The 71813-nt window shown below is 43.3% G+C and overlaps 4 protein-coding genes across 4 annotated transcripts; all 4 read right to left on the bottom strand.

Annotated features, from left to right (window-relative positions):
* Positions 1–19936: 19936 nt before the first annotated feature.
* On the bottom strand, positions 19937–23416 carry LOC123397776 (protoporphyrinogen oxidase, chloroplastic). The gene is made up of 9 exons (XM_045092307.1): positions 22958–23416; positions 22678–22863; positions 22501–22585; positions 22231–22378; positions 22070–22150; positions 21637–21808; positions 20878–21037; positions 20662–20765; positions 19937–20407 (listed from the first exon to the last, which is right to left on the bottom strand). The coding sequence occupies exons 1-9, from the start codon at positions 23312–23314 to the stop codon at positions 20108–20110; spliced, it is 1593 nt and encodes a 530-aa protein (XP_044948242.1). The 5' UTR covers positions 23315–23416; the 3' UTR covers positions 19937–20107.
* A 4187-nt stretch (positions 23417–27603) lies between these two features.
* LOC123398703 lies at positions 27604–28919 on the bottom strand. Its single transcript, XM_045093151.1, has 3 exons — positions 28594–28919; positions 27898–28135; positions 27604–27743 (listed from the first exon to the last, which is right to left on the bottom strand). The coding sequence occupies exons 1-3, from the start codon at positions 28717–28719 to the stop codon at positions 27733–27735; spliced, it is 375 nt and encodes a 124-aa protein (XP_044949086.1). The 5' UTR covers positions 28720–28919; the 3' UTR covers positions 27604–27732.
* A 1203-nt stretch (positions 28920–30122) lies between these two features.
* On the bottom strand, positions 30123–34021 carry LOC123397929 (WPP domain-associated protein-like). The gene is made up of 5 exons (XM_045092442.1): positions 33612–34021; positions 31647–33025; positions 31282–31408; positions 30828–30929; positions 30123–30717 (listed from the first exon to the last, which is right to left on the bottom strand). Exons 1-5 carry the CDS (start codon positions 33642–33644, stop codon positions 30637–30639), a joined length of 1722 nt encoding a protein of 573 aa, XP_044948377.1. The 5' UTR covers positions 33645–34021; the 3' UTR covers positions 30123–30636.
* Positions 34022–59140: 25119 nt separating this feature from the next.
* Positions 59141–65173, bottom strand: LOC123399641. The gene is made up of 9 exons (XM_045094034.1): positions 64146–65173; positions 63396–63525; positions 62817–63304; positions 62656–62736; positions 62416–62514; positions 61880–61993; positions 61724–61795; positions 60626–60697; positions 59141–59993 (listed from the first exon to the last, which is right to left on the bottom strand). The coding sequence occupies exons 1-9, from the start codon at positions 64464–64466 to the stop codon at positions 59733–59735; spliced, it is 1638 nt and encodes a 545-aa protein (XP_044949969.1). The 5' UTR covers positions 64467–65173; the 3' UTR covers positions 59141–59732.
* Positions 65174–71813: the final 6640 nt, after the last annotated feature.

The following is a 71813-nucleotide window of genomic DNA, read 5'->3' as shown; positions in this document are numbered from 1 at the left end:
TTTGATGATTGCCTCAGCAACCTTGATCGAGTCTTACAGAGATGCGAAGAAACCAACCTCATCTCGAATTGGGAGAAGTGCCATTTTATGGTTAATGAAGGTATCGTCTTAGGACACAAGAACTCTGAAAGAGGCATTGAAATTGATAAGGCTAAGGTTGATGCAATTGAGAAAATGCCTTGCCCCACAGATATCAGAGGTATACGAAGTTTCCTAGGTCATGCTGGTTTCTATAGAAGGTTCTTTAAAGACTTCTCTAAGATTTCTAGGCCTCTTACCAACCTCTTGCAGAAGGATGTTCCTTTTGTTTTTGATGAGGATTGTGAGGAAGCCTTCGAAATACTTAAGAAGGCTTTGATAACCGCACATATTGTTCAACCACCTGACTGGAACTTTCCCTTTGAAATCATGTGCGACGCTAGTGATTATGTTGTTGGTGTTGTTCTAGGACAAAGAGTTGACAAGAAGTTGAATGACATTCACTACGCTAGTAAAACTCTAGACAGTGCCCAAAGAAACTATGCCACCACGGAGAAGAAATTTTTAGCAGTCGTGTTTGCATGTGAAAAGTTCAGATCTTACATAGTTTACTCCAAAGTCACTATTCACTCTAATCATCCTGGTATTAAGTACCTCATGGAGAAGAAGGACGCTAAGCCTAGGCTGATCAGATGGGTTCTCCTGCTACAGGAATTTGATTTGCACGTCGTTGACCGAAAGGGTGCTCATAACCCTGTAGCAGATAACTTGTCTAGGCTAGAGAATGTCCTTGATGACCCACTACCAATTGATGACAGCTTTCCTGATGAGCAATTAAATGTCATCCGCACTTCAGATGGTGCACCGTGGTATGCTGATTAAGCAAACTATATTGTAGCCAAATACATACCACCCAGTTTCACCTATCAGCAAAAGAAGAAATTCTTCTTTGATTTGAGACATTACTTTTGGGATGATCCTCACCTTTATAAGGAAGGAGTAGATGGTGTTATTAGGCGTTGTGTGCCTGAACATGAACAGGGATAGATCTTGCAAAAGTGTCATTCTGAAGCCTACGGCGGACACCACGCTGGAGATAGAACTGCCCATAAGGTATTGCAATCAGGTTTCTATTGGCCCACTCTCTTCAAGGATGCTCGTAAGTTTGTCTTGTCTTGTGACGAATGCCAAAGAATAGGGAACATCAGTAAGCGTCAGGAGATGCCTATGAACTATTCACTTGTCATTGAACCATTTGATGTCTGGGGCTTTTATTATATGGGACCCTTCCCGAGTTCCAATGGGTACACTCACATCTTAGTTGCTGTGGATTACGTTACTAAGTGGGTAGAGGCTATCCCCACTAAAAATGTTGATCACCACACCTCTATTAAGATGCATAAAGAAGTCATATTCCCAAGATTTGGAGTCCCTAGATACTTGATGACTGATGGTGGTTCACACTTCATTCATGGTGTTTTCCGCAAGATGCTAGCTAAGTATGATGTCAACCATAGAGTTGCATCTCCTTATCATCCTCAGTCTAGTGGTCAAGTGGATTTGAGTAATAGGGAGATCAAGTTGATCCTACAAAAGACCGTCAATAGATCTCGAAAGAACTGGTCTAGCAAACTTGACGATGCACTATGGGCTTATAGGACTGCCTATAAGAATCCCATGGGCATGTCGCCGTATAAAATGGTTTACGGTAAGGCATGTCATTTACCTCTAGAGCTGGAACACAAAGCTTATTGGGCAATCAAAGAGCTCAACTTTGATTTCAAACTTGCCGGTGAGAAGCGGTTGTTTGATATCAGCTCGTTAGATGAATGGAGAACCCAGGCATATGAGAATGCCAGGTTGTTCAAGGAAAAGGTTAAGATATGGCACGACAAACGAATACAGAAACGAGAGTTTAATGTAGGTGATTATGTCTTGCTATACAATTCTCGTTTGAGATTCTTTGCGGGCAAGCTTCTCTCTAAATGGGAAGGTCTCTATGTTATCGAGGAAGTATATCGTTCCGGTGCCATCAAAATCAATAATACGGAAGGAAATTTTCCTAGAGTGGTAAATGGGCAAAGAATCAAGCATTACATCTCTGGTACTCCCATAAATGTTGAGACCAATATCATCAATGTCATAACTCCAGAGGAGTACATAAGGGATGTTTATCAGCCTGTTTCACACCTTGAAAACGAAGATGTATCTGTTTCGGTAAGAAATTGGACTCCAATGCTTTTCCAATAGGAAATTTCTTCCGTTTTGGAATTTTTGGAAAATTAGAAAAATAAAAAGCAGTCCGGAGAGCGAACGAGGCGGCCTCAAGCCCTGCCACCGCCCCCTACCCCCTGGTGGCGGAGGGCAAGCTTGTGGGCACCTCGTGTGCCTCGCGGACTCTGTTTTCTTGCGGAGGACTCCTTCTGGGCCAGAAAAAATCAATATATAGTCGCCCGAAGGTTTTGATCTCTGTATCGCGTAGTTTTCCTCTGTTTTCGTTTCGAGCTTGTTTTCTGCCGCGGATTTAGAGCAAAGATGTCTCAGGAATCTGTTGGGGAGAATGATCTTCACCAAGTTCATGAGGAAGTAGATGCTGATCCGAAAAGAGTATAAGTCACGGAAGCCAGGGACCAAGCTAAGGAGAAAACCCAAGCTAGGGAGGAAGTTCAACCTATGTTCAACATTGAAGATGTTGAAGGAGTAGATTTTCTCCAACCCTTCCTCCACGTGCTGTCTCCATCCTTGATTGAACTCTTGAGGTTTTGCGAAACAACTCGTGCTCGCAATATTTCCCTTTCTCGTGAAGTTGTTTTGTTGGAAAACCATGTCACAGATCTCAAAGGTATAAATCAAAGATTGATAGCTCTCTTGGAATCAAAGGCGACAACAACAACAACACCATCACCACCGAAGGAAGGCAACTAAGCATTGGTATAGGCAATCCCCTTGGCTTCTGCCAAGCTTGGGGGAGTGGCCCTGGTATCGTATCACCTTTTTATCTTTTGCTTTTACTTTTGTTTTGGTTCTTTCATTTTTAGTTTTTATTTCTTCTCTCAGAGGAATAAGTCTCTAGTGTTTAGTTTGAGTCTTTTGCTTTTGTCTCTCTCCCGATGTATTCGAGCTTACGAGCTATATAATAAAGAGTGTCTTAGTCAAGGGCTTTGCTTTGTGCCATGATCAGAAGTATGAAAAGAACGATGGCATGAAAGATCATGAGACGATCTTATGGAAAGTGATAACTTCACTTATGACACGTATGATGATTGAAACTTATTGAGAACAAATCAACATAGACCTCAGTCATTGTTGCAATTAATAAGAAGTAATAAGGAAAGAGAGGTTCACATATAAATATATCATCTTAGACACTATTTACAATTGTGAGCACTCACCAAACTATTACATGCCTAGGAGTAGATGTTGGACAAGGAAGACAACATAATGAATTGTGTTTGCTTGGTTCCAAACAATGTTATATGATTAGATATCCCTTAGCATGTGACGATTGCTTCCACCTCATATTAGCCAAAACTCCCGCAGCAAGTAGAGATACTACTTGTGCATCCATAAACCTCCAACCAGTTTTGCCATGAGAGTCCACCATGCCTACCTATGGATTGAATAAGATCCTTCAAGTAAGTTGTCATCGGTGCAAGCAATAAAAATTGCTCTCTAATATGTATGATCTATTGGTGTGTGGAAAATAAACTTTGTACGAACCTGTGATGAGGAAGACATAAAAGCGACAGACTGCATAATAAAGTTCTTTATCACAGGAGGCAATATAAAGTGACGTTCCTCCACACTAAGAGGACACGCATTCAAACCTCAAAAGCGCATGACAACCTCTGCTTCCCTCTGTGAAGGGCCCATCTTGTACCTTTATTTTTTGCCCTTGTAAGAGTCATGGTGATCATCACCAATTTCCCTTTTTTTGCCTTTGTCTTGGCTACCGTCACATGCTTGGGAAAGATCTATATTCATATATCAACTTGGAGTTGAGTACTTATGCTTTATTGTTGTTGACTTTACCTTTGAGGTAAATGGTTGGGAGGCAAAACTATAAGCCCCTATCTTCTGTGTCCAGCTGAAACTTTGACACCATGAGTACCACGTGAGTTGTAACAATTGTGGAAAACAAAAGAGATGATTGAGTATGTGGGTTTGCCTTACAAGCTCTTATTTGACTCTTTCTGATGTTGTGATAAATTGCAATTGCTTCAATGACTATGGTTTATTGTTGGTTACTTCTCGGTAAGGTTTTTGCTTCATGCTTTGCTTTGTGAAGGAATTGTTACTTTCCCATCAGAAACTTTATGATGTATTGCTGTCCTATGTGTGATCATGATGCCCTCATGTCCGTATTATGTTTTATCGAAACCTTCGTCCCGCAACATGTGGACATGTTTATGGAACTTGGTTTTGGCTTGAGGACAAGCGAGGTCTAAGCTTGGGGGAGTTGATACGTCCATTTTGCATCATGCTTTCATGTTGATATTTATTGCTTTTTGGGCTGTTATATTACTTGTGGTACCATATTTATGCCTTTTCTCTCTTATTTTGCAAGGTTTATTTGAAGAGGGAGAATTCAGGCAGCTGGAATTCTGGACTGGAAAAGGAGCAAACCCTAGTCCACTATTCTGCACATATCCAAATGCCCTAAAAAGTTACGTGGATTTTTTTGGGATTATATAAAAAATATCGGGCGAAAGAACTACCACAGGGGGGCTGCCAGGGCGCCACAAGCCCTGACACCGCCACCCCCTGGTGGCGGAGTGGGGGCTTGTGGGCTCCCTGACGGCCCACTAGCCCCCCTCTTTTGCTATATGAAGCGTCTTGGTCTAGAAAAATCAGACGGGAGATTTTCGTGGTTTCGCCGCCGCCACGAGGCGGAACTTGAGCAGATCCGATCTAGAGCTCCGGCAGGACGATCCTGCCGGGGAAACTTCCCTCCTGGAGGGGAAATCGTCGCCATCGTCATCACCAACACTCCTCTTGTCGGAGGGGAGGCATCTTCATCAACATGTTCATCAGCACCATATCAAAATCCCTAGTTCATCTCTTGTGACTCCGATTGGTACTTGTAAGGTTGCTAGTAGTGTTGATTACTCTTTGTAGTTGATGCTAGTTGGATTACTTGGTGGAAGAGTTTATGTTCAGATCCTTGATGCTATTCATTACACCTATGATAATGATTATGATTATGTTTTGTGAGTAGTTACTTTTGTTCCTGAGGACATGGCATAAGTCATGTTAATAATTGTCATGTGAATTTGATATTCGTTCGGTATTTTGATATGTTGTATGTTGTCTTTTCCTCTAGTGGTGTTATGTGAACGTCGACTACATAACACTTCACCATATTTGGGCCTAGAGGAAGGCATTGGGAAGTAGTAAGTAGATGATGGGTTGCTGGAGTGACAGAAGCTTAAACCCTAGTCTATGTGTTGCTTCGTGAGGGGCTGATTTGGATCCACTAGTTTAATGCTATGGTTAGACTTTGTCTTAATTCTTATTTTGTAGTTGTGGATGCTTGCGAGAGAGGTTAATCATAAGTGGGATGCTTGTCCAAGTAAGGGCAGTACCCAAGCGCCGGTCCACCCACATATCAAACTATCAAAGTAACGAACGCGAATCATATGAACATGATGAAACTAGCATGACAAAAATTCCCGTGTGTCCTTGGGAGCGTTTTTCCTCCTATAAGACTTTGTTAAGGCTTGTAACTTGCTACAAAATGGATTGGGCCACTTGTTGCACCGTCGCTACTACTTGTTACTTGTTACTTTTTGCTCGCTACGTTTCACCTCGCTACACAATCACTTGTTACCGCTACTTTCAGTGCTTGCACTTATTACCTTGCTGAATTCCGTTTATCAGAGCCTTCTGCTCCTCGTTGGGTGACACTCTTGCTTATCGAAAGGACTATGATTGATCCCCTATACTTGTGGGTCACCAGGGGCCCACAGGGATCCCACAAGCCCTGTTGTCGCGGCCACGGGGGCCCGCGGCAACCAAGCTTGTAGCCTCCCTAGCGCACCCCTGCCCTAGCTCTTTTGCCTATAAATTCCCTAAAAATCCAGAAAAAATGAGGGCATCCACGAAAACACTTTTCCGCCGCCGCAAGCTTCCGTTTCATCGAGATCTCATCTGGAGACCCTTCCCGGTGCCCTGCCGGAGGGGACTTTGGAGTTGGAGGGCTTCTACATCAACATCATCACCTCTCCAATGACTCGTGAGTAGTCCACTTCAGACCTACGGGTCCGTAGTTAGAAGCTAGATGGCTTCTTCTCTCTCTTGGATCTTCAATACAAAGTTCTCCATGATCTTCATGGAGATCTATCCGATGTAATCCTCTTTGGCGGTGTGTTTGTCGAGATCCGATGAATTGTGGATTTGTGATCAGATTATCTATGAATTATATTTGAGTCTTTGTTGATTTCTTATATGCATGATTTGATATCCTTGTAAGTCTCTCCGAGTCTTGGGTTTTGTTTGGCCAACTAGATCTACGATCCTTGCAATGGGAGAAGTGCTTGGTTTTGGGTTCATACCGTGTGGTGACCTTTCCCAATGACAGAAGGGGCAGAAAGGCACACATCGTGTTGTTGCCATCAAGGGTAACAAGATGGGCTTTATCGTAGATATGAGATTGTCCATCTACATCATGTCATCTTGCTTAAGGCGTTACTCTGTTCTTTTGGACTTAATACACTACATGCATGTTGGATAGCGGTCGACGTGTGGAGTAATAGTAATAGATGCAAAAAGTATCGGTCTACTTGTTTTGGGCGTGATGCCTATAGATATAATCATTCCCTTAGATAACGTAACGACTTTGCGCGGTTCTATCAATTGCTCGACAGTAATTCGTTCACCCGCCGTCTACTTGCTTTCATGAGAGAAGCCACTAGTGAACAGTACGGCCCCCGGGTCTATTCACAACTATCGTTTCCACTTTCGCTTTTACTTTGCTTCGTTTACTCTTTGCTTTCAGTTCTCACATTGCAAACAATCTATAAGGGATTGACAACCCCTTCATAGCGTTGGGTGCAAGCTCTTTGTGTTTTTTCAGGTACTTGTGACTTGAACGCTCCTCCCACTGGATTGATACCTTGGTTCTCAAACTGAGGGAAATACTTACCGCCGCTGTGCTACATCACCATCTCCTCTTCAAGGGAACACCAACGCAAGGCTCCAAGGCTGCGGGGAAATCCTTTGCATATTTGCCAATGAAGTCCCTATAGGCGTAGCCGTAGCAGCAGGATTCCTGGCGCCGTTGCCAGGGAAGGTCTGTTGTCGCAGTAGCAGAAGGATTTCTGGCGCCGTTGCCGGGGAGGAGAGATCAAGTCAAGATATATCCAAGTAGGTGTCACAAACTCATCTCTTGCATTTACCTTTTTGCCAGTTGCCTCTCGTTTTCCTCTCCCCCACTTCACATTTGCCGTTTTCATTTGCCTTTCTCCTTTGCCTTTTTCGTTTGCCTTTTTTGTTCGCCCTTTTCTCTCGCTTGTTTTCTGTTCACTTGTGTGCCATGTGGCTTCAATATGCTTGCATCTTCGCTTGCTGAAAATCTAGTGATATGGATCCTCATCCACTTGCTAATCTCTTTAAGAGATCCAATTATGTTGATCGAATTGCTAGTGAGTTGAGTGCACTTGACTATCTTTATGGAGTTTTGCTTGAGATGCGTGAATCTGAAAATCGTGATGAAGTGATTCATGAGGGCTCCTTGGATGAAAAGCATGATTGCAATGGTTTCGCTATAAATTCTATTAGGGACAATCATGCAAAAAATATGCAAAACCCTAAGCTTGGGGATGCTAGTTTTGCTACGTCCACTACTTGTTGCAATGATCATGAGTGGGGCGATGATTTTTCTTATGATCTTGAAAAAAAAATTAAGCCTCATGATGAATATGATGTTTGCAATAAGATTGAAAGTGGGTTTGGAGAAGTCATGACTTTCGTTGATGATAATCCCACAATTTGTGAAGAGCATCAATTTTGCATGCATGTGGATCATGAAAAGAATATCCTTTGTGATAGCTATATTGTTGAATTTGATTATGATCCCACATGTAATTGTTACGAGAGAGGAAAATATTGTGGTAGAAACTTTCATGTTACCAGGTCACCTCTCGTTATGTTGAGATTGATATTGTCTCTTCCTTCTTCCTTGCATATGGTAACTATTGGTTGTCTTGACAATCTGTTTTCCTATAAAATGCCTATGCATAGGAAGTATGTTAGACTTAGATGTGATTTTCACATGCTTTATGATGCTCTTGTTGTGCTTCAATTCTTGTCTTTTGTGTGAGCATCATCAATGCCTAGCTAAGGGCGTTAAACAATAGCGCTTGTTGGGAGGCAACCCAACGAATCTATCATTTTTCTTTCTGTTTTTTGTTTTCCACGCTTTCATAATTCTGTTATGATTGTGTTTTTTGTGTTTCTTTTGCGTTTGTGCCAAGCAAAACCGTTATGATTAGTCTTAGGGATGATCGTTTGGTCATGCTGGAAAAGACAGAAACTTTCTGCTCATGAAAAGAATTTTCATTTTTTTCTGTAAGAGATTTTGAGTTGATTCTTTTTGCTTCTGATTTCTACACAAATTCTTCAGAATGTCGTAATTTTTCAGAATTTTTGATATACCAGAAGTATACGAAGTATATAGATTGCTACAGACTGGTCTGCTGTTAACAGATTCTGTTTTTGTTGAGTTGGTTGCTTATTTTGATGAAACTATGGATAGTATCGGGGGTATTAGCCATGGAAGATTGAAAATATAGTAACCCAACATCAACATAAGTAGAATTTAAGTTTTCTACAGTACCTAAGGAAGTGGTGGTTTGCTTTCTTATACTAACGTTATCACGAGTTTCTGTTTAAGTTTCGTGTTGTGAAGTTTTCAAGTTTTGGGTGAAGTTCTTATGGACAAAAAGATAAAGAGTGGCAAGAGCTCAAGCTTGGGGATTCCCAAGGCACCCCAAGTTGATTCAAGGATGCCGTAAAAGCCTAAGCTTGGGGATGCCCCGGGAAGGCATCCCCTCTTTCGTCTTCAATCCATCGGTAACGTTATTTGGGGCTATATTTTTATTCACCACATGTTATGTGTTTTTGCTTGGAGCGTCTTGTATCGTAGGAGTCTTTTATTTTTGTTGTGTCACAATCATCCTTGCTGCACACCTAGAGAGAGAGACATGCACACACCGTGATTTTGTCGAGCTTCACTTATATCTTTTGGTAGACAATTCAGCTCACATGTGCTTCACTTATATCTTTTGAGCTAGATACTTTTGCTCTATGTGCTTCACTTATATATTTCAGAGCACAGCGGTGCATGGCTTGGTAGTTGATCTGTGCTATGAAAGTAGTCTCAAAAAGGGTAGTTATCCAAAGGATATCAAAGATGGTCAAGGTTTCCTGACCATAGGCAAGTGTTGTCACTTGATAACGGGATCACATCATTAGGAGAATCATGTGATGGACAAGACCCAAATTATATACGTAGCATATTGATCGTGTCATTTTATTACTATTGTTTTCTGCGTGTCAAGTATTTGTTCCTATGACCATGAGATCGTATAACTCACTGGCACCGGAGGAATACCTTGTGTGCATCAAACGTCACAACGTAACTGGGTGACTATAAAGGTGTTCTACACGTATCTCCAAAGGTGTCCGTTGAGTTAGTATGGATCAAGACTGGGATTTGTCACTCCGTGTGACAAAGAGGTATCTCGGGGCCCACTCGGTAATACAACATCACACACAAGTCTTGCAAGCAATGTGACTAAGTGTAAGTCACGGGATCTTGTATTACGGAACGAGTAAAGAGACTTGTCGGTAACGAGATTGAAATAGGTATGCGGATACCAACGATCGAATCTCGGGGAAGTAACATACCGAAGGACAAAGGGAATGACATACGAGATTATATGAATCCTTGACACTGAGGTTCAACCGATAAGATCTTCGGAGAATATGTAGGATCCAATATGGGCATCCAGGTCCCTCTATTGGATATTGACCGAGGAGTACCTCGGGGCATGTCTACATAGTTCTCGAACCCGCAGGGTCTGCACACTTAAGGTTCGGCGATATTTTTGTGTAGTTGAGTTATAGACGTGGTTACCGAATGTTGTTCAGAGTTCCGGATGAGATCAAGGACGTCACGAGGGTTTCCCGAATGGTCCGGAGACGAAGATTGATATATAGGATGACTTCATTTGGTTACCGGAAAGTTTTCGGGCATTACCGGGAATGTACCGGGAGTGACGAATGGGTTCCGGAAGTTCACCGGGAGGGGGGCAACCCTCTCGGGGGAAGCCCAAAGGACTTATGGGTGGCACACAAGCCCTTAGTGGGATGGTGGGACAGCCCAATAAGTCTTATGCGCCATAAGAGAAAAACCAAAGAAAAATAAAGGAAAAGGTGGGAAGGAAGAGAAGGACTCCACTTTCCAATCCTATTTTGAGTAGGATTGGAGTAGGAGTCCTACTCCCCTCTTGGCCGGCGCCCCTGCCTCCTCCCCCTCCCTCCTATATATACTGGTGATTTAGGGCTGATTTGAGACAACTTTTGCTACGTGCAACTCAGATCTAGACACCATAGTTTTACCTCTAGATCGTATTTCTGCGAAGCTCGGGCGGAGCCCTGCAGGAGTAGATCCTTCACCACCACCGGAACGCCGTCACGCTGCCGAAGAACTCATCTACTTCTCCGTCTTGCTTGTTGGATCAAGAAGTCCGATATCATCGTCGAGCTATACGTGTGCTGAACGCGGAGGTGCAGTCCGTTCGGCACTAGATCGGAACGGATCGTGAGACGGATCGCAAGATGGTTCGTGCAACGGATCGCGAGACGGTTCGTGGGACGGATCGCGGGACGGTTCGTGGGACGGATCGCTGGACGGTTCGTGGGACGGTTCGCGGGGCGGATCGAGGGACATGAGGACGTTCCACTACATCAACCGTGTTTCTTCACGCTTCCTGTTGTGCGATCTACAAGGGTACGTAGATCCAAATCTCCTATGTAGATGGACATCACCATGATAGGTCTTCGTGTGCGTAGGAAAATTTTTGTTTCCCATGCAACGTTCGCAAACAATACATCCATCTCTAGACAAACCTAAGACAAGAATTTTGAAATGGATGGAGTATTTAGGAACGGAGGAAGTAATAATAAGGCCAAGAAAATTTTAGGACCATCTTCCATCTGATATGGTATTATCACTACTAATTATCCAGGTCAATTATTACAACACCTAACTTGGCATCATATACGAACTATGGTGTGGAAGTCTTAGGCCTCCTTTGGTTTATAGGCTAGCCATATCAAAGGAATAGGAAAATCATAGGAAGTCAAATGATATGTATCTTAATTCCTATAGAGGAAGACATATCGTTTGATGCATTGGATATGAATTTTTCCATTAAGTCTAGGATAATGTTTTTTCCTTTAAAATGTGAAGTGTGGATTCCTATCCTATACAGAAACAGGAATCCACTCATACAAACCAAAGGGCTCCATATGTTTTTTTTCCTTTGAAAATCCTATCCTATGAAATCCCTACAACATTCCTACAAAACAAAAGAGGCCTTAATATGTTATTTGCATCTTCAAGCACAGTTAGATTGTAGGCCACCGCTCAGTTATGTAGTGCCCCAAGTGTGTAACCTTCCCCTTTTGGAACCTTCCCATGTGGGTCCACCTTGTCAATGCTATGAGAGAGTTCATGCTTATGATTTCATGTGTTGTCACCTTATTATTTCTTCCCTTGCATGCATGCATTCCATATCATTCTATGTCTTGGTTTGAGTCTTGTGAAATCATGTGTGGTTGATGTGATGCTTGTGATCTTGTGTGATATGTGGTTTCTGATGAGTTGTGGTGTGATGCAACTCTAGTAACTTGCATGTGATAATAGGAATAGTGCATTGTGGCTTGCATGGGTTTCAAAACTCCCTCTCCAATTTATCTCTAGCTCAATTTTCCACTCGTTCCTTTCCTGAGTTAAAAATGCCCAAGTGCTAGCTGTGTTTTGTGGTGATTGGAGAGGTGACTTGCTGTTTTGAATAGGTGTTGTAGATGGTGCAAGGAATTACAAAACAGCCCCTATTATTCTGTTTTGTAAAATATTTACTTGCTCCGAAACTCTTGTTTCTATTTTTATTAAATAGGTCATGATTTATCATGTCCACGGAAGTGCTAGTTTTATTTTTTGCACTTGTAGTTTCCCTTGTGCATTTCTTTCCTTCTCTGTTTTTTCTGTAAATTGGAAGAGGCCAGAGAGCTGTTTTCCATCTATCTGACGCCACCCTATGGGCTCCCTCCCACAAGGCCGGCCCACTCCCTTACCTCTTCGCGCACAGGAGCCCACACGTCGTCCCTCTTCTTCCTCCTGGCGACGTCACGCCTGTACGAACACCCCTCAGCCTCCTGATCTTCCATACCTCGATCTTGCGGCTCCAGCTCTCCCCCCAAGGGTGATATAAGCTGCACCTCGACTCCCCGTGCAGCTAGGGTTCCTCCTCCCCCTCCTCTTCTCCCTCCAGCGCCGCCAGAAGCCTCCTCAACGTCCCCATCGCCATGGGTAGCTTCGGGTCGAGCTCGACGCCGGCGTAGCGTTGACCTCGTCTCCTCCCCGTAGCTGCGCGAGCAAGAGGACCCAGGAGGGGTTCCGTTTTCGCGCAGAGCCGTAGCAGGGGCTTCCTCCTCGATGTCCATGACGTGCGCCACCTTCCTCGGCTCCGGCAGCTTCTTCCTGCAGCGGATCGTCGACGCCTCTTCTTCCTACAACGCCATCGTCCTCTCCTCTCCTTCCCCCTCGGTGATCAGTCGTCGTCCCCTCTCTACCGCGGCGTAGGCTCGAGCCCCTCGTCGAGGATTGCTCTGTTCGGTTGCAGAGAACAGAGTGCAGCGCAGCAATAGGTTGTGCTCATGGTGATGCGCGTTCGGGTGTTTCCAAGGCGGGAATGGATCCCCCTGTGGATCCTACTTCGCCCCAGTAGCGTGTAGCCATCGTTGGTAGCCGTGGTAGTCGTCGCCGTCCTCCTCCGGTTCGGTCGCCGGCGTAGTGTTTCGTAGCAGAGGGGTTGCTCTTCATAGGTAGCTTCCCTACTTTGTCAGTAGTCGTGTTGTAGCGCAGTGGTTGGTGTGTGTGTGTGTGTGTATCGACAGGTGCAGGGATCGAATCCCAGGGGATGCACTCCCCCCTTTTTGCATTATATTTTCGGGCAACATTAGGTTGCCACCGCAAGGAAGCTTACCTTGCTGTGTTAGCCTGTTCTGTCGAGCGCTGGCTGCCTAGCAGAGTGGTACAGATGCAGAGTTGAGCACTAGGAGGTTCAGGGTTCGAATCCTGACCCCTCATGCTATATGTTTTCCTTTTTGCTCTTGTGCTTTTCCTTTTTGCTCTTGTGCTTTTCCCTTTGTATGTGTGCTTGGTGCTGTGGTGCACTTGCACCATGGAGGAATATTTTCCTTCCTAAAAATCAGCATGAGGTGCTTGTGTATTGCTAGGTGGTGTTTGTATATCTTGTGGGTGTAGGTTTACTTGGTAGTAGCTCTTGTGTGGATTGATTGCATACTTGCAAGCATAGTGTTGATGTGGTGATGCACTAGGATAGATCATGTAGATTCTACTTATGAGCTTTGGTGTAGGGTGTGGTTGTGTTTGTGCATTTAGCTCATGCCCTAGTGTGCAAGTAGAGTGTGTGTATGTGTGTGGATGGTTTCCCCCTCATCACATATCTTGGTGTGTGTGTGTGTTGCACTAGTGGTGCATGTTATGCTTAGCATGTGTAGGTGGTGTTGTATGTATGCATGTGTAGCTTCATGTGTGGGGGTGCACCTTGTGGGTGTCATGGCACTAAGGTGGTGTCCCCTTGTAGTGCTTATGTGAGTGTAGATAGTGTGTGTGTCCTCTATATCATGTATAGGTGTTTTATCTATGTAGTGCTTGTCTCATGTGGTGGTGTGGAGATGTGCCAAGGCACATAGGCATGAGGTCTACCCCTCATGTACCCCCATTGATGTTGTGGTCATGTGCAAGAACTTGTGTAGGTTTTGCTCTAGTGACTTTGCACATGTGATGTAGCACTATTTACTATATAGGATTCTATGTAGATTTTCTTCCCTAGTTTGTGCCCACTTGTTCCAAGCAAGTGCATATGTTTTATAAATGGTTTTGGGGTAGAAAGATCCCAGGAATCCATTGGTGAAGTCATTTTTACCTATGGAACATTTTCTGGAGATGACTTATTTCAGATTTGTTCCATGTTTAGAGCTTGGTTCCATGTGATGTGGTGAGCCCAAGGGTTTGCTTCTTGGTTGTGGTAGTAGAGGGTGACCCCCTCTACCACATGTTGGTTTCATTTCATGTTTAGGAATCCATATGTGCAAGTTGTGCCCAATCAAAGTAGGCATGCGGCTGAAATTCCAGATTAGTGAAAATCTGAGATTTTCACTAAGTCTGAGAATCTGTTTATATTTTATTGTCCTGTTTATGAGCTTGCGCAGGTCAATGTGTTGTGATTTAGCCTTAGCTTTCAACTGGAAAGTTGAATCTTATATGTTTGTCTAGCTCCCTATAAAATTTCATTCCATTTGGAGTCCTGTAGGTATTGTTTTGGCTGCTGTCAAAATGCTTCAGAGCATAAGCAGATAGTGAGAATCTGGAATTTTCACTAAGTCCCTGAAATCTGATATTTTTGGGCAAGTTTGCAGCTGTGTAACTTTCTGTGTTTAATTTCTTTGTGTGATATTTTTTCTTGTGCTTGTAGTAATCTTGGATAGATACAACCACATATATTATTTGGCATATTTGGGTGGCTGTAGGTGCTTTGCATGTAGCTCACAAAGTGCTATGATGCAGTTTATGGCAGATTGAGTAGTTTTAGTATTTTGATGTTTGTAAGTGCATAGATGATGGTGTGGTGTTCTTAGTTGCTCCACCCCATCCATGTTGGTTTTTTTTATGTCTTGGCAAGCTGAAAATACTAGAGTTGCGCCATTTGAGTGTGTTGTGATGAATTTGACACGTAGCTCTTCATATCTTGTTTTATTGATTCTCGTTGATCCATAGCTCCGATTGTAATGTTCTTTATATGCTTTTGCATCGTTTTCACGAGACGCATCTGCTCATGTCATTCTCATGCATGTTAAGATAGCTTAGGATGCAGTTCTGTCCAGGAACATGTGTTTACTTCTCATGCTTGTGCTAGTGATAGAAATAGTGATGCATGCTCATATTCATCTCATGCATCATGTGCTTGTTGCATCTTGAGGTGTTGTTGTTCATTGGATGTTATTCTTATGTTGGGTAGCACCGGGATCGGAGAACGAGTACGTCGATTCGGGAGAGTACGTGCAGGACGATCAAGAACCGTTCCAAGCTAAGGATATCACAGGCAAGATGATATGACCTTGATTCCATCTCTAGACTTGTTATGCTAGTTTACGTTTCTTCCATCATATGCTCGCTGCCTACCACTGAAATATTTGCCTCCTGAATTGCCATGAAACCCAAACACTTATCCCTTCCTAGCAAATCTTGAATGGCTAGGTAGGCTTTGCTCAGCTACTAATGTTAGCGTTGCTAGATGCAGGTGCTTTGCCTCGTGTGATAACATGAGCTTGATATCATTATCTTAATTATTTTATTTAATTAATGCACCTATATACTTGGTAAATAACAGAAGGCCTGGCCTTTGCCGGGTGCTTTGTTCCGTTATTGCCGCCATAGTTACCGGATACCGGTGTTTGATTCCATATTGATCGCTCCTAACACGTTCGGGGTTGTTATGGGGACCCCCTCGATAAATCGCGTAGTGTTAAGACTTGTCCGGTGGGACCCAACATTGGTGTTAATTTGCTAATCACTTAATAATAATCTGCATAGGGAATGATCACCCCGAGGATCTTTAATCAACAACCCGGGCTAGTGCTTCTCATGAGTGTTGGTCCAAACTGGAGTCGTGTGCGGGGCCAACCCGGGGCAACTCGGGAGATGTCTATCAGGCCACTGTACACTGTCTCATCCGGCGTGTCCTGAGACTGAGATATGCGACTCTTATCAGGGTCGTCGACACGTCGGGAGGTCCTGCTAGTCTTGTCTTACCTTAGCGATATATCTTGCGTATAGGAATCCCAGTGAAGCTTTGGTTCTCCCGAGAGTTGAGGTTTTCCTCTAAGGAATCCGACGAGATCACGAGATTCGTGATAGAGGATTACTTTGCGGCCTGTGTACGTTTGTGATGGACTAGTTGGAGCACCCCTGCAGGGTTTAATCTTTCGAAAAGTCGTGCCCGCGGTTATGTGGCAACTTGGAATACTTTGTTAACATATGGTAATAGATAAGTTAAACATAAGCTAATAAAATTGCCAACTGTGTGCGTAACTGTGACTGTCCTCTTTGAAGACCTCTCTTCGATCAGGAACACGGTGGGGTTATGATTGACGTAGGTAGGTGTTCACGATCACTTAGTGATCAACTGTCTTCGTTCGCTAGATTAGACCACCTTCATTCATGTTCTACGTAAGTTAGCCACCATATAAAACCTTAGGATGTTGCAACCTAAATACTCCACCTTTCCAACCTAATAACATGACTAGTTCTGGCACCGAGGTCATAGATTGCTGAGTCCCCGTGGCTCACAGATTCCTTCACAGCACCAACAGGTTCAGGTACCCCCGAGACAGGTGATCCCGACGGCACGCAGCTATCGTGGTAGTGATGAGGAGAACGACCGCCTATACGTGAACTACCCTGAAGATTGAGGCGTGGTCGTGATCGTGGGCCAGCAGGCAGGGTAGCATAGTCATTTCCCATGTTTTGTAGTCCGTAGCGGAACTACCTTGATTGTATGCGTGATGTACTCTGATATATTTATGAGATGGCAATTGAATCCCTTATTGTCATTATGTTGATATTATGTATGTGATATGTTACCATGTTTGTGAAACGCTTAGATGCGCTTCTTTCCAATTCGGGGCCTCGTTCCCCAGATCGGAAAGGACCGCATCTTAGTCGTTACAAGTTACTACCAGATCTAATTAGAACTCATGAAACAAAATTGTATGCTCTATGAAGGATAGTACTTACCATACCATATGGAGGCAGCAGCTCTAGTTTGATCCTCTTAGGATCAAGGAAGATGGAGAAGCCATGGTTGGCCACCACCTCAACATCCTTACTCTTCATATTCATCGGCGCCACAAGGTCAGTCATCCCCCTCAGGACAAACCCAAGAGTCAAGACACTACTTGTCTATACTTGGGTAATAATTATAGCCTAATTAAGTATCCTTATTAATAGGATTTTACACTCTAATGCCGTCCGGGAATGGAGAGTTGACCTGTGGACCTAGATGACTTGCATAATGATGTCGCTTCACAAATCCAGAAATAATTTAAACCATGTGATGTACTCCCTGCTTTCACAAATATAAGATGTTTTAATAATTTTCTAAATCAAATGTATATACACATGTTTTAATGTGTTTGTTCACTCATTTCACTCTGTAAGTAGTTCATATTAAAATATTCAAAACAACTTATATTTGAGAACGGAGGGAGTACAATCGTCTATTGACAAATCCTAGTTAATGTTCTGCATGTTGATGATGAAGTTTCATGTAATCTTGTCGCGATAAAATAAAGACCTCTTTGTAGACTCCAGTAGACAGGTCTAATGATAGTCAGTACTATTTTTGTGTGTATTTTGTAAACACATTGCCCTTCTGACTTTCAAATCAAATGGGGTCATGGCCTCATGGTGAGAAAGGTTTTTTCCACGAGCCATAATCAGTCACCCATTATTTCTCTACTTCCACAGTTGTTCCCCTCATACCCGGCTATTCAAATCTTTCAACATATATAGCAACAACAAACATATATAGAGGGTCGAATTTGACCTGGCTGTAGACGCTCTTACAACTTACAAATACATAATCGTTGTCCGTATAAACTAGGACTTGTGCACAATCACTAACAATACAATCTAGAACTACAACAAGCTGCCTTGCTGCATGCAAAGAAACAACACCCGATTTTCTCAAAAAACAGAGAAATAGTGCACCCACAATCCAACCTAAAAGTTATCAGGAATACAAGTAAACCCTACTGGCTGAGGCAAATGCACTAGGAGTCTTAGAACTTGCGCATGACGTTCAGTTTGATGCATAAACTTATAAAATGCATGATTACATTTATCAAACTTGCATGCGCGTGCAAATCCGATCATAATTTTTCGTACGCAGACGTATTCGCTGCCTGTGTGGCACGCCTGTGTGGCCAGGGCCCATTGTCAGTGGCTGGTAGTGGTTGGCACACCAGTGTTGGATGGATCTCACTAGTTACATTCCTGGCTCTATAACTCGGCGTAGGTCGAAAATTGCTTTTGGAGGTTGAGCTCCATGGATGCCTCCTGTTACAAAATTTAAAATTTGTTGAAATATGATTTTTTTTACATTTCAAAAAATTCTGTGAATATATACAAATATACAAGGAGGCATGATGTACATGTGTGTAAATTTTCAGGACAAAATACGTTGAAATGAGGGCTATGCAATAAAAAAATCTGGCGTTTTACAACACATGATACTATTCATTCTCAAAGTCCAGAAATTTGCCTTTTTGTACAGATCGCATTTCAAAATATTTCATCCTAAAATTTACACACGTATACATTTCATCCATGTATAGTTGCATAATATTTTTCAGAATTTTTTTGAAATAAAAAAGTTTGAATTTTCAAAAAAAAATGCTCCATGAAGCCCGGTCACAAAACACCCTACTCAGCGTATAGGTGACATAGGACATGTTTGGGATTGCTTCAGTTCATCAAAATCAGCTTCACTTCATCAAATTCACTTTGGAGCAGTTTCATACAGAAGCTATAGCACTATCAAGAGAATGTTTGGCTTTCATCTAGCTCCAACTTCAAGAATAGAAAAATTGGTGGAAAGAATCTATTTGATTGGTTGAGGAGAAAGAAATGAAGGGGTATCCACTTACTAATGGCAGTGGTGGGTAATCCCCCCCCCCCCAACTCTAGATTCTATAGTTTTTTGGAGCACCCACTCAGGAGCTTCATAAAAACTTTGAAGTTGTACCCCGAATTCTAGTTTTTTTTTACGGAGCGGCATATCGTGGAGTTACCCCGTCAGTTTGACTTGTCTTTTCTGAAACAGAGCAGTCCCAAACAAGCACATACTAACAAAAATGGAAGAAAGCAAGCGGTAAAACGACAGCTTAGGAGATGGAGAGTTGACAACGTTGCATGCGAAAAGTGACGGCCACCAACCACTTGAACTTGGGCCACATGATCTTCATAACGTGAAGATGTATTGGTCAATCTGGTATGTGCATTCAAATGTTGTCAAATTCTTCGGGCTATTATCGAAAATCTTCAAACTCTCAAGGTGTGACAACTCCAATGACTCCGCGCCCCTACGGCCGAGGAAGGTCCCAGAGGTGACGACCCTGAAGGGCATGGATGCAGACCTCGATGGGGCAAAGATTCCACGATCACCATGACTAACATGAGGACATGACAAACAACGGTTTTTTGAACTTGGATTTGAATTCCTGATTAATAGAATCAGACAGTAATAGCCAGGTTGTATAATCTTGGTCATATATGGTAAAAGTTTTAGCAGAGGATCTCAAACATATCAAATGCTACGTATTTCGAGGATCAACTTTGACCATGAATTTGATCGACAAAACAGGAACTACATGTCAAAAAATCCCATTCAATTTGTATTAAAATGTAGTATCAAACAGTATGATTTTATTATTAAAAAATCATATCTTGGTGGTGAAATTTATTGTCAAGTTTAATCACTGAGATTGAGCTATGTAAAATCCCACGGAAATTGTTGCTCGGCACATGGAAGCGATCTACTACTTAGCATACAACAAAATCTTCAAAAAAAAAAATCACTGCTTTTGCAGAAGAACTTATTCTACTTTATTTCATACCAATGAACATGCTCCAACTACAGGAAAGAGCACATATTACAAAGTAGATTAAGGAAACACTAACAAATCTCATGATTTTCACCGATCCTAGCCTCACCTCATATATGCAACAAAATGAAGAGGTGCACTACTTCCATCACTTGTAGGCATACTTGGTCAAGAAGTCAGATACTTGTGAGGCACTCTCGTACGCACCCTCGATGCATCGGCCCAAGGCAACTCCTGCTACGTAGTTTCCTCCTAGGAATAACCCGTCGTACCCGCCTCGGCCCAGTGCAGATTTTGCAGCAGCAAGGCGATCAAGGTGTCCAATCAAAAACTGTGGTATTGCTTGTGGCCACACTCTGACCCCTAATGCTAAAGGGTCTGCTGCTCTAGGGTTTATCAACATTTTTCTGAGATCACGATCAACAGCTTCTACTAAGTCACTCTCGGTCTGCAAATAGAAGAGGATCAACAGGAATACGATCAGTAACAAGCAATCTAACAATGCCATCACAACTGAATGTAGCACCTAACAAGTGGTTCACATCTATCATAATTTCATAATTGCAGCTGGTGGTGAAATATGCAGTCAAATTGTTTACATTAATCCCAAAGGAAGGAGTAGGTGATCAACACAAACTGAATACTGTAAAATTATATCATGTAATAAGGAAACGACATGAGGATCAGGCAGGTTGAGAGAACCTTGGAGACGATCCCTGTATTTGTAGAACCCCCGATATAGTTCAGAAGTAACACTCTTCCAGCAGGAGCACGATTGGGAAAGAGAGAAGAGCTATATATTGTCCCTAGATAAAAACACAACTAATTAGTAATCACTGACAAGATAAATGCAAACAAAGAAGCAAGAGTAATGTTTGTAGCTGTTTGAAGCTAAGAATCTATTCCCGATCGAGATACCTAAAGTCTCGACTCCTTGGCTACGTGGATGCAGCTGGCCGAAACCCTGGAGCTCCCCATCAATTAAGCATTCTTTTCTAATAGCTTCTTTTGGATATGAAACAGTTACAGCAGCAACTGGCGGATAATAGAATTTTGAGAGTGCATCTGCTGCATCAATCTGCAGGAGGGGTTCAATGAACACAGGAGGAAGTATGGTTAGACTACTTTAGAAAACCTAAGCAATGTGAAATAAAGTTGCTGCTTGCAACTCAAACTATGGGTTAGACATATATGTTCGCCAAATGGCACGTCGAACCAGGCTTGAAACGCCCTGACAGGCAGCTAGTGGAACAGATTCCATTTAGTGTGTAACAAATTTAGAAAGTTAGGAATAAGCACCCACCAGATAAAGTTTGCCAACTAGTTAAATTTATGTAGAGAGTTTGGAACTCTTGTGTCCAGGAAGAAATAAGCATGTCCCATGCCAAGTAGAAAAGATGGCCATAGAAACATACATGATAGGGCAGGCTATCTAGTGTGTAGGGAAAATAGCAAATATCACGTAAAGTAATCTAGTGCACCTTGTAAGATATGCATTAAGAAAAGCATGGAGTGGCTTGTCAGGTTCAAATTAAGATAGCAAAGTGAAAGGAGAAACAAAACATTAAGGCATCATCCTACCAATGAAGTAGGCTATGAAAGGAGAAAGTTAAGAGTAATAGTAGTAATGGCCCATTGTATTTTAAAAACATGAATTTTAATTACAGAAGCACTTACTGAAAGTGGGCGTAAGATATCACTAGCAACATATGACGGGATGGTCATGATAACACTTTTAGCCTGCACTGAAACAAGTCCTTCTGGTGTTTCATAACCTAATACATATCCTTGGTTGTCCGCCTTTGTAATGCTCGTAAGCTTCCATGACAGCTTGACTTTACTACCCAACCTGAAAAAGAAGGAAATACAGAACAGAACATGGTTAGGCAACACCTAGTACTACATCATTGCTGGTTCATGATCATGTCTACGTACACCGGCACAAGGTCCACACCGAAACACCAAACAACTTGTATTGATAATAACAGAAATTCATAACTGCACAAAGTAACGATAACAAACCACCGGCACAAGGTCCACACCGAAACACCAAACAACTTGTATTGATAATAACAGAAATTCATAACTGCACAAAGTAACGATAACAAACCTAGATGCGATGGCATTCGGGAGCATGGCCAGACCCTTCCTGAAAGATGCCACCGTCTGTCCCTTTGGTGCCGGAAGTCGGCTAAAAGTGGTGAAAACAGGTTAGTATAATGGAACAGTTAACTGACCAATTTTATTTTTTTAAACGTGGTCTTCACTTACGGATCCCTTGGCGGTTTGGGGTTCTTCCCTTTATCCTGAATTGCCTTGATGGTTCCACCAATAATACTACCCCCAATCTCCTCCAACCTCCAAACCTTCCCAAATGCAGCCTTCATACTGAGCTTCGAAGGATCACCAGCATACACACCTTAATGTTAATATCGAAATGTTACATTCCTAGCTATCACAGTCATTGCGCACAACAAGCAGACTATATGTAGTAACAAACAAGCATTGCGCATTGATTCATTGATTATAATGAGGGAGCACCTGAGCAGAAAGGTTCGATAAGGCGCTCAAAGACCTCGGCACCGAGGTTGCGGCGCACAAACTCCTCCACCGACTCCTCGCGCCCCTGAAACCTTCGCCGGAGACGCTCGCTCAGGCCCATCAATGTCGACGGCAAAGCAACAAATTCAGAAAAAGGGTCAAGAATGCAGCACACACTGGAGGAGGCGGGCGAATGCCGAGGGCGCCGAGGCCGGCCCTGAGCTTCCCGGGGACGCTCATGAGGCTGAAGAACGGCAGGTCGCCTGGCTTGGACGGCACCGGCCTCAGCTTCCCCTCCCACAGCACGAACCGGGGCGCGTTGGGGTCCCCGAACACCAGGTCATCCTTGAGCCCGCTGTCCACCTGCGCAGTAACCAATCCATCCATGGAGCGTTCACATCATTCTGTAATGTACGTCTCGAGCAATCGGAGAAGGAGAAGCGAGCAAGAAGCGTACGGCCATGGTGAGGACGGGGTCGGAGGGCTGGAAGCTGTTGGGGCCCTCCTCCCAGAGGTACCCCTCGTCGGGGCGCTCGACGGTGGTGATGTTGCCGCCCGGGCGGTCGCGGGCCTCCGTGACGAGCAGGTCGCCGACGCCGTGCCGGGTGGCCAGCGCCTGCGCGGTGCAGAGGCCGCTGATGCCGGCGCCCACGATGACGCAGTCCGCGGACAGACGCACGCCGGGCGCCGCGGGGGTCTCGGTCGCGCTGCCCGCGGCCGCGCAACGCGGGCGGACGCCGTGCGGGCGCCGGGTGACCCTGCCGCGGAGCGGCGGCGCGGTGGCGGTGGCCATGGTTGCACCTGCACCGGCCATTCCTGTCGCTCGGGGGGGAAGGAATGCCAGTGCGGCGGGGCGGGGTGGATAACGCGATCCGGTTGCGGCTGTGTTGGTTAGTTGATGTGGGCTTTCAAAGTTCGGGCCGCATGCCCACAGGCCCGATCACCTCTCATTTTCCATCCTCATCGTCGTCCTCCATCTCCGTATTCCTAGCAAAAGCTCGCCGGTTTCAAGCATAGCGACCAGAGTTGCATAGACTCATCAGCGACACAATCCCTGCCCAAATAGCTTCAGCTCCGGAGCGCATCCTCTTCGCGTCGCATTCTGCTTGCGAAAACACAACCTCAAAAAGAGATTTGATAAGTTTTTTTCTCAAAAGTCGCTCGATTTCGAGCTAACCAAATAGCCCAGGTAATCGCAGCCAATACCACTATATAGAAATTATCATCTTCGGGTAGGAAGGTATGGCACCAGGCAAAGAATTGCCGGTGATTGTTGGGTCCAAAATATGTCCTCAAAATAACCCCCACAGAACGCCAGACAACACCCGCCAAAGGGCAGGTAAAGAATACCAAGAAGAGTCCATAGACAAACCGATATCATTTATTTTGTATTTTAAATGACAATATCGAAACCTTTTTGCGACATTTTTTTTGCTACTTTTTGTTGGGAAAAACTATCAACGGTAGAATTTTCAAAAGTAACCACATTTTCTTCTCTCTATATTTCTGATCTTCTTTTTCACCTTCTTAAAATTTCTTCCTTTTTCTTTTTTCCTCATTTTCACTACACAGTGGGACCTTCTTAACAAGCAAGAAACAACACATGTGTGCGCACTCCACACAAAAGGCCCAGTTTTTTCTTCTACATGTATATGTTTTCCAGTTTTTTTAGGTTTCTCTGGAAAAATAAAGAGCTTTGTGGAGCTCAGTCTCGGGAGCTCCTATGTGCCGCATTCAGCGCCAGAATGGCATGCCGAGGCTTCGCACAGGCCATGCAGGTTGCGTGACAAAAATCAGCACTTGCAAGGGGTGTAAAAATACAGAAAAAGGGCGCAGCTTCAGCCAAAATTAGAACTCATGATCAAACTCTTGGTAAGCGAAGTAGCTAGCCACTGCGACTGCTTCATGCCCGTGTTGTAAAGGAAACGCCAACACATTAGAACAAGAAGCATAGGCAGATTAGATTATTTTTTAAGTTCTTTTGTGAACATCTTTTAGAAAAACAACAACAAAAGTGAAAACGTGAACATTTCTTCGAAATTATGAACATTTTTTTACAAAAGTACAAACAAAATGAAATTCATCCCGAACATTTTTCATTGAACAATTTTTAAAATTTGTGTACAAATTTCGAAAACCTAAACATTTTTTGAAGTTCACAATCATTTTAATTTATGAACAATATTAAAATATGCAAACATATTTTCAAACTTAAGCATTTTCTGCATGTGTGAATAATTTTATTAAAAGTGGAACAATTTTTTGAAATCCTTAACTTTTTAGTTCGTGAAAGAAAATGAAACATATTTTAAAATTCGAAACTTTTCTAATTATCGATCATTTTCCGAAAAAAAATTAAATTTTTAAGTTATTTCTTTGTAAAATATGAACATTTCCCAAATTGTGAATTGTTTTTGAAACCGTGAACATTTTTTGAATTATGAACAAATTTTGAAACATGAACAAATTTAAAGTTGTAAACAAAAATAAAATTGTTTTCGAATTGTGAACAAATTTGAAACCGCGAACTTTTTCGAATTATGAAAAAAATGAAACATGATCAAATTTAAAATTCCTGAACAAAATTTTACAATTATTAAAAATATTCGAATTTCGAACAATTTTTAAAACATAAACATTTTTCTAATTGTGAACAGATTTGAAAATCATGAATAAATTTTTAAAATTGTGAACATTTTTTGAATTGTGAACAAATTTTATAACCACGAACATTTTTTCAATTTTGGACAAATTTTGAAATAGGAACAAATTTATAATTTGTAAACAAAATTATAAAATTATGCACATTTTTTCTAATTATGAAATTTTTTGAAACCGTAAACATTTATCAAGTTGTGAACAAATTTTAAAACCATGAACATTTTTTAAAATGTGAACAAATTTTATATTATTAAAAAAATAAAGGAAATCTGAAACTGTGAACATTAGTTAAAAAATAAAGTTGACAAAAATAAAAGATATAAAAAGAAAAAGAAAAAAATAAGAAGCAGGACAGAAAATTGAAATTAAAATTAAAAAACTGAAAATCAATCTGAAACCCTAAACCCCAAATGGAAACCAGAAAACCAACTTATGAAACCATCTAGATGTTTACAAAACCAGAAAAAAATTGGAAAACCAGAAGCGTTGGAACGCTTAAATGGGTGGGCCCGTTGCGTCGCTTCTGGGTTGCTTGTCTGTGCGATGTGCTGGCAGTTTGACGAAAAAGCGGCGAATAACAATTTTCCTTAGTCTCTGCATGCACTTCTCAAGATTTTTGCCTCCATGTATTTTCTTGTGTTTCTTTGTGTCAGCCCAGTCCAAACTGCCAAGGGCAGACAAAAGTACAATGAAAGAGAAAAAACACAGACCAATTGGAACACCTACATATCGAGACAAGCAGAAAAAACGTCCACGGTACAAAGCACGGGAGTCCTATTTTATTGGTATTTGACACAAACGGGAGCAACTAATTAGCAAGCGCTTCTTCGAAAGCCTTCCGGCAAGCATTTACACGTACCGCTATTTGACACGTTCTCAGCCACGTTTGAGCATTTTTTTGGATTTTTTTTATTTTGCCACACGCGTTTTCGGCTCTTCATAATGATTTTTTCCGGGGTTTTTTATGTTTCGGTTTGTCACCGGTCTTTTTAGCTTTTCGACGAAAAATAAAAAAATTCAAAAAATGTGTGAAAAATGTGTTTTTTAGTTTTTTTTTTCATGAGAGGTATGATTTTGCTTTCGTGAAAGGCATGATTTTACCATCACGAGAGGCACGACCGCGCCTTTCGAAAATGAAAAAAACGCATTTTCTGTTTTTTTTTTATAAACACGTTTTTGCCTTTGCGAGAGTCATAGACGTGCCTTTCGGAAAGGAAAAAATGTGTTTTCTGTCTTTTGAGCAAGAGGTACGATTTTGCCTTCGCAAGAGTCATAGCCGTGCCTCTCAAAAAAGGAAAAATAACGTTTTTTATTTTTTCCGTGAGAGGCACGGTTTTTCCTTCGTGAAAGACATGGCCGTGCCTCTCGTAAAGGGAAAAAGTGAAAAATAAATGTGTTTTCTATTTATTTTTTCTATCACGAGAGTCATGTTTTTTTCGTCTGATTTTTATGAAAAAAAAGCTCGTCAAAATATATTCAGATGGGATCTAGTTTTGAAGGTCTTAACGTAAGAAACCCAACGGTGAAAATGGTTCAATATTTGAACGTACAATTTAAAAGATAAAAAAGTTTCAAAAATATGGATGTACGAAAAAAAGGAAAATCTCAGGTTGCGACAGATAACACGCATGCAGTACGTCACTTGTCGCAACATGGAAAGGTATAAGTGATCTTTGAAAGATATACTTCTCAATTAGTGATTTCTTACACAGACACACACATACCTCGATCGTATTATCAACGGGTCGGACCATTCTAAAGGTATCGATTGGAATTCGGTCGCTGGATTTGGGAAGCTTCTGCCAGCTTCCATAAAATTTTCTGCTTTTTTTCTTTTTTTAATGATTTTGTTATTTATTTATTTCTCTTTTTTTAAGGACATGAACTTCCTAATTCGTGAACTTTTATTCAAAATCAATGTTTTCTTCCAAAATTTGTAAAACCAAAGTGAAAATCGATGAACATTTTCCAGTTTTGCGAACCTTTTTCAAAATCGATGAACTTTCTTCAAAATGATGATTTTTTTTCAATTTTGCAGACTTATTCATTTTTTCCATGAATTTCTTCAAATTCGCAATATTTTTCGAAAATAACGAACTTTTCTTAAATGGATGAACTTTTTATAAAATCCTTAAATCTTTCTTGATTTCACAAAAAAGATTAAAAGTATTAAAAAATGGTCGGGTTTTTTCTACCAAACAAACAACAAAAAATCCAAAAAAAACTAGCAAGTGGTCGAGCAGCTGGAGCGAGCAGGGGGCAGGCGAGCAAAGTCGCGTTGATGGGACGTGACCCACTTGAACACGAGCTCTCCTTTCTGGCGCTGAAGGCATGGAATAGGAGCTCCCCCGCAAGGAGGGGGAACATGACAAAACATTAATGATGTCATCTTAGATGAGCCCTATAGGGACTCCCAAATATAACATTTAAAGAGTTAAAAAATACATTAACAACATTTACTAGCCCAGGTGGTACTAAAGATTAGCATTACACTGCATGAAACAGACATTTTCAATCTATATGCTGGCCACACGCTTACACCACAATATTCAGTAGAGTGCCACTCGGAAGTCAGAAGAAACCTGCAAGCGGTAGGATATTCAGAATTTACTTGACAAAAAAATGATCTTTCCAGGCTATTTTGTACTGTAAACATCACCAAACAGCATGCTACCGTCTTTTTTGTTTTCCGTGAACAATGTTAACAATTGAGATGATTGTCAATAAGACACTAACCCGAAAAGAATGGAGCATTCCGGCACGGCTGGTGCTGCTGGACTTCTGCCTCAACGTCCATCGGTGTCGCTGCAGCGGTGTTCTGTTCTTCGCTGAACTTGAGTGGTGGCTCTGAAGATTTGCCCCCAGATACAATGTTCACCTTGTCATGGACAATGGTTGGCACACTAGCAGTAGCAGTTAGAGGAGCATGTGCTACTGGTTCATCATCTTCCATCATGTCGAGAATCACGCCATCCTAGCAACACAAATTTGTGCAAGCTTATCAGGAATTGAGTTGAGTTCATGCAAGCTTATCATGAAGTGGTATGAGCTAACACATGCTTATCATGAAATGAATCAGAGTTAATCTTGGTATGTTTGCCATGTGGATGGCCACATGCTTTCACTTTCCGTTCCGGTCAAAAAAAAACATGCTTTCACTTTGATCCTAGAGTTGACTTGATCAGCCATTGGGTAGCACTAATCCGGTAAGGCCAAGAAGTTCTTAGGATCATCTTATATCTGATATGGTAGTATTACCATTCCTTATTATCCAGGTCAATTACTGTCAGTTCCTAACTTGGCATCATATATGAACTATGGCGCTCAACTCTTAATATGTTCTTAGCATGTTCAAGCATAGTCAGATTACTACCAGTTGTAACTAGAGCTGATGAAACAAAACTGTATGATCTAGGGAGAATAACTACTTACCATACCATTTGGAGGCAGCAGCTGTAGTTTGATCCTCTTGGGATCAAGAAAGATGGAGAAGCCATGGCTGGCCACCACCTCAACATCCTTCCTCTTCATATTCATCGGCGCCCCAAGGTCAGTCATTTTCCCCGGGACGACGAACTCAGGACACTAATCGGGTACTTATAACCGAATAAGTTATCCTAATTAACAGGATTTTACAAGGTAATGGCGTCCGGAACGAAGAATTGACCCGCGAACCAAGATGGCTTGGATCCCTTTAATGGTGTACGGAAACGAAGAGTTGACCGGCGAAGCAAGATGACTTAGATCCTGATGTCCCTTCGCAAATCCAGAAATAGTTTAGACCATGTGGTGTGCCATCGTCTATTGACTAATCCTAGCTAACGTTCTGCATGTTGGTGATTAAGTTTCTTAATCTTGTCGCGATAAAATAAAGACCTCTCTGACTAATAATCGATACAAGTCTTGTGTGTATTTTCTGCTGCAGCTCCGCGTGAGCTTGTAATCGACTTCAGAACTATTTGCTTCATGTTTAATAAAAGGTTGTATGCATCGATTGATGCAGAGGGCCGGAGGTTAGCCTCCTTTTCTAAAAAAAATCTTGTGTGCATTTTCTAGACACCTTACCATTTTGACTTTTAAAGCGATCATGGGGTCTTGGCCTCATGGGGCCAGAGGCCTATTTTCTTGATGCACCAATAGTATCAACACAATTCCGTCAAAATTACTTTAATATTTTGTTGTTGGCTAGTTTATTTATAAGTTCACATGAACCCATCATTTTTTTTATAAGGAGGAAACGAGCCCCCGGCTTCTGCATCAATCGATGCATGCAGCCATCTTATTAAAGATAGAATAAACAACGTGTGATGTCCACGGAGCTCCACGCTCGATAGCTCGAGGTATGAAATAAAACGAAAATGAAATTGAAAAAAAAACTGCCACATCCGGCGTGCGTAAAAGTAGACTACGATGCCTATACACCTAGCCTATTATTAGCACGCCATCCAAATCGGTTGAAGATAACCCATGCGACCATCTCCCATCGATTGCACCCAATATCCATACGTCCCCTGGAGTCCACATGACTGAGTAACGACCACGTACGGATCCAAGATGTTGCTCTGAAGATAACCTGCAGGAAATTATTTAAGTTCTTGCCATTAAAAGTTATATCATTTCTGCTATTCCATATAGCCCAAAACAAAGCACATATCCCAATCCCAATAAGTTTAGATATTTTAACATCAACTCCGTTGAGCCACGTTGTAAATATTGAGCTAATACATGTAGGTGGGACGATATTGAAAGCTATTTGAATAGTTCTCCATAATAGTTTTGCAAGCGGGCATTGTAAGAAAAGGTGTCTTATTGTTTCATTTTGCTCACAATAGCAACAATTGGATCTACCTCTCCATCGACGTTTAATTAAGTTATCTTTGGTTAATATCACACCTTTATGTATAAACCACATGAACCCATCATGAGTTAACATATCCTTTCCATTGAAATAATGAGACAAATTTGGCCAAATGCTTCCATTAACAGGTTGTCACTAATACAATTCATGCAGGACTGCAGAACACTGCACAAGTTGCCCTGAAAAAAACTGCACTAGTTACAACTTTTTTTGGAAAAGGGCACTAGTTACAACTTACAGATACATAACCGCAGTCAATACAATGCAAACTAGGACTGACTTATACAGTCACTGACAATACAGGCTGGGACTATAACAAAGCTGCCTTGCTGCAAGCAGAGAAACAATCACCCGATTTTCTCGGAAAACAGAGAAATGGGGCACCCACAACTCAACCTAAAAGCTATAGCGAACACCAATAAACCCTAAGGATGTGCAACGACAACTACAAACTGCACACTGCTACAAATGAAACCTAAGAAAAGAGATCACCCTGGCCTAGTCACACTAGCAATCGAATAATGCTGTCTGCTACTTTCACTGCAACTATCTATATATGTTAACATCTGTTGTTCCTCCTGTAAGTCACTTGTCCAAGCAAACGTATTCATCTGCTGTTAATGTTTTAACAAAATGTTGTATTGCTCAATACTTTCTCCTTTCAACACCTTATGCGCTAGATTCAGAATCTCCGTCACCTGCAGGAATTGCAAAAAACGACTGTGATCCCAAAATCTACTTGTCCATATTATAAACAACAAAGAACACAAGACTAGTTCAATGGATATTTATACAGTAATGCTCTTACCCCATGGTAGTGCTTCAGGACAGGAGAGTAATGGTCAAGTGCTATATAGATTTTACCAAGAACATGTAAGAGGGTCTCGACCTCATCGCCAAGTACATCAACCTGAATCATATTAGAAAAAGAATTATGAGTCGTATCAGTACATACAGAATGGATAGTTAACAAATGCAGGAGCCCCATTTAGATTTAAAAATTCACCCCGTCTTGTCTAGATTCTAGATTCCTCATTTTTATTTGGTGGGCTGCAAAAAAAAAAAGCATCATGCGTTTCTCTAAGAGAAATGTATATGTAATTAACCATTGCGCATTCTTTCCAGTTTTTACTTTAGAATCTTGGGATGTCGTTCTTTTCTTAAGTCCCAACTTTGAATATTACTTGGAATTTTGTTTGACGCATCACCTTAGAACTCAAACCAATCCAGAAGCAAAATGAAGCGACCCAAAGAAGGCTAACCTCAGCTTCTGCTTTTTCGAGATTTGAGCATTTGATCTCGAGTATTTGTTTATACCAGAATTCCTTCTTCTTTAATACAGCAACTTGCTGCACCAATGGGTTAAACTGACGAATTATTCTAGTCAACCTGCACCAAATTATAAATAAATGACCAGTGCATTAGGAAATATGGAATAGACAGAGTGTGACTAAGATGCTAGTCTTCAGTAACATGCATATGTTTTTTTTAATGGTAACATGCATATGCTAGAATAGGCCTACATACTCTGATGAAGTGAGCTTGCCGAGCAGGTGCAATTTTAATTAAATAAACAGCAACAGCAAAAAAAAAAAAAGGGGGAATGAGTGTTAACGAATTTGCGCACCTTATATCATTTTGTTTCATAGTTTGCGCTACTCTGCTTTCGAAATCACTGTATGCTTTAGACAATTTCTCCATACTAACAAGGGTGAATTGCTCTAGGGGGCCTGCATCATCTCCTATATGACCATCGGTGCATGGTGCTGCTGCTCTCTTCATTTCCCTGATAGTCGCATCGAGCGAGGCATTTTGCTCTTTCGCTTCCTCCAAAGCAACAGACATGGAAGCTAAGCTATCAGTCAGCCCAACTATCTCTTGCTTGCACACATGGATTTGCTGGATGGCCTCATCCAGACAGCTCTTCATCGAGCTCGACTCGCCTTTGAACTCCAAGATCAGCAGCTCTTGCTCGCACACCTTCTCCCTGAACATCGTAAGCTCGTCGTTAACCAAATCGAATTCCTCATGGTGCTGAACCAGTTTCGATCCTACCATAGATATAAACTGGTCATTTTCATACTTGAGCTTATGTCTATCCCCAGACATGGTAAGTAACCGCTCTTCTTTCTCCATAAGCAACTCTCTGAGGAGGCACTCCTCCTGGTGGTGATCATCAATCTGATTTTCATAACTGCCAAAAACTTCTCTTAATACAGACAGTTCCAATAGCTCTTTCAAGTGACCCTCAATCTTCAGATCTTGAAGCTCATCGTTGAGTTTTGACTCGGACAGCGAGTGGCGCGAGACATTGCTTTGTGCGTCGACTACTTGCGAAGAGAGCTGCTTAGCTTCCTTTCTTTTGTCGGACAGCAAAACTTGGAGATGCTCATTTTCGTCGAGCAAAGAACCAATTTTGTCCTTCAATCTGCACAGCTCGTGATCCTCGTTGTAATCAAAAGAAGGCCCCTCTTTCCTCGAGATAATGCCATCCATTTTGGAGATAGTCTGAACTAGCTTCGATTTGATGAACTCAAGCTCCCTCTCTTTCCTAAAAGGCAGCACAGCTCCATCCTTTGCAAAATGCCTTTTCAGCCTGAACAGCTCCTCGGTCGTCTGCTGCAGTTCCTTCTCGTGCTCCCTTCGCAACTTGAGCCATTCGGACTTCAAAAACGTCGTGATCTCTTCGCCGCTCAGGTGCTTCAGGAGCGAGAAGTCCGGGATGTCATTGTCATCTCTCATCTTGAGAGAGTTCGGCTCCTCGGCTTTCTCGAGGCTGCTGTGGGGAGGGAGCACGCTGGACTCTGAGGCTGCCACGGCTGTCAGGATGCCGGTGAGCTCGTCTCGTAGAGCGGCGATCTCTGAAACGTTTTCCCTGCAGCTCTTGCTCAGTGTGCTGATACGGTTGTGATTCTCGCATAGCTTCGCCTCGAACTCGCGGCGCAGACCGGTAATGTAGCCCTGGAGCATGATGTCGGAGAGCTCTTGTCGCAGCTCATACTCCAACTGCAGATAATAAATGGCAAAGCCATGGAATTTGTTAGTCTACGAAAGGTCGGATCATTTCTACAGACAGTAAAGATAATAATCAAATGGTAGTATTGTTTTTATTCGAATCAGTAATAAAGAAGCCAAAGACATGGTGTTAGTGGGCTAGTGGCAACTGGCTGCCAATGCCAAGCAAGGCAAACAAATCAAAAGATGTAGCGTATATAGTGGCCGTTGCAACTGCCTGCCAAGTAAATCAAAGATGTAGCGGTAGTGGCAACTGCCTGGCAAGCAAAGCAAAATGCAGCCCATCAAGATTGCAGCCAGATTATCTGTGGAGTCTTATGTGTATCACGCCATGAAGCAGTCAATTGGCCTACCCGCGGACGCACTATTTGCTCATTAATCAATTGGATTGAATCGAACAAGGAGCGGCGGGAGAAGTGGAGTATAGTAAATTGAAGCCAGTTTAGTTGACCGACCAGGAATGGCGGCTGCTGCTGTTTCTCGGAAGGGGAGGAAACATTGAGGAGAATAAATAAATAAATAAACAGAAGAACAAGAAGGAGGAGGAAGAGGAGGAGGGTTGGTGTGAAGAACTCACGGGCTCAGCCGCCGCCGCCGCCGGCGCCTCCATGTGGTTGGTCGTCCCCGCCGGCGAGAGCCGCCTCGCTCCCTCCCCTCTCAAATCCCCCCTGGGCTTCAGGGGCGGGAAACCAAAACGAAAAGAGTGCGGGGGAAAGAAGCAGCTACGAGAGAGAGAGAGGGATGCGGCAGTGCGCGCTTTTGCAGCAAAGGCGGCCGCTTTCGCTCTGGCTGTCCCGCTCGGCGCTCGCTCGCTCGTTGGTGGGGGAGAGGGGCGGGGCGGGGCGGGGCGGTTGCTTGCCAGTTGGAAAGAAGGAAGGGAAAAAGATCAGCGGGAGCGTGCGGGACGGGGAGGAGGGGAGGGGGTGCGGCGGTGGTTGCTGGCTCCGCTGGTGGTGGCGGTGGTGGTGGGGCGTGGTCTGGCCACACGCGCGCGCTCGCCGGGTCAGCCGGTCAGGGAGGGGGGAGGGGGGCGGGGTCGAGCGGCGACGTTGACAGCGAAGGCGGGGTTTCCGTGACCTTCACGACCGGACGGGGAGACGCGCCGTTGGCGGTCGCTGTCGCACGGTCACGGGTCGCCCGCGCCGTTGCCTTGAGATTCGCGACACCTCACGTACCCTTTGATGTAGACCAGCTTTTTACACCGTGCTAGTATCTCTACAGGATCGAAAGTCGTGATGGTTCAACCTAGCGATGGTTCGACCTCTCCCAGCGATCCCACCTTCTTGTACGACCCTGCACATAAAAAAAAAGAACGCACCCACGAACGCACGATCCCCTCCTGCGATGCTCCCAACTGAGCCTCCTGGATCTCCGCCCCCCTCTCTCTGTGTCTCCACCTCGCTCGATCCGCCAGCGCAACCGACGCCGCCGCGATCGATCCCCGGGATCCATGTCCATGGCCGCCGTCACCAAGAAGAAGAAGGTCATCATCGACACCGACCCAGGGATCGGTCCGTATCCACCCGTCCCACGCTCTCACGAACCATCTCAGGATCGAGCGCCCCCGCCGCGGAGCCCGAGGGACCCGGCGCCGACTGGCCCCTCGCGCCCTCCCCGCCCGCCTCCCCATCCCCCGCATCCTGGCCCGAGGCCGCCCCCTCCTCCCCCGCGCCCAGGCCGCAGCTAGAGCCGCGGACTTCCCCCGCCTCGCTCGCGCAGCGGGACGCCCTCCGCGCCGTCGAGGAGTTCTTCTCCGGACGCGGCTCCTCGTACGAGGACGGCGAGGATGAGGGCTCCGAGCCGGAGGACGGCGGGGACGCGGCAACGGGGTTCTTCCTCGGCCTGTTCAAGCCGGATGCTGCGCTACGGAGTACTACGAGCGGAGCCACGAGGAGGGGGAGTTCCGGTGCGTGGGGAGGAAGAGGAAGGGCATCAACCTCGTGCACCACGCGCGCGATGCCAAGCACTGCGGGAGGCCGCTGGCGCACCGCGCGCTCGCCGCTGTCGTCTGCCGCGTGCTCGGCTGGGACGTCAAGCGGCTGCCCAGCATCGTCATCAACCCCGGCGGCACGCTCGGCCAGGCCCTCCTCGTCAGGTTGTAAGACTGCATCACCCGCCCTTCTGCATCTCCTATGGCGTGCCGCGCCCATCCGTCTGCTTCTCCTGTGGCGCACGGCTGTTGCTGCTCGACATCTGGAACAACGCCGCAGGGTGGCCCTGCCACGCCTTCATCACGTACATCATCGGTAATTCCTTTGCTTCAAGATTTTTCTGTTTGATTTGATACACAGTGCGTCAAATTCTAAATTCTGAAGGCTATGGCTGGAATTACCGTTCCGTTCTCATGTCCCTCGTGACTCTACCAGGTCTTTGCATCTTCAATGATTCATCCCTGGAGCCATATGATCTGTCAGATGATGACACTGATTTGCAGAACAATGTCACACATCTAAGTGATCATGCAGATGCACTGCGAAAACCTGATGATCAAGATGGTGTAAGTTCATGCAGCTACATTGCGAAAACCTGGCGATCGAGATGGTGTAAGTTTCCACTTAGTTCTTTGAATATCTTCCAGACAAAACTACTGCATGATCCTGACCTTTCTTTAGTCTTCACAAGGTTGAAAGCGCTTTTAGTTCTGCTGTAAAGCTTTTGAGAGCATCACCTGATGAGCCGTGCCACTGCTCGAGTGATCTTGTTCTAGCAGTGGTACATTTTGTTGCTCTGATAATCTGATGTCGCGATGGAAGGTGAGGACGATTCTGCTGAAGAAAACTGATAGAAGGCATTAGTCGCCTTGCTGGTAACCAGCCCATTTGAATCATTTTTGCCTTGCATTTTCTTCAGGATTTGGTGCATGTGCATTTTCACATCTATAATTTGTAACAAACCAATTCATAGATTTGTTGTACATAAATAACCAACCAGGCATAGATCTATTTCACTATGTTTTTCCTACCTAACGAACACTCGTGATATATAATCAGCGTCATCCTGGGCAAATCTAAATGTGACATTTATCTAACACCATGGAATAGGCTAAATGATAACCAAAGACATTATGATTGACCATACTATCTGTAATGCATTCTTTTTTGCTCTATGGGAGTTTTTTTGTCAATCATCATGACCAACTGAAATTGATTAAACCGGTAGATCCTGAACTCAATTGGAGCGAGTGCTCTACGAAAGCTTGTGATTTACCCTGGTAATGTGCTACCTATGGTTTTGGTTCAGGAAAAATAAGGTGGTGCACAAGATGCATGGCGACGAGTGTAACTGGCTTGATGCATTGATGCTTTTCACAATTCCTTTGTTCTACCAAAAGTATCGGTATTAGGAAGTTCTCTACACATTTGGAATTGATTATCAAGAAAATTTATCAGTGACATTTAGATTCAGTTTAATTATATGGTCTGTTCATTTTTTTACATTGGTTTTATCATGTTATAAAATTGTCGTACCATAAAGTTCTTAGAACTGCATATGTTTTCCTACTGCAGGTGCCACTTGTGGTCACAATGCTGCAAATAGACGGTCCATGGATGCATATTTTAACTCTCATGAGTACTTGTAGAAGGCAAAATGTACAATGCTGAAAGATGTTATTTGCATCTGCAAAGAGGGGTCATTTCTTTCGATTAATTCCATAAGAATTAGGTCACTCATTGACTAACTCAAACTTGAATCATTTGCCTTTTTATCATAGTTGGAGATGTGGTGTAGAAGGAGCAGCAGCGAATGGACGTGCCAACGAGCCCGAGGGCGATGGCCCGTGCAACATGAAGAAGAGTACAAGACCATCCGGCAAAGGGGAGGCACACAAATAGCTAAGGATGCAAGGAGACGTGCATCTCTGCATTTCAGAGTTATCTCTTTCAGCACCAGTGATTAAATGGTCTATAGCTGGTCAGGTGTGCTTGCCTAAAATGTATTTTGTTAGTTGCTAGAGCCATGCTAGCTTTGTATGTTGTTCTTGCAGCCTCACCTAGCTAATTCTATGTAAAGCTAATATTGTTCTATCCTTCCAATTACGATTATTCAGATCTTTTCTTTTCTCTATTGTCATTCAGAGTACAAATCTTATGAGAATTTCAGGAATTTTGCCATATCTTCCATTTAACTTAATTTTGTAAGTTGTGTTCTAAATCAATTTTTATTTTATTTTCAGAAAGCCTACTTTAAAGCTCCGTGAATCCATTAGAGTTTTTGTGGAGGTAAGTAGGGAACCTTTTTTAACTTGGTGGATGTACTGTTGTAGGGATGGAGACTTTCTCTCCACGTGAAATGCCAGGAATTCTCAAAGGCGTCAACAAGACCGAGAGGAGATTGAGGCAAGAACGCTGATCTCAAGTTCATTGTTGTCTTTTTCTGTCTGCACATTTTCTTATTTGAAGTTGCAGCCAATTTATGGTGTATTGTAGTTCATTGTTTCTCCTCTTAACTATGTAGATGGAACAATGATCGCACATATAACAGTAAGCTATATTCTCTTCACATTTATGCATATTATTGCTGGGAGAGAAAAATCAATTATAATACACACACATATCTTTTTCCATTTATTTATTCTTGCTCGGAGAGAAAAAAAAAGTAGCTACAATAACATGTTTTATATAATCGTATGTCTTGCAAACTGGAAAAAGGAAACTAACCACTCCCTCCAATACATATTAATTGACGCTGCTTTAGTACAAAGTTGTACTAAAGCAGCGTCAATTATTATGGGTCGGATTGTACTAAAGTAGTGTCAATTAATATGGATTGGAGGGAGTGTCATTTTTTGTTTTCTAACTTGTAATGCAAAATGTGGGAGCTTATATATACTCACATAAAACAAGTAGTTGTTACAAAATTCTTCATTGTTGGTCTTGTATGTCTAAATATTGATGATGTAGTTGTCATCTATAAACAAAAACATTCCTTTTCAAAAAAATTCTTGAGCTGACTGTGATGAGAAGGGGAGCTTGGAGGAGGCCATCATGACGATGCTGCCACCTCGACAGAGAAAGGCTACGCAACACGAGAACAAGGAGGCGAGACGGTACTCTGCTGGAGCCGGACCATGGGGAGGTTTCAATTTCCAGAAATCTTAGTTGCTAGCATATGTAAGGTTTGAAGTAACGATTGAGCAAATAAGCATCTAAATACCAAGCAATTTCTATGATAATTTATATTTGAGAATGTTGAGTTTGTTCTGGTGGAAGTATTGACTATCTTTCTAACTGGATAAGAAGTCATGTGATCATAATGCACTACTACTTCCTTCATGCTTATATGGGAGAATTGATTGGTTAAAGAGGACAAAAGGTTGCCATTTTATTTTGAACTGGTACAGTTTGTTTGTCGCTGTGAGATTTTTTTTAGTACAAATCTTAGAGATATGCATATATTTGACATATGCATGGAATGAACACACATTATTGAGGAATCCCCTATATGACATATGATGGGAATCAACCTGCTCACATATGACAGGAATCCCCTATGATTTGTGATTCCTGCAAGTGTATGGGGGTATTTGAGCCATATCATAGGAAAATAATTTGCAATAGAGACTTGTGGTGAACTTAGCCATCATGATGTGAACATGCTTCCTTTAATTTGAACTTCGTGTTTACTATACTTGATTCATGCTTGCTTTCACTCTGATATGTGTAATTGATGCGTATTTATCTTAATGTTGCTCAAAATATCATGTTTGTAAGATCGGATAGATGTTTTGATGATCTCAACTCATCATGTTTTCTCAATATAATCTCAGTTGTGTTGCAAAAATATTGGCTCCCATAGCAATGCACGGGCAATTAACTAGTAAATAGGTAATAGCACCACGGGTACTAGAACTTGCATCGAATGTGACAGTTTAGTCCTAACAGTTGCAAAGTGACCCTACCAGTTCTAGAATTTGCACCTCATGTGCATACACAGTCCACAGCCAATAGCAGCATGCCAATTGGACCGGGTGGGACCAGGCGGGTCAGCTCTCGTCGTTTTGCACAGAGCCCCTGCGTTTAACCCAATTTGTTCTTCTCTTGTCGGCAGAAACAACCTGAATTTAATATGCATGTTCCCTCTCCTGTGTCACATTAATCCTCCCCCACACCGTCGGCAGCACCAGCTCGTCCTGTTTCCTCCTCCTTTGTCGTAGCTGCGGGAGCCACGCTGATGGCCTCGCTGGAGTTCTTCGGTGGCGGACGGGAACCTCCTTCCTCGACCCATCTCGTGTGGCCGCCCTCCGTCTACCCCCCTCCCCCCCCCCAATTACGATGCTTCTCCCGTCCCTCGCCCCCCTCCTTTCTGTTTTGCTCCTCCTCTCTGCTATGCTCCTCCTCTTTGCTTAGCTCCCCCCTCTAGTTGCTCCTCCTGTCTGCTCACCTAGATGCATGTATGGATTTATGCTTGATGTATAAGGATCTTTGTATTGTGCCTTCATGGTAGTAAAGTTTAGGTTTTCACACATGGAGCTCTTGTTGTTGTGTGCAACGTACATTTGATCCTTAGTCTGTTTGATGGAGTTGTTCTTATGGTTTTTTGTTAGATTTGTGAGAACACCAGTTAGTTGTTGTTGCTGCTCAGATCTGGTTTTATTCAGAACATTAGTAGTACATATGTTGCTGTTTTTTTCAGTGTAGTGTTAAAAACTGAAATTTTAACTGAATTATTAGCTATAATTTTAACTGTTTGGATGCAGTTTGTGAATCATTAATGGAAAAAAGTGTTGAAACTCCTTTTTTCTCACTGGAAATTGAGCATGGTGGCATTTTCTTAGGAGCAGTAAGTAAACTGGAGTATTACAACTCTTCTGTGGAGGTGCTGGACTATGTAGATCTTGGCACATTTTCATATGCAGTATTAGAAGAGCACCTAAATTGGTTGGGATATCCTAAGAGTCAGCACATCATCTATTGGTGTTTACCTGACAAAAAAATATCAGATGTGGCATGGTCAGAATTACAGGTGATGAGGATGTGCAACAAGTGATTAGAGCTAGTGGTAAGCATAAACTGCTTAAAATAATGGTTGACCATTCAGACTTCATTAGTAATTTCAGGCAAGGTTTGATACTGAAGGAGGCATTAATTGAAATCCCTGTTAGAGTACCCAACTGTACATTTGATGCAAGCAATTCAGCATATATGGACAACATCATTTGTTTCAATGTTGATAATCCAATTTCAGAGGTGGCAGAACCTAGCACAGAACCATCGCATTTGCTTAGTGATGCTTCAAATCTTCTTACTGATGTTGTACAGGCACATGTGCTTACTGATGGTGCAGACCCAAACTTGCTTACTGATGTTGCCCATCAAAACTTGCTTAGTGATGTTGCCCATCCAAACTTGCTTACTGATGTTGTCCATCCAAACTTGCTGACTGATGGTGTCCATCCAAACTTGCTGACTGATGGTGTCCATCCAAACTTGTTGATTGATGGTGTGTCGCTGTCAGTATCAGATGTCAGTGACGGTGATTATGACATAGATGATGGAGATGATGATCTTTATTAAGACAACATTGATTATGATGTTGATGAAGAGGCTGAGCGAGAGATGGAAGATGTTGAGCCTGACCATTTACTTGAAGATAAAGATCTCAACCTGTCCATTGAACAACAAGAACAACTTAAGTACAAGTTCAGAGCTTTGAATTCCAAGGTGGACATGAAATCCCGTGTCTTTACTTTGGGTCTGGTATTTGCTGATGTGATTGAGCTCAGGAAAGCTTTAAGTGCATATGCAATAAGAGACAGAGTGCAGATTAAGAAGTTGAAGAATGACAAGATAAGGTTAGAGGCAGTTTGTCAGAGAGGGTGCCCATGGCTGCTCAAGGCTGGCAATGATAACATGACTAGAGGATTTGTGATCAAGGCATACAATCAATTGCATTTGTGTCAAAAGAAATGGAAGTTAAAGGATTTGACAGCTAAATTCCTGTGCAATACATTCATTGAAGAATTCAGAGATGACCAGAAGATGTCACTTGGAACATTTGCAAGGAAAATAACTAAGGAATTTAATGTTACTCCTAACAGATGGAAGTTAGCTAGGTCTAGAACACAAGCACTTAAGCAGATCCATGGTGATGAGGAAGAACAGTTTAGTAGGCTATGAGATTATGGCCATGAGTTAAGGAGCAAGAACCCTGGCTCTACATTACTGCTGACAACTACACTGGTGAAAGATACAAAATTTCCAGTGGGCAAGAAATGTTTGAAAACATTGTACTGGTCATATGATGCATGTAAGAGAGGGTGGCTAAAAGGTTGTAGGCCCATTCTATTTATTGATGGTTGTCACATAAAAACCAAATTCAAAGGAGTGCTTCTTAGTGCTGTTGGAATTGATCCAAATGACTGCATCTTCCCCATTGCAATTGGTTGGGTGGAAGTAGAATGCACTCGTTCTTGGGAGTGGTTTCTGACCACTCTAAGAGATGATCTGACATCACCAACACAACTCCTTTCATAGTTATGAGTGATAAGCAAAAAGAGTTAATAAATGCAGTGCACAAAGTTTGGTCAGATTCTGAACACGGGTTTTGTGTGAGGCATATTTATCAAAATTTTAATGAGAAGCACAAGGGAGAGGTACTGAAGCAATATTTGTGGGCCATTGCAAGATCACCAAACAAGGTGAAGTGGAGAGAGAATTGTCAGAAAATGGATGAGCACTCCCGAGCTGCCTTCCATTGGACTGAAAGGCTTGAGGCAAAGACCTGGTGCAAGGCATTTTCCAGTACATTTCCCAAATGTGATATTCTGTTGAACAATAACTCTGAAGTGTTTAACAGCTATATCCTTGATGGAAAGAGATGGCAGTGCTTAGTATGCTTGAATATATCTTCTACATGGTGGACCTTTGCAAGCACACATGTGAATGCATGAGATGGCAGTTGTCTGGGGTACCATGTGGCGATTCCATAGCTTGTTGCAGAGAGGAGAGGATTGACCCAAAGACAATGGTTCATGATTGCTATACAGTTCAAACATATCTGAAGGCATATGGATACACACTTTGCCCTCTTGCAGACCCAAAGGATTGGCAAATACAGAATGCTTACGAAGTGCATCCACCAGTGTTTACTAAAGAGTTGGGAAGGCCCAATAAGAACATGAAGAAGACACTAGAGGAGAAGATTAAAAATGGTGTAAGGGTCTTGACCGAGAAGGGTGTTACAATGCACTGCTCAATTTGGGGCTGAGCTGATCATAACAGGAAGGGCCACTACAGATGGCAAGAAGCTCTCATTTAAGAGAGAGTGGAGGTGGTTGATGATAATTATGATGACCCGACATTCCTACAGGTATATCGTACTTAAACTGAACCTGTAACTGCACTTCATATTAGACTGAAACTGAAATTTTAACTGAATTTGCAGAACATCTACCCAAACCAGGCAGATCCTGTTTTTGGATCCAATTGAATCACCAACAAGTATGGTCTACAATATGGCTCAGAGAGAGCTTGCTAGAAGGCCTCCTAATAGGGTTCATGGCCCATTGCCAGAGCAGTCATCCTTTGTTGCTTCTGCTGGCTCTGCAATACCCCAGCCAAGGGTGACTACAGAAACGACTACTGTGAGGCTGACTAGGGCAACCACAACATTTGATATAGGTCAAACATCTCAATCTTCTACAAGATCAAGAAGAAGGGCAAGAGGAGCAGCTTCAGGTGCAGGCAGAGCAAGAGGAGCAGCTTCAGGTGTAGGCAGAGAAAGAGCAGCAGCTTCAGGTGCAGGGGCATGCCTTGAAACAGGAGTTGTTCCAGGGGAAGTTAATCCAACAGGAAGAAGAGGAAGGGCATCATTTTCATCAGGAACTACAACTGGAAGGGGAAGAAGGGCATACTGGCTCCTCTTTGGAGATGATAAGAGCATACCTGATCTTAATGCTCCTCCTAAAGATATGGTGCCTCCACCTCTTTGACGTAACCTAATGATGTAACCTAATGAGTGTCCTTTTTGTGGTGTAAAACAGTGGCAAAAACACCTGTCTTTTGGTGCTCTGTCTGTGGTCATATATTCCAAAAAACTATGATGCAAAAAATTTGAATGATGGTCTTGTTGTGGTGCTCTGTGTGTATGAAATATTGCAAAAAGTTGGACAAAAAAATTGTTTTGCCTCGGCCTCGAACTCAAGACCTATAGTTTGCAAGAGAGAGTGCAATGGCAGTAGAATAGGAGTAGTGATTTGTTAGACTACTACCTTCTGTTGTAGTTATTAAGATATGTTGTCACGCCCAAGATGCTACCATATCCTCAATTTGGCATGAGGGTCTCGTCAGGGATAGAAGCGCATCTCGTCGTGTCACAAGAATGGATATCGTTACAAGTACATGTACTGAATATATATATATATATATATATATATATATATATATATATATATATATATATATATATGACAAATTTTATCTACCACCGGTGGTAGTTACCACCACTTGTGTTTTGTATGTTGTATGTAGTATCTATCAAATCGGAGAGTATGTATGGGTAGTATGTAGTACATAATCATGTTTAGGTAGTATATATATACTATTTGTTTGATAGTATGTATCATATTTCGTGTATGCTCTTTTTTACATACAAATATATGCGTATTTCACAAATATAATAAAAACTATGGATCAACTTGTAATTTTTTCATGTAACTCACTTTGAAAAATCTTATATATATTATATGAACATAATAGGAATGATAAATTAGTATATATGCTCCCGCGTGGTAGTATATGGAACACGTGGGGTAACTACCCCTGTGTGGTAGGATGTATTTTTCCTATATATATATATATATATATATATAATTGGCTTACACTCGCCACAAGCTACATCAGAGTCACATCAGTACAATACATCAACATGATGAATAAGAGCAGGGTCCGACTACGGACAAAAACAAACGAGAAAAGAAGAACGACGTTCATCCTTGCTATCCCAGGCTGCCGCCCTGGAACCCATCCTAGATCGATGAAGAAGAAGAAGAAGAAGCAACTCCAAATGAACAATCAACGCGCTCGCGTCAAGTAATCTTTACCTGTACATGCAACTGGTGTTGTAGTAATCTGTGAGCCGCAGGGGACTCAACAATCTCATTTCCAAAGGTATCAAGACTAGCGAAGCTTAATGGGTGAGGTATGGTTAAGTGGTGAGGTAGCAGCAGCGGTTAAGCATATATATATATGGTGGCTAACTTACGAGTACAAGAAATAAGAGGGGGTGATCTACGCATATCGGACGTGAACTACTGATGATCAAATGAATGATTCTGAACACCTACCTACGTCAGACATAACCCCACCGTGTCCTCGATCGGAGAAGGAACTCACGAAAGAGACAATCACGGTTACGCACACAGTTGGCATGTTTTAATTAAGTTAACTTCAAGTTATCTAGAACCAGTGTTAAACAAAGTTTCCACGTTGCCACATAACCGCGGGCACGGCTTTCCGAAAGATTTAACCCTGCAGGGGTGCTCCAACTAGTCCATCACAAATTACCACAAGCCGCATAGAAATCCTCGATCACGACACTCGCGATCTCGTCGGATTCCTTAGTGGAAAACCTCAACTCTGAGATTACCCAAAGCATCACCGGAATCCCGATGCACAAGATATCTCGTCAAAGGTAAAACTAACCCAGCAAGGCCACCCGACGTGTCGACAATCCCGATAGAAGCCGCGTATCTCGTTCTCAGGACACGACGGATAAGCACAGCGTACGGTGGCCTGATAGAAATCTCCCAAGTTGCCCTGGGTTGGCCCCGCAAACGGCTCTAGTTTTGGACCAGCACCATCAGCACTGCCCCCCTGTATTATGTAGAATTACTCCTCGGGTAGCGCTAACTCCCTATGCATTTCAGTATTATCAAAATTATTATGTTGGGAAAATGCAGTACCAATGTTGGGCCTTGCCAGACCAGCTTTAATCTAAAACGAATTATCAAGGGGGTCCCCATAACAACCCCGATCGTGTTAGGAGCGCTCAAATATGGAACATAACACCGGTAGCCGAAACTAAGGGGGAAAAGGTGGAACAAAACACCAGGCTAGAAAGGCCGAGCCTTCCACCTTTTACCAAGTATATAGGTGCATTAAAATAAATAGCATTAATATGGTGATATAACAAGGAACCCATGTATTCACATGGAAGCAATGCACCTGCAACTAGCAACGCTAACACAGGGTTAAGCAAGTGGTAACATAGCCAATCAGTGGTTTGCTAGGTTGAACAGGTTGAAGGTTTTCATGGCATTGTTGAGAGGCTGATATTTAACATGTGGTAGGCAACGAGACATAAACGATAGAAACGGTAAACTAGCATGGCAATGATAGTAATGGTATCTGGGGAAATGGTCATCTTGCCTGAGATCCCGCTTGGAAGAAGAATGACTCCGTGAAGCAGACGTACCGATGTAGTCAAACGGGTCCTCACTTTCCGACACGCTTGCGGAACTCTATCGAGACGGGGGAAACCGGAAGCACAAATCAACACACGATATACACCACACGATGCACAACACAAATGATGCATGAGCATCTGAATACATGCAGGTCACGACATGACAATTCACACAATCAAACACGACACATTAAGTGAAGTTCAACATGCAACGAGTTGCATATTGACGAAACTCCACATAGGGGTTATTTAGTTCTATCTCGATTAGGTACCGGCAATATTAAATGTGGTTACACATGGCAAGAGGTGAAGCGTAATTAATCTACCTATCTAGGCATTTTAAATGAGGCCGGAAATGACATATAGCACCTCCGAGACGACCTCACATGTTAATTTACAATTCTCTCCAGATCTGAACTAACATATTTAATTAGTTGTTAAACAGAAAAACAAATAGGTTCACGTGATTCTATGCGTCGTTACAAGCAATTTACACATAGAGAACATCTCCAACGGAGCTACGGATCAAAAGATACGGACACCGCAAGATATGATGGCATGAGTGCAATATGTGTGCAACGACGGTCACGAGCACTTCAAAACATACAACCAGCAAGATAAAATTAAACTACATGAGATTCTAAGCAAGTTTCATATAGGACACGATCAAATCGGAGCTACGGATCAAAAACTACGAGCTAAACAAGAAACCACTATAATCTGCCAAAATCAGCCACATAGCATTTTCTACACCCCACAACTACGAGCTACACAAATCCTATATGCTCAACCAAGGCATGACACGATAGAGGGCAAGAAGCACTACTACATACAACTAACAACAACTAGCATGGCATCATGGAACACTAGGAAAAGAAGTCACAAAATGGCTTCTCACACACAGTTTCAGACTTAGTGAAAATAACACTTCATGAAAGTGCATTTTTCGATCTGAAGGCATATTGACAGCAGCAAAATCATAAGCTATAGGACTCCAAATGACATGAAAATTCACAGCATGCTAGAGAATCCCAAAGTCTACAACTAACTCCATTGCACCAACCTCAAAAGAGCTACAGATCACAAGATAGAAGCAAGACAAGACAACAACAAAATATAACAGATCTCAGACTTATATTTCAGCATCCCTAAAACATCACTATTTCCTAGCAAGTAAAGATCAACCAAAGCACACCTAAACATGGATTTCTATTGCAACTAAAAATACCAGGGGTTAGACTAAACATCAAAGATCAACTCTCTAGTTGACAACTCCCTCAAACGAAGCACGACATAAATCCTACGAAATAGACAAGAGGGCAATATGGCAAAATATCGCACGAACTAACTTTCTCAAAAGCTAAAACTAAATACACAGAAAAAATCTATGGATTTTTCTACCTCGAAAATATTACCACACGTAAATGCGAGATAATGTCCTAAATACGGAAAATAAACTAGCGGCAAATCCCTACACGCAGAAATACCAACGACTACTCTAAAATACATGGCAATAGGGTTCCTAAAACATGGACATTAAATCTAAGGCATTCGAGCAATCCGGGCACGCGCGAAAAAATAACTAGGGGCAAAAACATTATAGACAGCACACTATTCTAGGCATATGGCACACTAAACAACGTCAAACAAATATGCAAGTTATAAATTCGGATTCTACGCGAAATTCTACACCAAAACCATATACAATACGTCTCGAACCGACTTACAGATTAAAAGTTACGGGCATTCTAAAATACGTCTATTTACTGGAATTTTAATTAAATTCCGAAAAATACCTAAAAGAAAAAAAGCTACGGGCCTAACAGAGAGGGCGCTACATACTAAGAAGTGCCTAGGCGGGGGATAGAGGCAGGGGAAAAGGAGAGCTCACCTCGGTTGGGCCGGCCTGGAGGTGGGCCTTGGGGAGGATGCGAGGCGGACTGGAGCTAGGTCAGCTTGGGGCCCAGCCGAGGGTGAGGCTCGCGACCCTCGGCCTCGGGCGCCTGGGGATGGGCCGCTGTACCGGGGGAAGGCCCATGCGGGCGCTGGAGGAGGCAGTCCACGCGGGGCTCGCTCGTTGTCCTCCTCGCGAGCACGCACCTATGGCGGCGCAGCAACAGGTACCGGCGGCGGCCAAGGGGAGGCCAGATCCCGGCGGCGGGAGCAAGGGGAGGCCGGATCCCGGCGGCCTAGGGCGGATCCGGACCTTGGGGATCCGTTCCCGGCGGGAGGGACGGCGGAGCACATGGCGGCGGCTCGCTTCCTGGCAGAGGCCGGCGGCGGGGTAGACAGGGCGGCGCGGCGACGCGGGCAAGGAGCTGCAGGCGGCGGGGCAAGGGGATCCGGCCGACTGCTCGCACGTGGCACGGCGCGGGGCCCGACGCGAGAGGCGGCTCGACGGGAGGCGAAGCAGGAGCAGGGGAGAGCTGAGGGAGGAGGCAGGAGGGGCATCGGCCGTTGGATCTTTGATCCGACGGTCGAGATCTGAGGAGAGGGGATCAGATCTAAGAGGAGAGAGAGGGAGCTGCTAGGGTTTGATGGGGGGCACGGATTTCGAGGTGGAGAGGGTGGTGGCTGTCTAAAATATGCACGGGGGTCTATTTATAACAAATGGGGGGCTAGGTTTAGCAAAATTCCGCCCAGTTTCAACCGCGCGGTCGGATTCGAGTAATTCCGAACACGGGACGGACGAGTGACTGTGTAGAGTGGTTTACCAAAGACGAGAGGGAAAACAGGCGACGCGATAACGATTTTTAAAACACCGACAACCGTCCGACGGTAGACCGAATACGGTGCCGCTACGGTCGACCGTTCGGGTACCAGACGAACTCCGATCGCGACGAAACTTGACAGGCGGCCTACCTATAAAAAATAACACCGCACGTCAAATTCCAACCCGACCAGAGAAAGTTTTACGCACACTTTTAAAAACAAGATTTAAACGTTGCCGCGGGCGCGTGCGTGTGTAGTCGGGCTCAGCACGGACAACGACGAGAACCGGCAACTAACAACGGATGCAACTTTTTGAAAACTGGAGGCAACAGGATGGCGATGCAATGCTGATGATGCGCATGATGCGATGATGATGCGACAAAAGAAAATAGACACACGACGAAAACGGAATAGAAGGGGAATCTTCTGGAACGTCGGCACCGGGCTGTCACACATGTCCTGCGAGGGAGGGTGTCGTTTTCCGTTTGGTATTCCTTGGCTTTAAGACATGTCGTGCCACCGCTATCACTCCCCAATCCCCACTACCCACTCCCACTCCCCACTCCCCTGTCCTAGCCACCACCGAAATCATCACCAGCTAATGTCGTCGTCGCCATGGAGCACAGTCTCGGCTAGCAGAAGGCCATCGAAGACCTCGCCGGCGATAACATCGAGATATGCCAGCAATATCGGGAGATCGCGTGGTGGTTCCCATGTGTGCAGATGATGAGGAACCACGCCCACGGCCTGGTGAAGGTGATGACAGATGATGAAAAGCTCCATGCTTCCGCTTGTTGCCTCAACATCCCAGCCACCACCATTCTCCTCTGGGCAATGTGGTAGGTGCATCGCTCCCCCAACCCCGCACAACGCGCCTGGTGGTGAATGTACCGCTCATCCACCGCGCCGCCGGCCCAGGCGGATCAGGAGCGCGTTGCGTCGAGGATCGAGCACGTCTCCGATGCACTACTTGCTCTCCCCACGCCAGTGAACACCATATCTGACAACCTGAATCTCTCAATCCTGGGGCCTGACGATGAGGGGGACAAGTTCGTCATCCTCTCTAACGACGAGGCAGAGGCAGAGGTGGAGATGGTCGGGTCGGTCGTCGCCATAGTCGAGGGGGACAAAGAAATCCCAATAGACGTGGAGCAGCTGTCGGATATTGCAGATCTGGAAGAAGCCGTTGTTGTCAAGAAAGAAGTTCAGAATGAGGAGGAGTTGCTGGAAGCAGAGAAGTGCAAAAGTAAGAAGAAGAGGCCCATCCATGTGAAAGCGCGCCGCTCCCAGCGTCTCAAGACGCTCAACAAGTGAAGAAGAAGCTTCTGAACAAGGTTATGTTAGGTATGATGTTAGGTATGCTGCTATATGACAGCATATAAGTTAGAAGTATTGGGTGATCTGTAGTTTTAGGTATGTTCATATACATGACATCATATAAGTTAGAAATCTTTTGGACTCATTGCTAAGGTTATGTTATTCTTCATGTTATTGCTATGGATAAGTACCAATGCATTGCCTCTCTTGTTTCATTCTCCATGTGCATATATTGCACCATGGTGGTCCACTTACTATAATGAGCAGAATTAAGGAAAGCATGTACTGGCATCTATGATGAGCAAAGTTCAGCAAAAATCATTAAAAATGCAGTTCAGTTAAAACACAAAATCAGTTCACTGCAAATAACAAATCAGTCTTCTGGATAAACATAAAGTCTAAGAATTCAGCAAATAACACATGTTACATTACTAAGGTCTCACCAAATAATACATCCATTTATCAATCAAATTCATCTAATATCTGCCTGACCTTCCTTATCTTTGATTTTGTCTCTTCCTTATGCTTGAATAGGTCACCAATCATGTACTATAACTTCTTTTTCTCTTTCTTCAAGTCATCCTTCTCTTGCATCAATTTGTCCATCTCTTGCATTACATCATCCCTCTATTTCATTGTTTTCCCCTCTCCTGCTTCAAGAGCTCAAGATCTTGCTTCATTATTGAAAGGATGTGGATGTCGCCTAGAGGGGCGGGGGGTGAATAGGCGCTTTAAAATAATTAAGGTTTAGGCTTGAACAAATGCGGAATAAAACTAACGTTTAATAGGTCAAGCACAAAACCTACAAACAACTAGGCTCACCTATGTGCACCAACAACTTATGCTAAGCAAGATAAACAACTAAGTGATAGCAAGATATATTACAATAAACAATATGTCTATCACAAAGTAAAGTGCATAAGTAAAGGGTTCGGGTAAGAGATAACCGAGGCACGGGGAGACGATGATGTATCCCGAAGTTCACACCCTTGCAGATGCTAATCTCCGTTAGAGCGGTGTGGAGGCACAATGCTCCCCAAGATGCCACTAAGGCCACCATAATCTCCTCACGCCCTCGCACAATGCAAGATGCCGTGATTCCACTAAGGGACCCTTGAGGGCGGTCACCGAACCCGTACAAATGGCAAACCTTGGGGGCGGTCACCGAACCCGTACACGTGGCAACCCTTGGGGGCGGTTACCGGTACCCGTACAAATTGCTCGGGGCTATCTCCACAACCTAATTGGAGGCCCCGACGCTTGCCTGGAGCTTCACACCACAATGATTGAGCTCCGAGACACCACCAAGCTTCTAGGATGCCAAAGCATCCACGAAGAACAATATCTAGGGTACTAAGTACCAAAGGTAGTAAGCTTCTCAACTTCTCACTTCCACGTATCACCGTGGAGAACTCAAACCGATGCAAGTAATGCAATGGCAAGAACACACGAAGTGGTCAAGTCCCTCACACTCAAATCCCTCCCCAACAACAAAAGCTATGGAGAAATATGAGAGGAAGAACAAGGAGCTCACAAAGAACTCCAAGATCTAGATCCAAGGGGTTCCCCTCACATAGACGAGAAAGTGATTGGTGGAGATGTGGATCTAGATCTCCTCTCTCTTTTCCCTCAAGAACAAGCAAGAATCATTGGAGGGATTGGAGTTAGCAAGCTCTAAGAATGTCAACAATGGAGGTAGAACAAGAGCTCAACGGATAGATAAGGCCAAGGGGGAAGAAGACCCCCTTTATATAGTGGGGGAAGGAATCAGACCGTTACCCCCACTTAGAGCCCGAGCCCAGCGGTACTACCGCTGGCTCCAGCGGTACTACCGCTGACCCTCCGGCGGTACTACCGCTGGCTGCAGCGGTACTACCGCTGACCCTCCAGCGGTACTACCGCTGGCTGCAGCGATACTACCGCTGGTTCTCCAGCGGTACTACCGCTGGGCCCATGGTAGCGCAAAGATACTACCGGGACAACCACCGCCAAGAAAGTCTTCGCAAAAATGTCCGACGCAATACAACCGCAAAGATGACGGTACTAAAAACTTGGAGCGGTACTACCGCTGGCCAGGGGCGGTACTACCGCTGGGACAGCGGTACTACCGCCAGCTCTAGCGGTACTACCGCTAGGGCCAGCAGTACTACCGCCAACTCTAGCGGTACTACACCTCGCCACTGAAACAGCCATAACTTTCGCATACGAGCTCCGAATCGAGCAAACCCAAGCTTGTTGGATTCAGGACGGCAAGAGCTATCCAAACAGCAGACCATGCAGATATGAAAATGCCAATGATATAGAGATGTGAGTCCTCTATGAATGAAGAACCGACAAAAACTCCAACATCGAAAACATCATAGTAGATGCATATGGACTCCGTTTTCGATGAACTCGAGCTTGTCACGAAGATGACCATAAGCTCTAAAACTCAAAAAGAGAAACACCAAACAAGAACCAAGAAGTATGATGCAAGGATGCAAATGGTTTGAGCTCTCAACGAACGATACGATCAAGCTACTCACTTGAGAGCCCCCCTTGATAGTACAACAATCTATCCTAAACAGAAAACCTATCAAAGGCAAACCTATACCTTGCACCTCGTCCTCTTGAGCTAGATGATGATGATCTTGGCTTCCTCAAGATGGACCACCTTTCTTGATTGCGTTGGCTTGATGAAGACTAGTTGATTGCTCCCCCATACTCACTATGGGTCAACCACTCTTCAGCATATCTTCACAAGCCCATTGCCACCACAATGGACGGCAAGCTTCAAGCATGATATCTTCGTGTTGATCCACTTGAACTTGCACATCGCAATCTTGATGACGATCACAACTTGACGTCATACTTCATGGGTTGTATGAGATCTTCCCTTTGACGCAAGCCCATGGAAACACACCTAACCCCCACATAGAACTCTCACGAAGACCATGGGTTAGTACACAAACACGTAATGGACAATGCTTACCATACCATGGGAACACTTGATCCCTCTCGGTACATCTTGTACGCTTTGTGTGTTGATCATCTTGATTTACTCTTTGTCTGAGATCTTGATCAAGCATGTGTCTCTATGACCATACTTTGGATAATACCTTGAATACCATCTTGGTCATCATATAAACTCCTTGAACCCAACAGATGGACTTCAAGAAGTGCCTATGGACAAATCCTATAAATGTAACTTAAGGCAACCATTAGTCCATAGGAATTGTCATCAATTACCAAAACCACATATGGAGATATATGCTCTAACAATTATTTTGATATTTTCTCTGCCTTAGCCCTAACTACCCGATGAATATTTGTGGCAGATTTGTGTCAAATGCTCTTCTTCTGTAGCTCTTCATTTAGGTCACTAAGAGCAATCTGTGTGTTCCCTCACTGGGCCAATGCCTGCTCTTTGTTAGCTACCATCTTAGCAAAATCTACCTTAAAAAACCTCAGATCCTTTTCTATCTTCTCCTTCTCTTTTAGGACCTCTAAATTTTCTTCAGCATTAGCAAGATTATCAGTAAGCCTAAGCTTGTTCTCATCTTCATACATGTCCCACACCCTAGCCAGGCTCATCTTCAACTGAGGAGGCCACTCTGGGTCAACTCAGTGCACATAGCCACATTTAGGTCCTTCCTATGAATTAAAAAAAGAAACAAAATTCAGTCCAAATAGCCACATCAATACCCTTATCTGAATAAGGTGGCTTATCTGAATAATAAACTTTCTGTTATCTTAATAATAAAAATTATGTTATCTAAACAACAGACATTTTTCTATCTGAATTCATATTTATGAATAATATCTTTTACACATTACTGATTGGCTATTATTCACATGAAAACCTGTAGATATGAGCTACATAAAGAAGTTTACAACAAGTAGAATTCTGAAAATGTGTAGATCTGATAATCCACTAACCTTTTGTGCACAACCTAAGAATCTTCTTCCACTCACTGAAAGGCAACAAATTTCTCACATATGGCTTGGTGTTCACATCTAGCACTTAGATCTGCAGCTAGGCCTCTCCATTCCATGCACAAAATGGTTGGAGGAGCCTAAGAGAGAATCTGGTCAGAAAATCCCCATTCTGTAGAACCCTAAATGCACGGAGGAGAAGAAGAGGAGCTCACCGGACTGCTGACGTCATTGTCCGAGGAGGACGAGATTGATCTGTCACTCCAGGATACCATGCTGGCAACGTGAACCTGCTCGGGGGAGAAGAGAAACAGAGAAGGGCTGAGGCGATGAGTGTGAGCCTCCTGGGGGAGAAGAAACCTGTCTGGGAGGAGGGCTAAATAAATTAATTCAGGTGTTGAATGCTAGTGTACTAAATTAATTTGGGTTAAACGCAGGGGGCTCCATGCAAAACGATGAGAGCTGACCCGCCTGGTCCCACCCGGTGCAGTTAGTGTGCTGTTATTGGTTGTGGACTGGGTATGCACATGAGGTGCAAGTTCTGGGACTAGGTAGAGTCACTTTGCAACTTCTAAAACTAAACTATCACATTCGGGTACCTCTAGTATTAAGTATAGTACGCCGGTAGACTGGCAGCATAGGCACATGTTTGGGGTTTTCTCTTATTTTCGGCTTTTGGAGTCGCGTATAGTTTTTATTTTTACTTTTTACAGGGTACAAGAGAGTTGTATTGCATAAAAGCAGGGTTACAATCTTGTGCCAGCTGCAACTCACATGTAATTGTAAAACCGGTAGAGACTAACACGCAAAATAAACAGCTGAAGGAAAATAAAAATGTTTCATCCATGCATGAGTCAAAGTTAGTTTCAAGTGATTTGCTATTGTGAACGTGGCAAAACACTTTTTTCTATTAGAGTTGGTCAAACTTCAGGATTTTTTTTACCAAAATACAACCGGTGTGCAAAGTAAAAAAACAAACATCAAGAGCACATCTTTCTTTTCTTTCTTTTTTGCCTGAGAACCTCGATCTATTCATCTTCAACTGTAACAACACAACCAACATCAGATATAATAAAAGTTACATCCAGCACCTGCTAATTCCAAGACATGGGATAAAGTAAGGGTCGCGACAACGCCCACACGTGTCGGCGTTAAGGGGTCTTGCTACACGTTCGTGTGGTATCTAAGAAAATCAGCCCACACGCCTACGTGTGGGCCAAACAGATAATACCCACATGTCCGGCCTCCTGTCTCGTGGTCCCGCCCAGACGCCTACGTGTGGGCAAAACAGGTAACACCCACACACCCGCATGTAGGGTCTCCTACCCCACGGTTCCGCACATCCGCGTGACAGTTAACACGCACCCTCACCTCTGAACCTGTCCGACCCCTCTTTCATGTTTGTTTAACTGCAGTTGTCATGGTTGCTGAACTGCAGTTGCCATGTGTGGACAACTATAGTTGCCATGTTTGTTCAACTGCAGTCGTCATGTTTGAACAAACTGCAGTTGCCATCTCAGGTCAAGTGTAGTTGTCATTTATGGACAACTACAGTTGTTGCCATGTATGACCTGGTCTACTACATTTTCCATGATTTGAAAATTTTAGGAGTTGCCACGTACTAACACTAGGCAGTTGCCATATAACATGTGAAAGACAAGGCATGAATAATATCTTGGAGTTTCCATATGCTTCTAAGCACAATAGGCAGTTGCCACAAAAACACTAAAAAAGACATGATAAAATAACATATTCATGACACTAGGCAGTTGTCATATAACACTTGAAAGACAAGGCAGAAATAATATCTTGAAGTTGCCATATGCTTCTAAGCACACTAGGCAGTTGTCACAGAAACACTAAAAAAAGACATGGTAAAATAACATATTCAGGTAAAAGAGAGAGAGAGTTGCCATCTGCTTACAAGCACACTAGGCAGTTGCCATGTACCACTACAAAAGGCATGGCAACTGACAGTTTGGGGCGTGGGAGAGGAGACGGGTGGCGATCGTGCGAGCATGTGGGCGTGAAACGGACGTGTGGGCGAACTGATAAATGCCCACGCACCAGCTCATCTGCGTGCATGAAAACAGGCATGTGGACGAATTGATAAACACCCACACACTAGCCCCTCTACGTGAGTAAAACGAACGTGTGGGCAACCGGATGAAATGCCCACGTGACATAAAAAATCTGGCAAAACTTACCAAGATTCGTGCAACTACAAATTAATGTCGATCCATGCCTATGGGCGAGGTGCAAAACGTCCACATGTGTGGGCGTTGTCTTTTTCGTAAAGTAAAACTAAGGGGCAAGTTATCGCGGACTCAGAACTAGACATGGATATAAAATGAATGGATCAACGTTCGATTATAGAGTTCCCCGCAAAAAAAGTTTTGATCATAGAGGTAAAAAACTTCAAAGCTTATAGAGATAAAAAGGGAAAGAAGCAACAGTCCATTGACGTGTATTCACTTAAATTTTGAGGAAAGAGGCATGTGTCCTTTCATGCATTCAAAAGGATAAAACTCATGTAAAATTCTGATGTGCATGACATTGTGATTCTTGCATTTTTCTCTACTCGTCCTGCATTTTTAGAATGTGTGGACTACTAAGTGAGGCATTAGGGCATCTACAACCGGACCTTTGGTTACTCTATATATTATATATGTGCTGTGAAACTGAAGGGAAATAACAGAAAACAAATAAAATAGGGGTAATATAGGCATTTTGCCGTCTGTCGGCCGACGACAAATGCCTTTGCCGTCTGCGAGCTGATGGCAAAGGTGACACCTGGCAGCAACCTGTGCAAGGTGGGAGCACCAAGTCTCATCCATTTGGTCATTTTGTTGTGTGTTGGCCGCACGCACACGGCAAAGGGCAGGGATGACACACTACAAAAACACACACGTGGAAGCAGACGCTCGCGGTGGCAGGCACCATTTTTTCGTCTGTTGGCCACAGGTGGACGGCAAAGGCCAGGGATGGCATTCGGCAAAGACAGACACGTGGAAACACGCGCTGGCGATGGTAGGCATGCTGGCAGACGACAAAGGCACACACGTGGAAGCATACGGCAAAGACTGTTGTTAGCCACCTATCGGGGTTGACAACTATGCTTTGTTGTCTAGCCCCTTTGTCGTGTGCCTCTTTATGAAGACCGACGACAAAGATCTTTGTCGTCTGGTGCGTCCTAGCAGACGGCAAATAATGTCTTTACCGTGACTTTCAATACAAAAAATGGGCCCCGTTAGCCAACAGACGACAAAGGCATTTGCCGTCAATGACCTGGTCCTTTGTCGTCTGCAAAGAAGTTGATTCATGTAGTGTACTACTAAGTTATTTTGCATCATGAAAATAATAATAGTAGACGACAAAGAAGCTAATTCCTCTAATGTACTACTAAGTTATTTTGCATTATGAAAGTAATAATATAAACTAGTGTGAGTCATATGCATGATACTAGTTTAAGTTACTCCCCGCTATGACTAGCCTTAATGAGAACTGGTACGTGAACGTCATCACGGAAACAGTTTAAACAAAACTTTGATTTCGACTCTTTACTTTGAGCTTTGATGCATAGCCCAACGGCGGTTTTGTTTTGTTTAAGGTGATGTCTCGTCTTGCGTTGATTGGTTGGTTGGTTTGTACTTTGTGCTACTCCTACTAGTGGAGTTGGCTCGATCACTTTAGCGCTTAGCTTTTGCCTTAATCAGCTGTGCTAAGCTCGATGCTAACGTTCATGCTTGTCTCCTCTGATCATCCACTAGCCCTACTAAATGGTAGTACTACTTGTATTAAGAAATGCTTCACGAGCATCTCCTTGTCCAATAATTAATTGTCGAAGAAACCAGCTAACCGTGCGTCTCTCCATGATAATTTTTCTTTTCATTTGGAAAATCATCGTTGGTGATGCCTCTGCTCTTTGTGGTTTATCTTTTTTGTTTATTCATCACATCTGGTCTATGGGATGACTTGGTCTTTCTTTCACACTGGTAGTGGATTGGGTGGTGATGATCATGTTAGGTTAAGCTGTTAACTTTTACATATTCCGGCGACTCTCTTTGACGTTTTTTTATGCACATATATAATCAAGTTGCAAACGGATATGTTTTCGCCTTCTACATAACCAACGGAGCATTGTGTTGTTCCTTTTTTAATATATTTTTTCCTATGGCGACACTATTGGTTCATGTGATTCAAACCAAAATCCAAACTTCAAAGGAATAGCACATGAGAAACAAAAGAGTATTATTGTTTTGTTCCTTTGGTTTGAGTTTCAAGGGAAAACAAAAGAATTTTACAATCCACCCAAGCCTTTTTTTTTTTTTGCATTCCTATACACAAACAACTGTTGAATAGGAATAATAACCCTGCAAAAATAATAAATGCCAATAACATATTACTTCCTCTGTCAAGTGATATAACAGCGTTTAGATTACTAAAGCAGTGATCTAAACGCTCTTGTATTAGTTGACAAAGGAGTAGCTTTTTAATGTGTTTTGACCCTGCTTTGGCTGTAATCTTAGGATTCATGTGTTCCTTCGAATCAACCGTCCAAAATTCTCATGCTTTCGCAATCCTCTGTTTTGCACGTGTAACCATGTATTATTTCTGCGTTTCTTTTTCTAGCCCTACTGTTTTGGAGCAAAGAAACTACGTGAACACAAGAGCCGAATGAATGTGCGAGTGTTGTGTTAATTTGCCGCTATTCCCATAGTGTTGAAAAAGGCCTTACATTTTGAGACAGGGTACCATTTAAGTGGCAGTGATGTGCTCATCCGTGCTTTGTTTGACCTTCTTCATTTCCGTACTTGCACCGATATTCTCTAAACCCTTTGGTGCAGTGGCCGTACCTTGCATTCTTTCATTAACTAACAGAAAAGGAATTAATCACACTGACTAATTACAATCATCTAGTACAGCACTATTTTATCCGCATGTTTTGTTGACTTGTATAGGCTGTACCATCAGCCGCCCATTCGTTACCTACCATCCCTCTTAAATAATTTAGATCTAAACCCATCATCTAATCCTACTCACAGAAATCCAGTGTACTCCTACAATAACACTCCTTCCACAAAGAAAGACAAAGCGTCGATGACAAAAGATTTTTAGAAGATTGCAGTCGCTTTCATCTCTTCTCCATGTACCAACAAGTTCTCCGTTTCTTGGTTCCATCGGAAAATCCGCAAAATTCATGCGTTCCAAACATGGCGTCGCTATTTCGGACCGCGCGACAAAATCGTGCACATGGCATGTCGTTGTAATGCATTGTTGTTCCTACTGATTTAGCAAGTACTTGCTACATACATCCTTCCCTTGGTGTCTGGCCTCAAGATGGTAACAGACAGGCATGGTACAGTACTATCCCAGAACAGGAGGATCCACTCCCCAAAAATGTGAAAGAAAGCTCAGACATTTTTGGACAGAAGAAACATTCAAAACTGAAGCCATACCAGGCAAACCTGATCCACATTCCCCTCAAACTGACAATAATAACCGTCAATCATCCTAAAAATAGTGTGTGTGTGTGTGTGTGTGTGACCACTCACTTGCAGCAACAAGGACAGCCAGTGCATGTTGGGGATGAAACAAAGGGTAAAACAGATTAACCAGTACTACTAACAAGATGCGATAATACGAGACAATCCAGGACAAGACCACTATTATCCCCCCGAAATGTTACAGAGCGACAATCCAGGACAAGACCACTATTATCCCCCCGAAATGTTACAGAGCGCGGCACGCGGTGTGTTACAGGACAAACCTGGATTATAGGAGTTTCTTCAACAGGATGTTAGTAGCATCAGTGTATAATGTTACAGAGCAGCGAGTGAGTGCATTTTCGGATGCAAGATTTCTCATGGTTACACAGCCGCCAGTTTCTACCATGTATTTTCTGGGTCTCTTCTCCAGAATGGGTTTCACAGAACTTGCTGCTTCCATGAACATGATCATCTTCCCTTCAGTGATGTTTCAGAAAGAGCAGCGCAACACCCGCAGAATTTGCTCCAGTAATCCAGGTCGACATTCTTTCCGTCGCCGATCCCTGCACTGATGGAGTTCGCACGCCGAAGTGCTCCAGCCTGGTCTTTCTTCGAAACAACTCGTGGGAACCCTTGGCAGAGAAAACTAATTCCAACAGTCAGGTTCACTGTGTCTTTTCATTTAAGAGTTCCTTTTACTTGTCGTTTCTCTTTTCGGACAAAAAATTAGTTGCTCGTCCAGGCAATTGTTTTTTGGTCAGTCTATTTACAAATACAAACCCCTTGTATTATTGCCTTTTTCCCAATGTTGCTACCATCTGAAGCCCCATGTAGCCGCCATGCTATTTAACGTCATGCCCTCATGACGATCGCCGCCAACTTCTGATCCCTTTCTGAGGCAGTTTGAAGGGGCTCCAGCTTTTTCTTCGTTTTGGGCTGTCCGAGAAGACGCCCGTCGCCAATGCCTGCTGAAGCCACAGCTCAAATTCGTCTTCGGGGATCATCTCCGCGTCCAGGCTAAAGGGATACCGAGAACTGTGGGATCTCTGAGGCATCCTATCCGCACCAACCATGTTCACCATAAAAGTTGGACCATGAGTGTTTGGTTTGCACTCCATTCCCTGGATTATTAACAAAAACAGAATGGGTTAAAGAAGTGCTGCACATTTTTCAGATATAACACCGCAACATCCTTTCCTTATTATCAGAAAATGGCATGTCAGCAGTTGATGTGGCCATTGTATTAACTGCAATACATGTTCTGCTCCTACTTTTTAGGGAGCTTAACACGGTCCCTACTCTAAAAGGAACCTGGTATTCTATCCACCTCACAAGAACCCCAAGAGTCTTTGGTATACTCATGTATACACTATAAAATAATAAAACAGCAGAGCCTAACCACATAAAGCAAGAAATGCATACAACCTCCAAACAAGTTTTCTTTTGGAGAAACACTATTATTATGGGGCTGTAGACTCGGTAGAAAAATTACACCAATCTGTTGAGATATGGCGACAAGTGAATATTTTACAAGAAATGAATTCAAATTTTCAAGATAACAGATCATTCTAGTCCAGTCTATCTGATGTCTTTTTCAGTGAATCAGACATGGATCATTGCCGACGTCAACAAGTAAATGACTAAAAATGAAAGGATGTCACTTGAGACATTTATTGTGGTAAGTAATACGCATGTGAATAACTGAAATGTATAATCAAATCAAACATGACAAGATAGATGGAGACGGACTCACCTGGCAGGTTGCCCACTCAGACACATCAAATATTTTACTCTCCGCACAGACAAAAGCTCTTGGTATTTCTATCTGAGGTGGACAATCAAGAAAGAACATAATTTAAGTTCTATTGGACATTAGTTTCTGCAGTGGAAAAATACACATGCATGCTTTAAGTTAGGGCATGTACAATGGTGCTATCTTAGGAGTGCCATGTAGGATAAATGCTGAGGTGGAGGAGAGAGAAATTATAAGAAAAGGCTTGTCTTCTCTTATTTAAGAGATGATCTCTTAACACAATATGTCTCACCACGCTTTTAGGAATAGCTAGTTATTGAAGATAAGGCTAAGATATAACACATTGTCATATCTAAATTACATGCAAGGCTTATTATAAGACTATCTTATCTACCATTGTACATGCCCTTAGTGATTCCACAGTGATGTCTTGTATTCAGCAGAATTTTTTGTGGCATCTTTTTTGGCTTGATTTACGATTATTTTGCAGCTCTATGTGAGCTCCTTTGTTACAACAGACTACTTTATTGCATTCTTAATAAAGGGGCCGTATGCATCTTATTGATGCAGAGGCCGGAGGTATGCCTCCTTTTCTAAAAAAAGAATTTGCTTAAGCAATTCACTTTAGAATACCGGGATTGAGATAAGCTGGAAATTCAAGGTACTTTGAGCATCCACATTAGCAAAATAGATATCATCCTTAGATGATGTATGATCAGAAGCAACACATTTTGGGGTTCTTACAGCTCAAATGAACAAATTTGCTCAAGCCCAACATTGCCCTCAGGCAGTATAGACTAGCCCAGTTTAAGGAGTATAAGCAAGTAGGAAGGGACAGAGGTTTTCACCCATGAAAAAAATCACGATGAGTTTTCTACCAAATAGGTGCGCACTGTGCAGAGTGCCAGGATTCAGAAGATTATGCCTTCTTCTATATAAATATCATTCTCCCTTTGTTTAAACCACTACTGCTTGGTTCCCAGTAGTTCATTCCATAAACCTGAGATGACTGCAATAGGTGCTTCCATCTAAACTAACGCTGAGGTAAAATGTAAATATGTAATGAAGTTTACATGTTATTTAGACACAGAACTGTACCTTCAAGGATGTAGAATATCTATTTTCCACCCACCCATCTCCGTCCTTGGCAACATGGTATTGGGAACACTCCTGCAAGCACACAATTCATGCAAATTAGCTGGAGTGATACTCTCAGTTAACAGGTGCCCTAAAAGTACATGCTGGTCTCCTAACCTGGCACCATCTTGCTTTTGCTTTGCTTCTCTTGGTACATATCCATAAATGAAAATTACCACATTTTGTGCACTGTATACGCCTGGACTCCTCAGAAAGAAACTCTACCCCACTCTGCACAAAAGATGGTTATCAAATGACTTTATTTTTCAATTATAAACAAGTTGTACAAAGAAAACAGTATCAAACAAGATTGTCCAAAACAGGAGGATCATGCATAAATCACCTTGTTTAAGAAATTGACCAGGTTACATACAGAAGATAACTGAATTCTATAGTAATAAAACAACAGAAGATAACTGGCTAAATTCCATACTAACAGAACGAGAGTATCTGTTAAGGGGTAGCATGAGGTATCTGAGGGATTTTTCAATACGAATGAGCTCCAAAGGATAATAATATCAGAACGTACATTACAAAGGGGATTGCGAAGAAAACTAGAGACCGCATTGTGTGCTCCAAAACTTAACAAGATCATGTGCAAATCAAAGACATCTACATTCCATATTTAGTTATTTACAAGGACAAGAACCCACCGGTTGAGAGACAACACGTGATCTCTGGGTCATTTGCCGCGATTCTTCTTTCCTCAGCTGTTCATCATAGCCATTTTTCTTCGTTAAATCTGAGAGTACCTGCATGGAGGTACGACTAGACTGGTTACCTTTATCAAGAGTCAAATAACACAGTTGTGGTCAAGAAATGATACACTGTCAAATTTGGAGAAAACTCTACGAAAGAAAGCCGAAAGCTGGCATATACTCCCAAGCACTTGCCTCAAAAGCTGACTGAAGCTTCTTGAATGACTCGCACGCCAAAGGATTCCCCATGTTTTTATCAGGATGGACAAGAACTGCCTAGACAAACAAAATGCACCACGAGAATAAGGAACAGAAACATGCATGATCTTTCAGCTTAAAGGGCTGTTGTCTATTACCAGTTTTCTGTATTCCTTTTTCAATTCGATCTGATTGATGCTTTTGCTCCGAGGGATGCGCAAAACTTCATAATAGGTCGAACCATCCATTATCCTCTTCATCTCATCCAACGAAGTTGAATTTGATTTCACTATTTTAGTAGGAGATGGCTCCTTCTGTACATGTAACACATCTTGGGTAGGTGCTGCGCAGAAGGGCTTTGCAGACGACACAGTCTCGGGTTCGCTTTCAGGAGCAGGAGGATATTCACAGCCACGAAAGAAGGCATCCGTGGCTGGATCAGAATCCTTCATTTCTTCAAATGGTCTCTCTTCCGTGCTTCCCTCGTATCCTTGCAGCAGCTTGTTCAGAAGATCATTTGTCAGAAAAGAGAGATTCAGCATGAAGAAAACTCCAAGCCACCCGACACGAACAGCCACACAATAAACAGCATACATGGCCAACACAGGTATGACAAATCGTGCGTGTTTCAAAGAGCACATACAACCTGCATTACCACAGAGGAGGCTCCATTAGATGAGGGTGATCAAATAAATAGGACGAATCAGGTAACAACAGAAGCAATTCCGATGAACAACCTCCAGCAACCAGAAGCATGCCGGTAATCCAAAAGTATCCATACATCCACATTATCATGATTCCAAACAGCCCTACAATGAGAAGGCCAGGCGTATAGCCCATGTAGTGAATGACTGCCCCAACAGCTCCCTGAAACAGTGCGCCATTAAACAATCAGATAACATAACCTCTTCTGATACCTTTCTTACCTGTATCCATACTTGTAAGCAGAAGTTACCGATTAAATAAGCACATTAAATGATGATGGAACAAGAGACATTATCTGCATTGCAATAAGAAAAGTGGCAGGGAGAAAACAACAGGAAGCATAGCCCTATTTTTCTCTATTAATTACTTCACCGCTGATTACTGATTCAGTGGTGTGATCTGGCTGAAGAAGCTCAGATATCCCCCAGTGAAGTAGACAAAACTTCCAAACGACTTTAACAGTGGACAGATAGAATCTAGAAACGGCATAAACGAGTACTAAAGCATGACATCGGATTACACTAGACAGTACTAATACATCAAGCCGATTAATCCTGTGATAGTTTAATGGCGTTCTACTTTGCACCAGCAATTACTACTTTAACTACGCTGCTTTAGTAAAGATGAAACCTAACATGCAAACCACAAGCAGATAGCAAAAGCAGCGCATGGCAAATCCTTATCCAGTGGAGTGGTAGTAGTAAACATCTTCTGAGCTGCTGCTTTGCCGGGGATGATGATTTGCCAAAGCGGCAAGGGTGAGGATGGTTTGCGGCACGAACCAGGGCAAGCAGGGCGTAGAGGGCGCAGGCCGACGAGGTCATGCACACGAAGCAGCTCCAGAGGATGACGAAGACGGCGGCGGGGCCGAGGCTGGCGAGCGCGAGGAGGCCCCGCGCCGTGCAGCCGCGCCACTGCCTGAGCGCCTCGAGCACGAGGCGCGAGGAGGTGGCGCAGGCCCGCGACACGGCCGGCCAGTGGCGGTCGACGAGGAAGGCGAGGCGGTCCCTGCCGCAGCCGGCCGCCGCGTGCGCCCAGGCGACGACGTGCTTCTGGGAGAGCACCCACGTCCACCCCTGGTTCCAGAGCCCCAAACCCGCCATGGCAGCCGCGAGCGGTCGGCCGGACGCCCGGACCAGACCGGATTGGTCAACACCGGGACCGCACCGCCGCCATTTCCCCCCGATTGGGACCGAGCCCCGCCGGAACCGCCCGCCGAGCGCCGCAAGAACTAGCAGCTACTTCCCCCCCAAACCAATCGAACGGCTCCAAGAAGAGGCAACCCGGCTCAAGAACTCGTAAAGAACCGCCGCCCCCGGCCCCGCGGATCGAGCCCGGGAGCTACAAGACGGCACCGCGGCGGAAGAGGTGGACAAAGCGCCGCCGCCTCCGGCCCGGGAAACGACGAGAAATCCCCGGTGGACAAAGGGAGAAAGAAAGGCGGCCCGGGGGCTCAGGGGGCCGCCGACAGCTGGGCTGGATCTTCCGTCGGTGAGTCGGCCGGGGGCGGTAAAATAGCGGCGACGCCCCCCGGGAATCTGCCGCCGCTTTGCCCGAGCTTTCGCCGCCCTCTCCGCTAGTTCGGGGCGGGCCGCATCTGGTGGCAAAAGAAGGATTGGGGCGAGGAGGGCGGAGCTGAAAGGGAAAAGAAGGGATCTTTCAAAAGGCGCACGCTCGCTCTGTCTAGGGTTGTGAGGGGAGAGCAGTAACTGTGGATGGAAATGGCGGAGGGCATGGGGTTGCGGTGCGGGTGGGGGTGATGACTGACGAGAGTGGGTAGTTAGAGAGAGAGAGAGAGGGTGGCTCTGCTCATCTCAGCTTTTAGAGAGGGAAGTGAGTGGTTTTATATTTGAGGAGATGATGAATGGGGATGGATGCACTAATTAATGGGTTTATGACAATTCATAAAAGGCAGTTTATTATATCGGATCTAGTAGTTCATTTTTATGGTTGAGTGTAATTAATGGTGTCCTGGCTTACTTACAGTGAGAGAGAGCATGGATAATTTTTATGGTTGAGTATTTGTAGGTATGGTTGATTATTTATTACTTCCTTCATTTTTAAATATAAGAGCGTGCCTTTATATTGTGGGATGGAGAAAGTACAGTGTATATAGACATGATTTAGAATGTAAATTTACTCATTTTGCTGCGTATGTAGTATGTAGTTAAATCTTTCAAAAGGTTTGTATTTAGAAAAGGATGAAGTATTAGTATCTTAAAGGCCTATCTGATCATGCTTTTAAATGAAGAAATTGAGATTTTATGGTAATATTAAACAAATGAGGGAGTGACAGGGCGCATTCATGTGTTGATCACTAATTAAGTGGAGCCATCTGCTTATGGTGGCCGCCAATTAATGGCGGCATGTTCATTTCTTCCTTCCTCGCATGATCATGCTTCCTTTTTGCGTCTTAATAATGACAGCATATGTATGCCCTGGAGTGTTAAGGTGGGATTTGTGTGTATCATCCTGCACTAATTGCATCATACGTCCAGAGTAGTTAGATGCATAGAGTGTTTAAGGTGGTATTTGTGTGTATCCTCCTGCACTAATTGCATCATACGCCCAGGGTAGCTAGACGCATTCATGAGCTTTTTTGTTCGTTTGTTCCATTGGGCCTCGTATACGTCGAGCGATATTTTCTCATTCTTTGTACTACCTCCGTCCCGGTGTATAAGTCATTCGCGTAGTTCTAGGTCGACAAATTAACTATCTAAATATGTATCATATATGACAAAAAATATATATTTAAAAAATACATCCATGTAGAAATCTAGTGATATATTTTTCATGACATATAACACATATTTAATCCCTCAAATCGATGACCTAGAACTACGCGAATGACTTATACACCGAGACGGAGGGAGTACACGGTATTCCCTCTATTCCTAAATATAATAGCTTTTAGATATTTCACCATAATCTACATACAGATGTATATAGACAGATTTTAAGATGTAGGTTCATTCACTTTATTTCGTATGTATGTAGTTCATAGTAAAATCTCTAAAAGTTCTAATATTAAGAAACGGATAAGTACTTCGAATTGATGTTTTTGCGGGGTATTTAATAGAAATATATTTTTCACATTCTTAGCAAGGATTGATTTTTATGGATAGGTGTTATGGCGGGTGGGGCTGATAAGATAAGGCTTCAAAAGTATCGGCATTTGGTGTTAAGGTAGAAACAAACACTAGCACTCTAGCGAGGACGAAAAAAAGGATGACCTAGATAACATGTGTCACATTACCACACACTTAATAGGCACGTGTGAGGCCGCATCACATGACAGGATGGACAACCACTCCAATACGAGGCACCACCGGCTACAAAACAGTAGTTGTCTTGAGCATGCTTGTCGCACGCCGGAGATGAAGATGTGTGGCATTGTGAAGAAATGGAGAAGGGCGAAGAAACCACCTCAACCAAGAAACCACCATTACATATGGAAGATGATTCTGACAGATCCCTCTATAGGGTATCCTCGTGTGGCAACTAGGTCGGAGCGAAAACATGAGGCGATTTACCCAGGTCCATGCCCTCTTAAAGAGGCAATCCCCTAATATTGCTTCGTGTATATTGTGACGGGGGTGTACAAAGCATAAGCATGATCTGAAGGATTGTATGAGGACCTATCTACTAGCTCGACCCCGGCTTATATAACATACCGGACCCCTAGGGTTGCACCACGTGACAGGCTAAGTAGGTGGATGGGGTCCTCTACGGCTCCAGCTTCCTTGTCTACAATGACAAGGCTTCCAGAGTCTTCTCCTCCGAGGCCCATGGACTGAACTGACGACACATGGTGAAACTGGCCTAGGGGGCGTCGAACCGGCCTACTTGGATCTGCAACTAACAAGATGAGTCAACACTGGACCATAACGATGTCACCAATCACGATAGAGATAATACCTGATAATTCTTCTCGAGGATGTTTTAATAACAAAAATGTTAAATAAGCTTGGGAGTTCTTGAATCATATTGACTCAAACAACGAGGCATGGGAGATGGAAAAAGGAGGTAAATCTTTTGACATGGAATCCTTGCGAACTTTTCTAAAACTTATAATTTAAATGTTATTAGTACCAAGTATGGTCTTGATTCTGAAGCACTTGTTAATCTCCTTTAATCTTGTGCCTCTGACATTGGAATTCCTAAAGCTAGTTGGGAACAATATCATGAACCTTTTAAAGATGTTACTAAGTGTAGTACTTCTTGAGAGAAAGAAATTTGTGTGGGCATTGTTAAACAAGTGGAATATCCTGAGTGTTGAAAACCCACCCTTTCCCGTGAAACTTAGAGAACATGTGTTGGCCTTAGTTGTAAAGAATAAAAATAACAATAAATGAACTACTTCTTATGAACTAGTAGAGCCACAGACTGAGCTTTCCATGATTAGAGAATTAAACTATGACCATTCTGGAGATGAAGTTTTGTGTTTAGTGGAACCTGTCTCAATGTCATTTATCAAAATAGGCGCCTGAATTCTGGAATATGTGTAATTTTAGTTGCTATTGACACTCATAGTTACCTCAGCTTATGTGTTATTGGTGCAACCGTTAGTTTATTCCGTTTTTCTCTATAAATAAATTTCTAAGGATATATCACCCTTAAGCATAGAAAAAACCGACATGCTTACATAGCTTACCGATAGATCTTATGTTTAGATTATTGGAATAGTGAAAGATGTATATGCTCTATGTGGTAGAACAAAGTACCCTACTGATTTACTTATGTTTCTCTTAAATCAAGATAACATTTGTCCTATTTGTTGTAACTAAATTCAGTGGATCTTGGGTAGGGGCCGATCTGGCAGTCTTGGCTAGGTGGTAACAAGGACACACGGGACATGAGGTTTATCCAGGTTTAGGCCCTCTCAAAGAGGTGAAACCCTATGTCCTGATTTGTTTGTATTGATTGTGGATGGGCTAGAAAATACAGGTGACCCACCATGAGATCGGATGTGAATGAATCTACCCTCTAAGGCCCTGACACCTCGGCTTATATAGATATTGGGGGTGCCTTGGGTTTACACATGGCCGGCCGCATCTAAGGGGTAAGCGTGCCGTTGACTATCCCTATTCCTTGGAGTACACGTCAAGTCTTCATTGGGAAGGTCATCTTCCTTATCCTATTGACATTTATTCTCCATTCACTATTGCAGGATGGTCCAGACACGACACTACAATCAGAGACCCTTTGACGAAACTGTGTGCGATGCATTAACCGCAAACGACGATGTAAAAAAACCATCAAAAAAGATGCAAAACGTTTGCGATGGCGGAGACATCAAACACGGTTCATATTATACTTGCGTGTGCGATGTGTGACATACGGTTAATCCATAAGAATTGTTTGTGATGAAGCAAAACAACAGAAACAGGCAGATATGTCAAGGTGTGTGCGATATACGACATATAGTTCGCTCGGATGAACTATTTGCTATTAGGAAATGCAATAGAAACGGTCAGCAAGATCAAGGTATGTGCGATATGGCATACAGTTCACGCGGACGAACTGTTTTCGATTAGGAAACACAACAAAAAGGGTTCAGTTTAACAAGATGTGTGTGATATACGACTGATACGTCCATTTTGCATCATGTTTTCATTTTGATATTTATCGCTTCTTTGGTTGTTATTTCACTTCACGGTACTATTCTTATACCTTTTCTCTCTTATTTCGCAAGGTTTACATGAAGAGGGAGAATACCGGGAACTGGAATTCTGGCCTGAAAGTGAAGCAAAGTTGAGATACCTATTCTGCGCAACTCCAAACGCCGTGAAAATCAACGGAGATTTTTTCCCAATTTATAAAGAAATACTGGACCGAAGAAGCACCGGAGGGGCACCAGGGGGTGCCCACAAGCCTGCACGGTGCGGCCACCCCCCAGGCCACGCCATGGGGGCTTGTGGGCAGCCCACTGGCCCCCCTCTTTTGCTATATGGAGGGTTTCGTCCAGAAAAAAAATCATAAAGGAGCTTTTTCGTGGTTTCGCCGCCGCCACGAGGTGGAACTTGAGCAGAACCAATCTAGAGCTCTGGCAGGACGATCCTGCCGGGGACACTTCCCTCCCGGAGGAGGAAATCGTCGCCATCGTCATCACCAACACTCCTCTCATCGGAGGGGACTCGTCACCATCAACATCTTCATCAGCACCATCTCATCTCCAAACCCTAGTTCATCTCTTGTAACCAATCTCCATCTCGCGACTCCGATTGGTACTTGTAAGGTTGCTAGTAGTGTTGATTACTCTTTGTAGTTGATGCTAGTTGGACTATTTGGTGGAAGATATTATGTTCAGATCCTTGATGCTACTCATTACACCTCTGATCATGATTATGATTATGCTTTGTGAGTAGTTATTTTTGTTCCTGAGGACATGGGATAAGTCATGCTAATAATAGTCATGTGAATTTGGTATTCATTCGGTATTTTGATATGTTGTATGTTGTTTTTCCTCTAGTGGTGTTATGTGAACGTCGACTACATAACACTTCACCATTATTTGGGCCTAGAGGAAGGCATTGGGAAGTAGTAAGTAGATGATGGGTTGCTAGAGTGACAGAAGCTTAAACCCTAGTTTATGCGTTGCTTCGTAAGGGGCTGATTTGGATCCACTAGTTTAATGCTATGGTTAGACTTTGTCTTAATTTTTCTTTCGTAGTTGCGGATGCTTGCGAGAGGGGTTAATCATAAGTGGGATGCTTGTCCAAGTAAGGGCAGTACCCAAGCGCCGGTCCACCCACATATCAAACTATCAAAGTAACGAACACGAATCATATGAACATGATGAAACTAGCATGACAGAAATTCCCGTGTGTCCTCGGGAGCGTTTTTCCTCTTATAAGAGTTTGTCCAGGCTTGTCCCTTGCTACAAAAGGGATTGGGACACTTTGCTGCACCGTTGCTACTTTTGTTACTTGTTGCTTGCTACGAATCATCTCACCACACAATCACTTGTTACCGACAATTTTAGTGCTTGCAGATTTTTCCTTGTTGAAAACCACTTGTCAGATCCTTCTGCTCCTCGTTGGTTCTACACTCTTACTTATCGAAAGGACTACGATTGATCCTCTATACTTGTGGGTCATCAAGACTCTTTTCTGGCGCCATTGCCGGGGAGTGAAGCGCCTTTGGTAAGTGGAACTTGGTAAGGAAACATTCATATAGTGTGCTGAAATTTCTTGTCACTTGTCACTATGGATACTAATCCTTTGAGGGGCTTGTTCGGGGTATATTCACCTCGAACGGAAGCACAAAGAGTTGCTCCTCAAGTTGCTGCACCTACTGAAAATATTTGCTTTGAATTTCCTTCGGGTATGCTTGAGAAACTGTTGGCTAATCCTTTTACACGAGATGGAACATCACATCCAGACTTGCATCTAATCTATGTAGATGAGGTTTGTGGTTTATTTAAGCTTGCAGGTGTGCCCGAGGATGAGGTCAAGAAGAAGGTATTTCCTTTATCTTTGAAGGATAAGGCGTTGACATGGTATAGGCTATGTGATGATACTGGATCATGGGACTACAATCGGTTGAAATTGGAATTTCATCAAAAGTTTTATCCTATGCATTTAGTACATCGTGATCGGAGTTATATTTATAATTTTTGGCCTCGTGACAGAGAAAGCATCGCTCAAGCTTGGGGGAGGCTTAAATCAATGCTATATTCATGCCCCAATCATGAGCTCTCGAGAGAAATTATCATTAAGAACTTCTATGCTCGGCTTTCTCATGATGATCGCACCATGCTTGACACTTCTTGTACCGGTTCTTTTATGAAGAGAGATATTGACTTCAAATGGAATTTATTGGAGAGAATTAAACGCAATTCTGAAGATTGGGAGCTTGAAGAAGGTAAGGAGTCAGGTATGAATTTCACGTTTGATTGCGTTAAATCCTTTGTTGAGACAAATACTTTTTGTGACTTTAGCGCTAAGTATGGACTTGACTCTAAGATAGTAGCTTCATTGTGTGAATCCTTTGCTGCCCATATTGATCTCCCCAAAGAGAAGTGGTTTAAATTTCATCCTCCTTTAGAAGTCAATGTAATCAAACCCAGTCCAGTTGAAGAGAAGGTCATTGCCTATAATGATCATGTGGTTCCCAGTGCTTACATTGAGAAACCACCTTTCCCTGTTAGGATAAAGGATCATTCTAAAGCTTCAACTGTGATACGTAGAGGCTATATTAGAACACCTACACCCCCTGAGCAAATTAGAGTTAAACCTAGCATTGCTATTATCAAAGATCTTCTGTCCGACGATGTTGAGGGACATAATATTCACTTCTGTGAAGATGCTGCTAGAATTGATAAACCTCACGCTAGAGACAAACATAGGCATGTTGTTGGCATGCATGTGGTTTCTGTTAAGATAGGAGATCATTGTTATCATGGTTTATGTGACTTGGGTGCTAGTGTTAGTGCAATACCTCAATCC

The sequence above is a fragment of the Hordeum vulgare genome, chromosome 5H, assembly GCF_904849725.1.
Source record: "Hordeum vulgare subsp. vulgare chromosome 5H, MorexV3_pseudomolecules_assembly, whole genome shotgun sequence".
Taxonomy (NCBI): Eukaryota; Viridiplantae; Streptophyta; class Magnoliopsida; order Poales; family Poaceae; genus Hordeum; species Hordeum vulgare.
The sequence above is the reverse complement of the archived record's forward strand: the minus strand, read 5'-3'. Positions and strand labels throughout refer to the sequence as shown.

Bases quoted from the DNA above. Each gene is read 5' to 3' on its own strand.
- LOC123398703 (XM_045093151.1), bottom strand. From the start codon at position 28,719: ATGACTGACCTTGGGGCGCCGATGAATATGAAGAGGAAGGATGTTGAG. The intron at 28,136-28,593 runs GTAAGTAGTTAT...TTGTGTTGCTAG, and splicing joins TGCTGCCTCCAAATGGTATG to GATGGCGTGATTCTCGACAT.
- LOC123397929 (XM_045092442.1), bottom strand. From the start codon at position 33,644: ATGGAGGCGCCGGCGGCGGCGGCGGCTGAGCCC. The intron at 31,409-31,646 runs GTGCGCAAATTC...AATTTGGTGCAG, and splicing joins ATGAAACAAAATGATATAAG to GTTGACTAGAATAATTCGTC. The intron at 30,718-30,827 runs GTAAGAGCATTA...CAATTCCTGCAG, and splicing joins TCCTGAAGCACTACCATGGG to GTGACGGAGATTCTGAATCT.
- LOC123397776 (XM_045092307.1), bottom strand. From the start codon at position 23,314: ATGGCCGGTGCAGGTGCAACCATGGCCACCGCCACCGCGCCGCCGCTC. The intron at 21,809-22,069 runs GTTTGTTATCGT...CTTCTTTTTCAG, and splicing joins CCGAATGCCATCGCATCTAG to GTTGGGTAGTAAAGTCAAGC. The intron at 20,408-20,661 runs GTTCTCTCAACC...TTCTATTTGCAG, and splicing joins ATACAGGGATCGTCTCCAAG to ACCGAGAGTGACTTAGTAGA.
- LOC123399641 (XM_045094034.1), bottom strand. From the start codon at position 64,466: ATGGCGGGTTTGGGGCTCTGGAACCAGGGGTGGACGTGGGTGCTCTCC. The intron at 62,737-62,816 runs GTAATAGACAAC...TTGTTTGTCTAG, and splicing joins AAAAGGAATACAGAAAACTG to GCAGTTCTTGTCCATCCTGA. The intron at 61,994-62,415 runs GTGGGTTCTTGT...TCTTTTGTGCAG, and splicing joins CACGTGTTGTCTCTCAACCG to AGTGGGGTAGAGTTTCTTTC.